This window comes from Symphalangus syndactylus, chromosome 22 (genome assembly GCF_028878055.3).
Source record: "Symphalangus syndactylus isolate Jambi chromosome 22, NHGRI_mSymSyn1-v2.1_pri, whole genome shotgun sequence".
Taxonomy (NCBI): Eukaryota; Metazoa; Chordata; class Mammalia; order Primates; family Hylobatidae; genus Symphalangus; species Symphalangus syndactylus.
Window position 1 is genome coordinate 27,617,266 of NC_072444.2, and position 70,757 is coordinate 27,688,022.

A 70,757-nucleotide genomic window follows, 5' to 3' on the forward strand; every position below is an offset into this window, starting at 1 on the left:
ATGTATGTGTTTTTTTCTTTTAAAAAAGCAAATATAAAAAGACCTCATACGGTGAATGCTGAAGGGGGCAATCTCCATGGATTAATATTCTCATCTGAGCGCTTACTGTATTTTATTTTTTCAGTAAAAAAATAAAGACATACGGAGTAGGAAGAGGGCCTGACTGATAGCATGAGCTTAGTTTGATAATCTTTCCTCCCAACAATGCTTCTTTAGACAAACAGAACTCATGAGGCTGGGTTTCCACAGCCAGTGAGTGGGGACGGGGGAAAGGAAAGGGTTGTAGTGAGGCCTTTCCAGGGGGGCAGAGCAGCCCTAAACTGTCGGGGGCCCCCCCGGCTGCCATCCCTGCTGCAGCGTCCAGCAGTGGGCGCTGACCCTGGCTTTGCTCTCCATCAGCAGCCAGTGGGAGCTGTCAGGAGTGGGGGTCAGATCTTGCCCTGCTTCTGCGTGGCCCTCCTATCCCACGGTGCCAACAAGGGTGGTGGCCTGCCATGGCTGGACCACATCCATTGCACCCCTAGGCCCTGGCCCACTCTGGGCACAGGAGACCCATGTGCTCAGAACCTCCCTCCCCTAGAGAGGATGACACATGCCAGGCTCACCGCTGGCCCCACACCCGCTCAGGCCTCCATCCCTCCAGCCACCCTGCTGACCACTCTCTTTCATTATTGCCATTCGCTCATTCATTCACTCACACATTCACTGCAGGGCAGCGTGTAAAGTACCAGAAACATGAAAATGAGCAGAACATGTGGAGTCTCTGCCTTCGTGGTCCTCAGCCCGACAGGTGAGTGGGAAGATGGGGGCAACAGAGGGCATGGGTGGAGCTGCATCCCCTCCCCTTCTGCTGGGAGCTGGGTGGGGAGGGGCGGCTGGCTGACCCCACCCGGGCTCTGGCTGTCTGTAAAGAGCTTGTAAGAGACCCTGGAGAAGGTGGACTCAGGCCAGCAGCTCTTGAGCTTGTCTTCACCAGGGCTTCTTTTATGATTTGCGCAACTCTTCCCCTCCTGCCCTTCCATCTGTCCCTGCATCTCCAAAACTATGGTCTATCAGGAAAACGGTTCCAATTAAGCAAGAAGAAACCGAAGCTGCACAGCAGGGGCCACCCACACTGGACTGCTGAAACCCTGACCCCAAACAGAAGGTTCGGTCCTCTTGGTTCATGCGAATCACCTTCTTACTTAGGTCAGTGTGGGGTTTCTGCTGGGCTTCCGGAAATACGTAACACAGCTCCTATCTCCAGTACCTATCAGGTTCTGCTGCTACAAGGTAGTTGAGGCACCCAGGAATGAGGCCCGCAGGCTGACTTCAGGAGACTGGAACCAGGTCCCAGAGACAGCCCCCGAAGTGGGATCCCGGGGCTCTCCTCTCCTCCATGCCGGCCTTGTCCTTAGGCCCCCGCGGTGCTGAGATGGCTGCTGCAGCTCACCAAGGCCTGAGTCCAGAGAAATGGTGCCGCTTCAGCCTGAGTCCTCGGGGTCACTCTGATTTGACCAGTTTGGGCCCTGAGCTCTCCCAGATCCCATTGCTGCGGCTGTGGGCATTGGATGTCCTGATTGGCCAGCACTGGGTCACACGCCCCATGCCTGCCATCGGAACTCCCCAGAACACATGTATGGGAGGGTCCCCAAACGGGGGCTGGACACCAGGTGACCCTCCAGTGCGGCCCTCACAGACACTGGCTGGGACCCGCAGTCCTGCCCTGCCATGTTTCTGTGAGGACTGTGGAACCAGCAGCCATCACCACAGAGAAGCAGGGAGGGGACGCCCTGGGCTACCCCCCGGGAAGCAGCAGATCCCCCGCGCACCTCCTGAGGGACAGGCAGGGACGATCACTGCAGTTCTGGTTTCTGGCCTTCATGACATCTTCCCTTGCAGGCTTCTGGGCATGTCTCACCGTCTCTGTCCCCTCTGCCGTGGGGTCCCTGCCCAAAGCTCACCTATTTCGAATGGGCGCGCTGCTCCTTTTGCCACCTTGTGATGTCACCAAGCCTGCGTGGGTCCTGCATGCTGTTGGTGACAACCTGCAGATCTCTAACTCCTGTACCGCAAGTGGTCCTGAAATCCTATTTGACTTCCCCCAAAACACTTACATTCCTGGGAGTGTGACACAGCTGGGAGGTAGGACTCAGGCAGGGGACAGGAGAGAAGACAAATGAAGGCATCAGGCTCTGGTGTCCTCAAACATCCTTCCCTCCTGATATCTCCCACTCAGGGGTGAGCTCCCTCCCCTCTAGTGGGCTGCCGGGAAGGTTGGGGGACTCTTCCCAGACTGCTTAGGAGTCTATGAAATGTGATCATCCTGCCCACCGCTGTCTCTCCCATGAGGCCCACAGACCCTCTTGCAAATGGAATGCACTGGCTTGCTCAGACACACTTACACTTGCAACGGGCATGCGGCTGTCCTCGGTTCAGGGCCCTCACTCACCGCAGCCCTCCCCTCCTCCAAGAATACACATAGCATGATGCTGGGGCCTACAAACCCCTACACCTCATGCCCCAAATAAAGAATTAAAGCCCAGATTTTGGCAAATCAATTTTATTGTTTAAAAAAATAAATGTTACATTTGACATAGAAAAAGACATCTTAAAAATGTTTTTAAAAGGTTTAAAAAGGCATTTGTTCTGGCCAGGCATGGTGGCTCCTGCCTGTAATCCCAGCACTTTGGGAGGCTGAGGCGGACGGATCACCTGAGGTCAGGAGTTCGAGACCAGCCTGGCCAACATGGTGAAACTCCGTCTCTATTAAAAATACAAAAATTTGCTGGGCATGGTGGTGTAATCCCAGCTACTCAGGAGGCTGAGGTAGGAGAATCACTTGAACCCGGGAGGCAAAGGTTGCAGTGAGCCGAGATCACGCCACTGCACTCCAGCACTCCAGCCTGGGCGTCAGAGCGAGACTCTGTCTCAAAAAAAAAAAAAAAAAAAGCATTTGTTCTGAATGTGCCTCATCATCCCAGGCAGGCATCTGTAAGTTTCCATTGTTTCCATAAAAACCAGTGGGGTTCCCCTCTCTGAAAAAAAGCACGAACATTCTTGCTGCTTGGCAGTGGGTGGCTCTCATGCCCACGCGTCTCCACCCAAGGGAACAGTCTCTCTGCTCCTCACCTGGCAGAAGCCCAGACCCTGAGTCCCTAGCGCAGGGCAGAGTGCAGAAACATGATCCAGATGCAGCAGGCGCCGCCCGTCTAGTTCTCCTGCAACAGCCTCTTAGCACTGCTCCAATCTGACCTGCCCGGCTGGAATCACAGTTCCCACTCCAGCACAGGTAAAGATGAGCTCCCAGGAGCCAGCAGGGGCTCTGCCCCTGGGATCTGCTGCCAGCCGGCTCTTCCCGGTGGACAGAACTAGGAGGGTCAGGCTGTACCCAGCACATCTCAGAAAGATGGAGGCAAGCTGGGTTCCTGATGATTTCCAGCTAATACAGGTCCTTCCTCCTGCACGCAGGCACCCCGTAACGCTTTATAACAGATGCCTCTAGACTTCTGTGGGGGTAAAGTGAAGGACCCAAAGTGACACAGGTAGTGTCTGTTCACACTTCCACTTTCAAAGCTAACTACTAGCTGTTCAAATATACTCCATACAGCTTTCAGCAAATCAAAGTGTTTACCTCTCCCACACCAAGGGAAGAAAAGATGCAGACTGCCTTTAAAGCACCTGACAGCAAGGCGAGGGTTTTAAAGATCAGCCTTGAGAATCAAAACAGCAGCAGAAGTGTCGTTACTCCAGTGCTCTCCCTTCCCATGCGTGGGTCACACATAGAGAGGCACGTCCCCAGTGCTTTGCAAACAGAAGCGCTCCCAAAAGTTGGCTAGAGGGAATGCTTCGGCAAAGACATCATCTTCCCCCTGGCTTGCTGGACTCTCGGAAATGCATCTGAAAGCCCTTGCCATCCTGTCTTGTGCTGATGACAGCATGAGCCCGGTTGCCCCTTGCTCGGCAACAAGCTGCGAGATCCTCAGCTTCTCACTCATACCCCACCTCGAGCTGCTGACGGCAGCCGGGAGAACCGTGTGTGGCTGTTCCTGGATGACATCTGCTGTCACTAGTCTTCCCAGAACATCCGCTGCCCAGGGTTCCTGCTGCCTTCCCCAGTGGACAGATTTTCCAGGGAAGACTGAGGAAATTGGAGGGGGAGCTCTGCTCTACAGCGGAAGTCACAGAAGGTGGGCTTTTCGTTTTATAGGGAGACTTCCCAGTGGGCTGCAAAAGGAAAATCAAGAACAGGGAGTTCCCAACTCACCCCCTCTGCATGAGCAAATGAAGATGGACACTGGACTGCGCCGACTGACACCGGGACTCACGCTTGCTGGTCAGTGGACAAGAGATAAAGGCAAGCAGGATTATCACAGGAATAAATCTGCACTTCCAACGGGGCAGCTCCCATGACTGAGTTACAATGCTTGGAGCCCCCGAGGGCAGAGTGGCACCAGGTGGGAGGTTGATACTGCATCACCGCTTCAGATGCCCTCGCAGGCTCTGATTCGCTGCCAGGTGCTGGTGAGGCTGGAAGAACTTCCTTCCTTCCTATGTACAATGCAAACAGCGCTGCTTCAAGTGCTACCCACACGGGTGCAGCCTCATGGGAGAGTTGCGGAGAGGGAATGCATTCAGTTCAGCCAGTGGACGGCCAGGAGTAAGCAGCCCCTGGTGGGTCACATGGCCTATGACGTCTGGAGGCCGCAGATCTTCACCCTCTGGAGTCTCATTTGCAGGGTGGATGGGTGCTAGGGTGTCGTCCGGTCACTGTGGCCACCTCACCCTCGTCACCACAGGCCTTTCCTGCGCCGTGCTCACTCTGACTCTGAGATGCTGCCAGGCAGTTTTTTTTTTTTTTTTTTTTAAACCAGTGGAGTAAGTTCTAAGGGAGCCCCATGTGCTTAAGATAAAAACGTAGCTGGTAAAGTGGATGCAGAGGCTGCTTCTGTGAGGCTGCATATATCTTACAGGACAAAAAGTTTTGTACTTGAAAACCAAATTCTGGGAAACAGCCCTGCAGGTTTTTGGCAAGCTTCTCCCTCCCTGTCATGAGTTCCACCTGGGCCCTCTGGGAGAACAGGGACAGGAGAAATGCAAGCAAAGCAGACAGGCCCGGAGTTGGAGCCTGAGCCCTGCATATTTTGGAATGGAACCCCTCAGGGGAATAGTCTGGAATAGTAGGCCAAACGGTAGGAAGCTTTGATTACCCTGCTAATTTGGGGGCCCAAGAGTAGGGCTAAAGCATTGTTTGCAGAGAAACAAACAGGGAAATTCAGTAAGAAGGGCCTATTTTAACTTGCAGTTAGCAGAAGAATTTGTCCCCAGATTTTGATCTAGCTTAAAGTCCCTTGATTCCTTCCCCTCTACAAATGGCAATCATGCTTGCCCTAGAGATGCTGACTGACAAGGTCTCCCAAAGGAGGGGACCTTCTGCCATTTATGGGCCCCTAAGTGCACACGTGGGCTTCCACGCGGACGCAATCATTGGTCCCCACCAGGGAACCTGGACTGTGGGAACTGCCGCCACCATAGGACCCGAGGGCTTCCAGGCCAGGAAGAGGCAAGCAGCCTGCCTGGGAACACAGTGCTGGAACCTGGAACCCTACAGACTTGGGTTCTGAGCGGGGCTGCTCCCTGGGCTGTTGTCATCACTCTTTCTTTCCTTTTTTTTTTTTGGTCTTTTCTGAGACAGGGTCTCACTCTGTTTTCCAGGCTAGAGTGCAATAGTGCAATCACACCTTACTGCAGCCTCAGCCTCCTGGGCTCAGGTGATCCTCCCACCTCAGCCTCCCGAGTAGCTGGGACCACAGGTGGGCACCACCATGCCTGGTTTTAAAACTTTTTGTAGAGATGGGGTCTCACTATGTTGCCCAGGCTGGTTTCAACCTTCTGGGCTCAAGTGATCCTCTCACCTCAGCCTCCCATAGTGCTGGGATTACAGGCATAATCCACCGCACCTAGCCCAATTTAGTGAATTTTAAGAAGCATTTTTAAAAAATGAAAACTAAAAAATAGAGGATATCCGAGGTCCTAAGGGTAAGAATTTATGAAACTTGCTTGGAACACAGGATGGACTGACTTATGATGGAAGGCACGTTTCTTGCTACAGATCATGGTCTGAAGTCTGAAAGCTACCAGCCTAGAGGGTTCTGAGAACTTCTCCTTCCTAACACAGGTGAAGGGAAAGGGGTGGGCAGGCATGGAGGCACACGGACATGTCCAGGTTTGGACTTTTCCAACGTGATTTGCAGAAGGCACTTGAATCTGGAAAGCAGACCTTTGGCATTTCGACCCTCACCCACACTCCCACACCCACTCTGCACAGATCCGTGGTGCATCCGAGGCAGGGCTGAGTTAGAACAGGACATCCTAGGCTCGGCGGCAGTGACTATTATTCAGAAATGGCGATATCAAGGGCCGGCCTGCCCTTCATCCTGCAGGGGTACTTGGGCACGCGGAGGCCCCTCTCTCTGGTGTTGCAACTGGAAAGGAGTCGGTTCCTGAAGAACAGATAGGAGAGTGCTGGGCCCAGGTACCCTGGGAGAGAGGAGGGAAATGAAAAGAAATCCGGCACAGGAGCTGCGGGGATCGGGGCATCAGGAGGCGGCAGTGCGGTGCAAGGGCTCCCCCACGCGGCCAGCTGTGGAACTTCCACCACGACTCCCTGCCCTCTCCTGAGCCCGCCCATTACGCTCAGATGCTGGGTGCCAGGAGGGTGGCTTCCCGGCTCTGGGCACTGTGGTTCTGTCCTAACGAGGGGCGCTCTCTGGGTATAAAAACAGATGTTCTGGCTGGGTGTGGTGGCTCACGCCTGTAATCCCAGCACTTTGGGAGGCTGAGGTGGGTAGACTGCCTGAGCTCAGGAGTTCGAGACCAGCCTGGGCAACATGGTGAAACCCTGTTTCTACTAAAATACAAAAATTAGACAGGCATGGTGGCCGGCGCCTGTAGTCGCAGCTACTTGGGCTGAGGCACGAGAATTGCCTGAACCCAGGAGCCGGAGGTTGTAGTGAGCCAAGATCTCGTCACTGCGCTCCAGCATGGGCGACAGAGAGAGACTCTGCCCCCCCAAAAAAAAAAAAAAAAAAAAAAAGACATGCTCTGTCTGGCCTGGGTTGTTGGTGGCCAGAGTAAGTAGTCTGAACAAGAGCCCCAGCTTGGGAACCATATCTCAGACTGGCATTGAAAATGAAAGCCAGGCCGGGCGCGGTGGCTCACGCTTGTAATCCCAGCACTTTAGGAGGCCGAGGCGGGTGGATCACAAGGTCAGGAGATCGAGACCACGGTGAAACCCCGTCTCTACTAAAAATACAAAAAATTAGCCGGGCGTGGTGGTGGGCGCCTGTAGTCCCAGCTACTCGGAGAGGCTGAGGCAGGAGAATGGCGTGAACCCAGGAGGCGGAGCTTGCAGTGAGCCGAGATTGAGCCACTGCACTCCAGCCCGGGTGACAGAGCGAGACTCCGTCTCAAAAAAAAAAAAAAAAAAAAAAAAAGAAAGAAAATGAAAGCCAGGATTCCTTTAAATCCATAGCCTTGAAGTATAAACAGTCCAGAGAGAAACTGACTTCACCATGCTCCCTCACCCAAGAAAGCCCTCTCTGAAAATGCGCTAGAAAGTTTGTATCTGCCTGATCCAGAGAGCAGGTGTAAGGTGTGGGAGAAGCCAGACAGAAGAATCGACCTTAACCAAGAGTTCCATCTCCCAGCCTTAAGTTGTGGGATGTTGAACAAACAAAACTACACGTGTCCTGGGAATTTTCTTTGTGGTGTTTTTAAAAAGAATGTCAGAGCCTTCCTTGGGGGTTTCAGAAAAGCAGGTATTGCTGGCCCATGGCTTCTCAAGATCACAGTCCCCAATCTATGCTCACCAGGAAGATACCCACTTACTTCCCCAGTCTCAGGCAGAGAGTTAGTGGTGAAGTGAGAGGTGGCAGGAGAGACCGGCAGACAGGAAGCCACGGGGTCACCAAGGGGCAGGAAGAGAAGGCCTGGCTGCGGCCCTGTCACCCACCAAGTGAGTCCCTGAAAAGGCTGTGGGCAGCCCCCCCGCCAGTGAGGCCTGGCTCCTGTCTGGTGGGAGCAGAACCGCCTGGATGGCCCAGTGTCACCTGATGCTCTATCTCTCTCCCCGCTAATGAGCTGTCACCTCAGTGGGTGATTTAACTGGATCTTTCCTGGTAAAACAAGAGGGGCTACTGAGAGCGGAAACACCCACCCGGGAGTCCCCTGAGATGGAAATGACCCTCTTAAATTGGGGCTCTCTGGAATGGCCTGATTATCTGCACCCAGTGTGCTTCATGGAGGAAGGCTAGCAGGACAGAGGAGCAGCAGCGGGCAGGGGTCCTCCCTGAGGAAGCTGGGGGAATGAGACCCCACCTCCCCACACAGAGCCAGTCATCAAATGAGAAATGGAGCTCCAAACAGCACTGAGATTTCTAGGGCTGGGTGCAGCAGCTCACACCTGTAATCCCAGCACTCTGGGAGGCTGAGATGGGAGGATCGCTTGAGCCCAGGAGTTTGAGACCAGCCTGGGCAACATAGCAAGAGCTCATCTCTGCAAATATTTTTTTTTTTAATTAAAAAAGAAGAAAAGATTTCTGGAACCCTTTCCACAGTCTAGTCTTTGCTGCTGTATTCCTGTTATCAGCCCTCATTCTCTATAAATGGAGTCTGAGGAACAGCAAAGACACAGGGAGGAGCCAGGAATTCCTACTGCACAGCCAGGATGGAGGAGAGATGGATGGCAAGCGGGAGCAGGTGGAGGCAGTGAAGAGGAGGGCCACAGGCTAGATGTGCAGAGGTTCTAGAAGATGGGGCAGCTGGGGAAGGAGGGGCTTGACCTCCTCAGGGTCTCAAGACAGTCCCCAGTGCCCCTGCTTTGCACGGGGCAATGTACTCCCCTGGGCGCCTCTGCACCCTTCTGTCCACCAATCATGCTCTGAATGTTCCCCGGGAGGCAGTTCAAGGATCACCTCCCCCAGGAAACCTTCCCTGATTAACCTCAGCCCACCACGTCTCCTCTTGTGAACGCTGGAGTTTGGGCGCCATCCTGTGTTGTGCTGGTTGATGTGAATGTGTAACTGCTGGAGGGCTTTTCTTAAGGCTTCTCTCCTGGCCTGGATTTGAAGCTTCTCAGGAGCAGACTCTGTTTCTTCCTTGTTTCTGCATCTATCCACCACTACACAGAGCTGCCTGTCAAAGGCATCGGGACAAGGCCTTGTCCTGCCCTCTCTGGGGCCTGACTGTGGGACAGAAGGTTCTAGAGAGCCAGGGCACGCTGGGCAGGTGGTGGGGCCGAGAAGGGAGGGAAGACACGGGTGAAGGAAAGCATAGGAGCGGAGCGGGCAAGGGGCACAGGCGCCCTCATCCCAGGAAGGCGTCGTAGTCCATGTACCACACCAGCTGGCCGGAGTGTGGCAGGACACCTGAGATGGGCCACTTCTTGGGCTCATGGCCCACCCGGCTCACCAGCGTGGTGATCTCACGCTTCATCCTGCCCATGACCAGGACTGCCACCTTCTTGGCGCGGTTGATGAGAGGCAGGCTAAGGCTCATGCGGCGGTGTGGCTGGGAGGGGCTCGTGGTCAGCACGACCAGCTGCTCGCCGTCCAGGCCGGTGGGTGACTGTGGGAAGAGGGAGGCTGTGTGCCCGTCGGCACCCATGCCCAGCAGCACCAGGTCGAAGCTACTGTTAGCCACCAGGGCTGAGATCTCCCTGGCATAGATCTGGGCGCCCTGGTCCTCCTCGGCGCAGAGCCGCTGCTGCAGGTGCACAGGCATGGGGTGGATGTTGTAGTAGGGGATCCGGACGTGCTGCAGCAGGTGGGCCTGCAGGCCCTGGAAGTTGGACTCTGGGTCCGAGAGTGGGACACAGCGCTCGTCAACCAGCCACAGGTGCGTGTGGGCCCAAGGGAAGCCATAGTGTGCCGTGGCCAGCTGCTGGAACAGGGCCACGGGGCTTGAGCCCCCCGACAGCGCCAGGTGGAACTGGCCAAAGCGCCGCACGGCTCGCACAGCGGTGGCCTCGATGTCGTTAGCCAGCTTTGAGATCAGCTCCTCGGACCAGGCAGAGACCAACGGGCTCTCTCGGTACTTGGCCCTGAGGACCTGGAAGTCACTGGGCATTGGGGCCGGCCCTGGCCCTGGCACCAGCTGCTCCGGCTGCTGCTGGGAAAAGAACAACCGGCCGCTACTGAACTCAAAGTCCAACAGGCGGCCGTTCTCAGCTCCTCCAGGGTAGAGGCGTGGGGCCTTATGGGCCAGGCTCTCCAGCAGAGGGGTCCAGAAGTCCCAGGAGGCCAGCAAGTTCTCTGTGGTGATGAAGGAATCCTTCCGGCCGTGGAAGATATGGGATAAGAGGATGGAGTGGGCGTCCCGCTCCTGCACAGGGCTGTAGGCGTAGTAATCGGACAGAGGGCTGCCGAAAAGGCGGAGCCCAGGTGGGCCCTCCATTTCCTTCCAGCTGGAGGGCAGGGAGGGCCTGAACAGGTTCCTGCTGACCAGCACGGCGGGGCTGCCCAGGTCGCCGTGGCCGATGTGGAAGATGAGCTGCCGGGGCAGGCACTGGCTCTGCGCCGCGGCCCAGTGCTTTTCGCTCTGCACACAGCAGGCCTGGTTCTTGAACAAGATCCGAGCATAGCCCACTCTCTCATCCAAGGCTTTGCCAGACATCAGGATGAAGGGCACGCCCTCCCAGCGAAGGTTGTCGATGTGCACTAGGACGGCTGGGGCGAGGGAACAGCAGAGGGTGACTCTCTGGCACAGACCAGGACTCTCCAGCCAGCCCTCTCCTCTCCTTGCTGGCCCCTGTGGGCATCCCCCTGCCTCAGGGAAGCCCCTCACCTTGCCATGCTCACCCCTCGCCTTGCCATGCTCACCCCTCACCTTGCCATGCTCACCCCTCGCCTGGCATCTCTTCCATGACCTTCTCTTCCCAGTCCATGTTTGAAAACCGGCCTCTGGGGCTATCTCTACGGCTTTGACACCTGCCTTCCTTGAGGCCTGTCTTAGAGTTATGGTCCCCAGCAAAGGAGAACTGGGCTGAGAGCATCCAACCTGGAGACTCTAAAGGATGCCCCACAGTGGGGGCAAGTGGGGTGGGGGACCCTGACTCTTAGGTGTGTGAGGGGTCAGGGGGTCCTACAGAGAAACGTGCCCCCCTCCTGTTTGTGAAGCATTCAGGATACACCCGACGCAGGGTCGGAGGTGTGGGGTGGGGAGACAGTCACCAAGCAGAGGTCCGTGGGTGGGGTGTTGGCGAGGAGGGGCAAGGCCTGGTGGCAAGAGCCAGGGGCTGACAGTATTCCATGCCCAAGTTCCAAGCCTGGTTCATTTTGACAACTTCACCGAGCCTTACGTTTCCTCACCTATAAAACGGGGCTAATGGCCTCTGCCTTGTGGTTGGTGCATGAGGCTTGTATGAGAGGCATCTATAAAGCACCTGGCATACGGCGCATGCTCAGCAGGCAGCTGTGGCTCTTACTGCCTGGCTGCTACCTGGTGAGGAGCCAGCCTCTCCCAGAAAGCCCTGGGCCTCTGGAACGGCCCAGAGGACAGCCCTGGCATGGCACTTGGCCGCGGAAGTGTCTCCAGCTGTGGCCAGGCAAAAGGCTTGTGGCCTCACTGGGGAGGCCCTATGAGGCAGGAACCAGGTCTGTCTGAGCCTCGCACAACAAACCCTTGGGAAGCATCTGGGACTGAACTGGGGCTGACACGAGGCCATGGCCATCGGGATGTCCTTCACCCTGAGGGCACCACCAGCTGGCCTGCCGCTTTAGGCTAGTAGGAGGCCAGGGAGACAGGGGAATGCCATCCTTGCCTCCGAGCACCCTGGGGGAAATCCCACCTCAAGTCCCCTCCACCCTACCCAAGGGCGTCTGCATTTGGAAAGCTGCTCCTGGCGAAGTGGGCAGCCCAGTGCCCCATGCCCGGCCCCAGGGCCCACCTGCGAAGGTCGGTGTCAGGCTGTGGAAGCTGTCTGGCTTCTGCAGCTCTCTGCGCACCTGCTCGCTGTAAGACTGGTACTGGCCCACGATGGCACTGCCCCTCTGCAGGCCCCGCAGCGCCTGGAAGACCTGAAGCTTGTGCCGCAGCACAGCCTCCGCATTGCTGACATTGTGGGGCAGCTCCATGGCTACGAGGGTGAGGACCTCCGTCAGATGGTTCTGGAGGACGTCGCGAATGACACCGTACTCCTCGTAGAAGCTGGTGCGGCCTGGTGGAGGGAGGTGGAGAAGTGGGGAGGATGTAAAGAGAGGCCAGAGCATCAGATCCCCCCCGGGTGCACCAAAACCCCAGCCCGCACATTCATCCTGCATCCTCTTCCCCCAGTCCACAGGGCCTATAAAAATGGTGCACACCAAAGCCAACCTCACCACGAGAAGGGAGGGAGGAAGTCTTGAAGCCACCTCTGTCAATGAGAACTACTGTAAGAGAAGGTGTCAAATCCGTGAGCCTCTATGGAAATCCACACCAAGAAAGCTCTATTCCCAGCAAAGGCCAGATTGCCTCTGCAGATACTGGCCAGCCCCCTGCCCCGCCCTGCCTGGCCACTGCCAGCAGGAGGCTCGGCACTGTGGGGGCTATGGCACCATGGCGGGGGCTGGGGCCCCAGAGTATGACTGCTGCTTACTAGCATGTGATCTTGGGTAAGTTACTTGACTTTTGTTCCTGCATCTTGCCCTTGGATGAGACTAACAAGTGCCGCCTCAGTACCGGGCGCACACCTGTGCCAGGCAATGTGCAGGGGAGTGGGAGGGAGGGAAAGTGGGAAGAAGAGAAAAGGAAGCAAACAAAATTACAGAGCAGTTGTGACAGAGAGTAATGAAAAGGCCCCTCTGAGACCTGAAGAGCCAGCCTCGCAAAAAGCCAAGGAGAAAGTATCTCAACTGCAGGGACCCTCAGGTGCCAAAGCCCCGAGGCAGGAAGGAACTTGGTGTGCTGGGGGCCAGATGGAGGTAAGCAAAGAGCGGGGAAAATGGTGAGGCTGGAGAGGAGATCGGGGTCTTGCAGGACAAGGCGAAGAGGCTGGACTTTTTTCTAAGATCAGTTGTAGGGGGGACACTGGAGGGTTTGAGGCAGGAGAAGACGAGACCTGACCTATATTGGGGATCGACCCCTGGTCTTGGGGGGAGAATGGGTGCAGACGCAAGGCAGACAAGGAAGAGGCTGCAGAGCTGCCCAGCAAAGATTACTGGGCCTGGACTAATGGGCAGTACAGGAGCTGGAGGGGAGGGAGAGGCACCCCAGGGTCAGGATTGACTGGACCTGCTGACAGATGGGGTGGGTGTGAGCAAAATGGAGGCCCCAAAGATGAGCCCTGGAAGTGGGGCCTGAGCAGAGGGACAGGCAGTGGAGGCGCTCACAGACATGGGGAGGCGGAAGCAGAGGGGTTTGGTGGAGGGTTTAGGTGTGTTTAGGCTGAAGACCCCCAGGTGCAGATGTCCAGTTGTCAGGTGTACGGGGTAACTGTGACGATAAAAGGGAAGAACACCTGGAGAACATGGAGCAGCACGCCCAGCATAACAACAGCAACATAACAACACCAGCCTAACAACATAACACCAGCATAAGAGCAGTGCAGCAACACCAGCGTAACAACAACATAACAACACCAATGTAACAACAGCAACATAACAACACCAGCCTAACAACATAACACCAGCATAACAGCAGTGCAACAACACCAGCGTAACAACATAACAACACTGACGTAACAACAGCAACGTAACACCACCAGTGTAACAACATAACAACACCAGCATAATAGCTGTGTAACAACACCAGCATAACAACGGTAACATAACACCAGCATAACAACAACATAACAACAGCAGAGTAACAACAGCAACGTAACAACAGCATTGTAACAACAACATAACACTGGTGTAACAACAGCAACATAACAACACTGGTGTAACAACAACATAACACTGGTGTAACAACGTAACACCAGCATAACAACAACAAAACAACACCGACATAACAACATAACACCAGCATAACAACAGCAACATAACAACACTGGTGTAACAACAATGTAACACCAGTATAACAGCAGCAACATTACACTGGTATAACAACAACATAACACTGGTGTAAAACAGCAACATAACAACACTGGTGTAACAATAACATAACAAAGCTGGTATAACAACAACAACATAACACTGGTGTTAACAGCAGTGTAACAACACCAGCATAACAACAACATAACACCAGCTTAACAACAGCAATATAACACCAGCTAACAGCAATGTAACAACACTGGCGTTAACAACGTAACAACACCGGCAACAACAAAACAACACTGGCGTAACAACAGCAACGTAACAACACAAGCATAACAACGTAACAGTAACATAACACCAGTGTAACAACATAACAGCAGAGTAACAACAGCAACATAACAACACTAGCATAACAACAACATAACAACACTGGTGTAACAACAGCAACATAACAACACTGGTGTAACAACATAACACCAGTGTAACAATGTTAACATCAGTGTAACAACAACAACAAAACAACGCCAGCAAAACACCACCACCATAGCAACAGCAACATAACAACACTGGTGTAACAACATAACACTGGTGTAACAACATAACACCAGCGTAACAACAACAAAACAACACCGACATAACACCATCACCATAACAACAGCAACATAACACTGGTGTAACAACAATGTAACACCGGTATAACAACAGCAACATAACACCAGTGTAACAACGTAACACCAGCGTAACAACAACAACAAAACAACGCCAGCATAACAACATAACACCACCGTAGCAACAGCAACATAACACCACCAGTATAACAACAATGTAACACCGGTGTAACAACAGCAACATAACACCAGTGTAACAACAACATAACCACACTGGCGTAACAACAGCAACATAACACCGGTGTTAACAGCAATGTTACAACACCAGCATAACAACAACATAACACCAGCTTAACAACAGCAATATAACACCAGCGTAACAGCAACGTAACAATACTGGCGTAACAACGTAACACTGGTGTGACAACGTTAACAACACTGGCATAACAGCAACATAACACTGGTGTAACAACGTAACACCAGCATAACAGCAATGTAACAACACTGGCGTAACAACAACGTAATACCATCAGCGTAACAACGTAACAACACTGGCATAACAGCAACATAACACTGGTGTAACACCACCACCAGTGTAACAACAACATAACACCAGTGTAACAACAACACAACACTGGCGTAACAATGGTGTAACCGTACACCACTAGTGTAACAACATAACGACACTGGTGTAACAACAGCAACATAACAACACCGGTGTGGCCAGGCGTAGTGGCTCACGCCTGTAATCCCAGCACTTTGGGAGGCTGAGGCGGGCAGATTATGAGATCAGGAGATCAAGACCATCCTGACTAACACGGTGAAACCCCGTCTCTACTAAAAAATACAAAAAATTAGCCGGGCGTGGTGGCGGGCGCCTGTAGTCCCAGCTGCTTGGGAGGCTGAGGCAGGAGAATGGCATGAACCTGGGAGGTGGAGCTTGCAGTGAGCCGAGATCGTGCCACTGCATTCCAGCCTGGACGACAGAGCGAGACTCCACCTCAAAAAAACAAACAAACAAAAAAAAACCACCAGTGTAACAACAGCAACATAACACCACCAGTGTAACAACAGCAACATAACACCACCGGCATAACAGCAATGTAACACTGGCATAACAACAGCAACATTAACACTGGCATAACAACATGACAACACTGGCATGACGACATAACACCAGTGTAACAACAACATAACACTGACGTAACAATAGCAACATAACACTGGTGTAACAACAATGTAACAACCCTGGCATAACAATACCGGTATAACAACATAACAACACGGGCATAAAGTAACAACAGCAACGTAACAACGCTGATGTAACAACACCAACATAACACCACCGGCATAACAACAGCAACATAACAACACTGGCATAACAACACCGGTGTAACAACAGCAACATAAAAACAGTGGCATAACACCAACGTAACTGACACCAGCATAACAACACCAACGCTGACAGCAGCCCCGGCCCGCGCTGGGCCCGCACCACTCCTCCCCATACTCACAAAGACCCTGCACGCAGGCACCGTGATCACTCCTGCTCCGCGAGTGAGGAAGGAGGCAGGTGACCAGGCTGGGGCAGGGGGGCAGAAGCAGACACTGCTTAACCACGAGCTCCACTCCACTCCCTCCTCCGAGGCTCAACCCCAGTGAGCACTGATTATCGGTGACTCCAATATACAGGACAGTCCCAGAGCTCAGGGTTCCAACGCATACCACCTTGCAGGAGAGTTCCAATGCCCAAGTCTCCTCACAAGCTCACCTACAGAGAGAGCCTGGCCTCATGACACGAGGAGCCATCGTTTCTCAAAGGCTTCTGCATGCAGGACCCCTAACCTGGGATTCGTTTGTTCACCCAGCAAACTCCCACTCATTGTTAAGGGCTCAGCTCCTAGGAGCTTTGGCCTACCCCTTCTGAGGGGCCCTGGCTTCTCCTAGCCCAGCTGACTGTAATTCAGGCCTGTTTCTCTTTCTTCTCCGCTACAAGGGAGGGGAAGAAAGGCCTGTTTCTCTTCCCCACTACCAGGGAGGCTCCATCTGAGCAGTATCTGCCCTCTGCTGCATCCCTAGCCCCTAACACGGCACTACGTTCAGACAGTGGACAGCAGAGAAAATGAAGATCCACACATTGTCACAGATAAACCTCCAAAACGTAATGTGGTGAGAAAGCAACATGATTACATTGATAAAATAAAAATTAATTTGAAAATAGGATATAGGCCAGGCGGACTGGCTCATGCTGGTAATCCCAGCACTTTGGGAGGCCAAGGCAGGAGGATCACTTGAGCCCAGAGTCCAGGAGTTCAAGACCATCTTGGGCAACAAAGTGAGACTCTGTTTCTACAAGAAATTAAAAAAAAAAAAAATTAGCCAAGTGTGGTCTCAACTATTTGGGAGGCTGGGGTGTGAGGATTGCTTGAGCCCAGGAGGTCAAGGCTGCAGTGAGCTGTGATCGTGCCACTGCACCCCATCTGGACAACACAGCATGAGACCCTGTCTCAAAAAAAAAAAAGAAAAGAAAAAGAAAACAGGATATAAAGTGACCAAAATAAACAGAACTTCAATAAATGAAAAATATAATTGGAAACTAGAAATTCAGTAGCTGGGCCTTACAGATGAAAAACAGCTGTAAAGAGTCAGCCAGCAGAAGACAGAGCTGAAGCGATTCTCCCAAATGCTGGACACAGAGACAAAAAGATCCATGCTCGGACACATACAGGATGACTCTTGTTCAAAATTAAACAACAGGTTGTTTAGGGAACCAGGCGTGCATGGAAACAGAAGGAGAAGCGAGGGAATAATCTATCCATAACTCGTTAGTGTAAGATGAGGAAATAGGTCAGAATGTGGGGAGGGACACGCATGAGAATAAAATTCTTTTTTAAAAACGGGTGGTAGGTGTATTGCCGTTTGTTATACCATAGTTCTGTATCTCTTCCATGCATTCTGTAAACTTTAAATTTACCTAGTATCTAGTTAACATTTAACTCCAACAGACAAAAAGCAGCGGATTCTAAGTTCAGGCCTGCTGAGCCCAGCATGCTCCCTCCCAGCAGCCACTCTCGGTCCACGGCGCCAGTCCTGAGCACCTGCCCTGACCAGGTTGGTCGTGTGCACTCTCGGGCCAACTAGACAGCAAGCATGTCCAGGTCACTGCTGGGGGAACAACCTGCCCTGAATCCAGCCCAATGTGCCATTCCCGACAGCAGCACCAGTGTTGGGGGGCAAGAAATGAAGCCAGCAGCCACTCGTAGGAAGGCACCCTGTCCCCGGCCATAGCGACCAGGAGCTGGAGGGTGCAGCTCTGTCCAGGGATACTAAACCTTGAAATGAGCAGGAAGTCCAGCCCAACTGTGCCAACCAAAATGCCAAGAGTGGTCCCCACTGGGAAAACAATGGCTGAGTTCCCCCAGCTCTGCAGTGTTGTGGCCTTCAAAGTTCTTGTGCTATTGTTGAGAAGACATCCAGAAAAAGAGAAACTGATGACAGCAATGTTTGTGGATCAGTCCATTTACCCTCAGAGTAACAACATATAAGGAGGCCCTTGTATTTCCCCTATTTTAAAATATAAGGAACCTGAAGTTCAGAGAGGTTGGATAACTTACCCAAGGTCACACACAGCTGGTAAAGAGGTAACAAACAGCTTCAAACCCAGGCAGTTGGCCCCAGAGCCTGCAATTCTTAACACCAAAACATTTCCCTTTTAATTACCTACTACTCAACCCTACAACAGAACGGTGTGAAGTTGAGTGGCATGGGCACCACTGGCCTTTAGAAACAGAGCACAATGAAGAAGCCGGCTGAGCTTCTGGAAGGAGGGGTCTAGGGCAAAGCTCAGAGATTCCAATGCCTACTGGGGCCAGCAAAAGCGAAAAGGATGGAGTAAGGCCGGTGTCCCTCAGAGGTACAGTTAAGTACCTCAGCTGCATTCAGGTGGTGCCTCACAGGAGTGTGGGCCCAGGGTGACCAAATCTTCCAATTCTCCTTTTCGGGAGAATGTAAAAAGACAATTCTTCCCTTCCCCTCCAATAATAGAACAGGAAAATTAGGAATATCTTGTATTTGAAAGGGACCTAAGGCCTGGCACAGTGGCTTATGCTTGTTATCCCAGCACTTTGGGAGGCTGAGGTGGGCAGATCTCCTGAGTCCAGGAGTTCAAGACCAGCCTAGGCAACATGGCAAAACCCCATCTCTACAAAAAATACAAAAATTAGCCGGGCATGGTGGCATACACCTGTGGTCCCAGCTACTTGGGAGGCTGAGGTTGGAGGATCACTTAAGCCTAGAAGGTCAAGGCTGCAGTGAGCTATGATTGCACCACTGCACTCCAGCCAGGGCAACAGATCAAGACCCTGTCTCCAAAAATAAAAACTAAATAATAAGACTTCTTGGCCTCAAACAGTTAAACAGAGTCATGATCCTCCAGCAACCCCACTCCTGGGTTTATACTCAAGAGAAATAAAAATGCAGGTCCACACAAAAGCTTGTACATGAATGCTCATTGCAGCATTATTCATAATAGCCAAAAAGTAAAGACAACCCAAATGTCCACTGACTGGTGACTGGATAAATTATAGTTTATCTATACAATAAGATATTATGCAGCAGTAAAAAGAAATGAAGTGCTGGCACATGCTAGAACATGGGTGAACTCTGAACATAGGATGCTAAGTGATAGAAACCACACACTGTATGATCCTATATGTACGAAATGTCCAGAATAGGCAACCCCACAGAAAGAATGCATTTCCGTGGTTGCTAGGAGTTAGAGGATGACAACTAAGGGGTACAGTGCTTCCTTTGCCGTGATGAACATGTCCTAAAATTGATTGTGGTACTGACACACAACTCTGTGAAGACACTAAAGCTCACTGGCCTGTCCACCTTGACTGGGTAAAGTGTAGTAGGATTTGTGAGTTACAGCTCAATAAAACTTTTTTAAAAAGGAAGCAGAACCACGAAAGAGGTACTTCAGGAAGACGAAGCTGTCTGCAACCTCCAAGATGAACAGGATGGGACTGGTGGTAGTGAAATCAACGAGGCAGCCTTTGCTGCAATCGAAGGAAGTAACAAAGGTAGGAGGGAACGAAGTCACAGTGAACTGCAAAGAAGTTATTACAGTAGATGAATACAAACTACCTGGTGACTGGCTGGATCCTTGAATGGTGGTACAGAGCTGTGATCTGGAGTGTGGTCTCTGGAGCCAGGCTGCTCCAGTTTATCTTATTTTATCTTATCTTATTTTGTTTTATTTTATCGGAGATGGAGTCTCCTTCTGTTACCCAGGCTGGAGTGCAGTGGCGCGATCTTGGCTCACTGCAACCTTCGCCTCCCGGGTTCAAGCAATTCTCCTGCCTCAGCCTCCCGAGTAGCTGGGATTACAGGCACACACTACCATGCCTGGATAATTTTTGTATTTTTAGTGGAGATGGGGTTTCACCATTTGGCCAGGCTGGTCTTGAACTCCTGACCTCAAGTGATCCACCCATCTCGGCCTCCCAAAGTGCTGAGATTACAGGTATGAGCCACCGTGCCCAGCCTGCCCCGGTTTAAATACCGGCTCTGCCATCTTTCAGCCCTGTGATCTCCAGCAACTGACGTCACCTCACATGCGAACAAGCAACAATCCCCGCACCTCCCTTGCAGGGCTTCTGTGGGCCTGAAGGAGTTAATATCCACACAGGGCTTGGAACAGTGGCTAGCACACAGGAAACACTGATAAAGACTGGTTGGAATTTTTCTTATGACAGATGCTGTAAAAGAAGGGCTACCAGCCTGGTCACTCAGAGAGCACTGTTCCCATTAGAAATAAAGAGGTTAGAAAACGCAGTTGGTATTTCATGAGAAAAATGCAGTGATGGCTTTCATTCTAAATCTGCTGAATCTGAAGGGATGGTGCAACACCCCGTGAAACAATCTAAAAGGCGGCTGGAGGTATAAACTAGGGTCTGGGGAGACAATGCACACTGGAGATAAACTGGATTTCATCAAACCTGAAATGCCATCAGTGGCGGAAGCATCGCTGTTTTATAACCCCTAAGAAAGAAAAGGGTTTCCTGTTCCACTATGTCACCCCATTAAGGATAAACCCAACTTCAGAGACGTCCAAATATGAAAAATATGTGTCTTCCAATCAATGAATTACAGTGGATTTATATGTCAACAGCATAGTTAAAGCTTTAAAAACAGATGAATTTTTGATGAAGGGAACACAACAGAGTCCCTAAAAGCCCTGTTATCTGCTTACTATTCATTAATGTAGCAAATCCCTAAGCGGCCCCTTTCCTATTTTTATCCTCTCTCAATTCTCAAAAAGAATGCATTCCACGGGTTTACTACCTGCTGGGTAAAAGAGAGCTTCCTTTATTCCTTAATTTCAAGCTTCAGGGGGTGCGCCTGTGTTTAACACGGCCTGTAGATTTATGGACTTTGCCTGGTTGGCTCCGTCTTTTCAGAGTTTAATGCAGTGACCGGGACCGTGGCCTGGCACCTCCCGGGGAAGAGGCCATGCAGCTGAGTGCAAGGACAGGAGGTGAGGGGCTGGCCCTCCTGCTGATGTTGATCTTTTCTAGTTACTGCCAGTTATTGTGGACTGATTTCTCCTAAAAATGATCTATATTGGCTCCTAGTATCTTTTCCTGGGTTGAAAGTTGAGGGTTGAAACCCATCAGTATATGAAAAGGATAGAGAAAAGCATAACCAGGGTGGACACTGGGAGGAAAGACCCCCTGTAAACTTGGCTCCCGCCTGTGCACATCCAGAGCTCGTCCAAGGTCAGAGGATGACAAAGCAGGGGGGCCATGGCTGCGCCTGCCGGCTGTGCTGCTCAGTCTCATAACAGAGAGGAACAGCTAGAAAGCACTTCTCCCCTTTGGCCGTTCCACTGCCGAAGTATATACTTAAAGGGAATATGTTTTTTAAAATGCTCATAAATGTTCTCGAATTAGATAGTAGTTGCATAACTTTGTAAATATACTAAAAACCACTTAATTTTATATTTTAAAAGTGTAAATTTTGTGGTATGTGCATTGTATCTCGATTTTTAAAAAAGCTCACAAAGTACTATCTAAGATAGAAGCCAGGGGAGGTGGGGCGCTCCTGTAGTCTCAGCTATTTGGGAGGTTAAAGCAAGAGAGGATCACTTGAGACCAGGCGTTCAAGACCAGCCTGGGCAACATAACAAGACTCCATCTCTAAGATAATAATAAAATAACAAAAAACTAGAAACAACCAAAAAGCTTAATAAAAGAGTTTATAACACATATTCTGTGGTATGAACAGAACTGAACAGAAATATAAATATTAAAAGGTATATATTGTGCAGACTGCTAATACATAGAGATTTAAATACGTATACAACTGTGTGTGTATATGTGAGAGAGAAATATGACATAAAGAATGGACATGAAAGTATGACAGATTATAGGATTTATATAATAATCCAATATAAGTCATGTGGAACTCAGACACACTGCAAGAACACTGCCGCTGCCTCTCCTGGCAAACTTGGAAGAAGAACAACACTTCCATTTGTAACGTATTTCCGTGTGCATTATCTGATTTAATCCTCAAAACTACCCGAGAGAGAGAGGTACCAGGGCTATCGGCATTGTATAGAGGTGTGCTGAAGGTCACAGCCTTCAGAACCGGGACCAGAAACCCCCTCCTCGTTGCTTCCACATTGTGGGAAATCCAGGTTTTCTCAACAAAAATAGATTAAAACAAAAAAAATAGACAACTAAGAGCCAGCTGCAATCCCGATCAACGCCTTCTGGGATTACTAAAAATAAAAAGAGGTGAGGGCCAAGGAGAGCACAGTGTGCTGGCTGGTGCTCTCTCTGGACAGGAGATCCGGCAGCTGCCCTGGGCTCACCTTGCAGACAGCTCTGCAGATGGGGCAGGAAGGGGAACCGGCCCTGCTGAGCGAGCTCCTGGCCCCTTCTGGCACACCAGGCTGGAAGGTGGGACAGCTGGTGTGTGCCTGGAAGGACCCTGGATGCCCTGGTCCCTCGGTGAGAGGCACTGAACGGTCACTCCAGCCCTCAGAGGTGGGCAAGCATCAGGCTCCTTTCCCCATGTCAGGACAGGGACCCTCCCAGCAGTGACATCCTCAGGAAGTCTCCCTCCTTCTTTCTAACAACAACAACAACAACAATAACAGGCCTTCTACACAGAGGGGAAACTAGGGCAGCAGGGAGACTGGCCCGGAGTGCATTCCAGCAGGGAGACCAACTGCTGATGGCCTGACCAGCTTGGGAGGCTGTGGAGCTCAGTGGTTAGAGGCTCGGGCTCTGAGGTGCCAGAGACCTCAGCTCCAATTCCAGCACTCCCGACAGAAAAGGCAGCCAGACCCAGACAGCTGAACACAGCCCATTAATCACATGGGCCCGCCTGTCTGCAGAGCCCTCCCGGTGCCATGATGAGGGCCAGCCAGGGTCATCTCTGGGATGAAGGAGGCTCAGTGACTCTCCTTTTATGGCCCATGCTGCTTCGAGACCCCAGCCAGGGTACCCAGGGTGGCTGTGACTCTCAGGGGCTCACAGACTGGGATGCACAGGAGGAGCACCCCAGGTCAGGCTGAGAGGGAGCTGGGTACCAAATCGCGTCTTCCTTTCCTCCTCCCCACCCCCTCCGGCCTGTGCAGCAGCCTTGACTCTGCAGCAAACTCCTCTGGGCCAGAGGCTGCAGCAGGAAAAGAAAAACAAAACAAAACACTCACCCAGCATGGAGGATGGAGGGAGCCGGGGAAGCCGGCTTCCACCCACTTAGATGTGTGCGACGCGGGTGGGGGAAGACATCCAAACGACCTTGCAGCTCAGAAGTCCCTTTCCCGGGGCCTGCAGCAGCTCTGGACCAGGAACACTCCATTTCTCAGGCCTGGCTTGCAGCCCCCTCCCTTCCCAGCACTCCGGGTGCTGGCTTGGGTTACGCAGGTGCCACTCCTGCCTAGGAGTCAGCTAGGGTTGCACCACTGCGGGGGTGGAGGTCAGCTGGGATCCACCGGAACCCTTGGCAGGGCAGAGCACAGGGTAGGGAGTCAGGGAGAATGGCCTGTGGTGTGTGTGGGGTGGGGAGTGGGGGAGAATGGCCTGTGGTGTGTGTGGGGTGGGGAGTGGGGGAGAATGGCCTGCCGTGCACTTTGCCCCTCTGCTTAGCAGTCAGACCTCGGGGCTCTGAATCCTGCCTTGAAGACTTTCTGCCCACGCTGAGCCCCACTGCGGCAGCACTCGCCTGCCAAGTCCACCAAACTCCAATAGGAGGCAGCATTTACTCCTGCCTGTTTCCCGCCCTTACCCAGGGCAGCACTGGCAGCCTAGGCCTTGCTGTGCTGGGCACAGGGCTCCTGGCCGTGCTGGGGTGCGCTGCAGGTCTGCGGTGCCTGTCCCCTCTCTCCAGTCTGAACCACAGGTGGGAGGCCCCTGAAGGACTGGCTCCAAAGCAGGACCCAGAGAGGACAGCACAGAGCAGTGCTTGGGCCAGCAGGGCTGTACCAGGCCACCTTCTTGGGATGCAGAAAGAATGTGTCCTCTGGCATGCAGGCACACAAAATTGAGAGAGACAGCAAGCAAGCTCATTCTGTTGCCAAAGCACCCTGTGTCCAAGGCCCACTTGCTGGGGGGCTGGGCTCAGCAGCAGGCAGTCCCTCCCTGCTACGAGCTATCAAGGATCTGTTTGTAAATGGCAGGTAAACAAGCCAACCAGTGAGGCCCAAACCCCAGGACAGTTGCAGTCCTGCTGGCCACCTCTGACAAGGAGCGTGGACTGAACTAGCCCCACTCTGGCCTCACCGCGACAGGCTGCAAGCCTCCAGGACTAGTGGATCTCCCACTGCCTGTCCTGCGCTGAGGCTCCCTTTGCCCCTGGGCTGAAGGTGCAGGGCCCAGCTGTACTAAAGGCCGTGGACTCTGGAGCTTAGGAGCGGTGGACCCTCCCCCTGAGCCCCACGTAGCAGGCAAGACTGGGCCTCCTTTAGTCCCCGCAGCTGTGACAACAGGGCTCCAGGTGCCTCTCCCTCCTGGACCTTGAGGACAGCCAGCCCAGGCTGTTGTGTTGCTGTTCAAACGCAACATCCTCAGACTGTCCCAGCAAACAGACCTGCCCAGAGCTCCACCTGTCTTTCTTTCATATCTTCCATGTTTCTTTCTTTAAAATCCAAAAGTACCTTTGCTAGGATAATCAGGCCTGCAATCTGCCTGGTCCCTGGCTCCACGGGACCTACAAACAACCCACAAATGACACGACATACCAAGAAGGAAACAGGGTGGCAGGGCTGGAAGAACTAAGAGGCAACAGCACCAACAGGTAACTCCAGGCATCATGGCTCTTCCCCAGCCCAGGGCGGGGATAGGAAGGAGTTGCCAGAAAGGGGAGAGGAGTCCTGGTCTCCCAGCCTCGCTGGGGATGGGGCCAAGTCCAGGTAGAGAAGTGCAGACGCCAGCCCGCTGGCTTCAGCAGGGGCAGGACCCCCTCCCATTCTGCTCCAGGCTCTCTGCACCAGGTGCAGCTCACTTCTCTGAAGATGAGGCAGGCATAGGCCCAGCACACATGCCTGCTGGGATATCAGGCACAGACAGGCACGGGGGGAAGCCCATGGCCGGCGCCCTGGCTGAGGACTGGGAGGGAAACTTGGAAGGGCTGGAGGGCGATTCCCTGAGACCCACGAAGGCTCACTGCAGGGTGCAGGGCCTCTTTTCTGCTGTGGGTTCTGGAGTAGAGAAACCCAGTGCCTTCTCGAGCCCAGCAATGTCCTTCAAGGCCTGGCTCGGGAAGTCCTGCCTGGCCTCCTGCCCACCCCCCACATCGTCCCCCCACCACGCTGCCTGCCTGCAACACCCATCACCCATTTTGTTTTCTTTTTCAGAGACGGAGGCTCACTATGCCACCCAGGCTGGTGTCCAACTACTGAGCTCAAATGATCCTCCCATCTCTGCCCCCGAGTAGCTGGGACTACAGGTGTGCCACTGCGCCCAGCTCCATTTTGGAGTTTGTCCCACCAGCCAGTGTGATGAGATCATCACCCCCCACAGCACCCGTGAATCTGGGCAGTATTAGGGAGCCATATCTGAGAGGCTGAGTTTTGTACCTCATTGTGGCACCTCGGCCCCGCAGAGAGCTTCTGGCACTAAATACACAGTCAGAGAGGAATAGAGAAACAGCTGAAGAGAGAAACCAAGGGGCGGGGGAAAGAGAAAGAGAAAATGGCCCAGAGAAAGAGCAAGGTAGAGAGAAAAAGAGGAGAAACCTCCTGGCCCATCCCTGGGTCCAGGGCTCTGGGCCCTGCCCTGTGGCGGGCACGCACTGCGGGGGCTGGGGGGGGCGGGCAGTGGCCTCGGGTGCTCCCGCTGCAGCTGCAGAAAGCGGCCACGGGGATGAGCTGGCCACCGACGCAGCGCTGGCAGCACAGGGCGGCGGCGCCAGGCCTGAGTGCTGGGGCCAGACTGTTGCCCCCAGCATCAGGCTCCACCACCTTCTACTGTGGGGCTGTGGGCTCGCCACCATCTTCATCTGTAAGGAGGCCAATAACAGCACCCACCTCACCTGGCGGCTGGGGACTGGGGACACAGTCAACTTCAGCTCTTATAATTACTGGGCAAGAGCCAGTGCTTTATATCTTCACGGTCAATGCTCCAAAACTTTGCTACCATCACAGAATGCCAGGTCCCAAAGGGAACTTAGCTGTCCTCATCGACAGGACATGCTCATCTCACAGCTGCAGGGAGTGACATGCTGAGGCCACCCAGCTGAAGGCAGTGGTGGGCATGACGCACGGCCTCCCGCCTCCCGGGAGTATACTCAGTGTGTCTGAGGTGTGTGGCGGTGCGGGAGAGGCGGTGTCCTCCTGCAGCCTACAGGCTGGCAGGAGAGACACGGTGGACAAGGACAAGGCAAGGGGAACACTGTGCAGGACAGGGGAGGGAGGTGTGTGGCGCCATGAGGGTGAGGGGAGTGGGCCTGCAGGGCTCAGAAAGGCTTCCTGGAGGGCCATGGAGCTGAGAACTAACAGGCGAGAGAGGGGTCAGGAGGTGAGGGGGACGCGAGGGGGAGTGCCCCATGGAGGGGGTGCCACGGCTGCAAGCACCACAGTCGGGGAAGCCCTCACGCAGCTCCCATGGTCTCTACGCATTCAAAAACTTGGGGGACCTCAGGGGGACTCCAGCCTCTACCGCGTGCCAGTGGTTTCCCGCCTCTGTGCCAGGCCTACTTCTCTGGACCATACGCTCCCCACGGGCAGCAATGGCTACTTGGGCTTTGCCAGCCGGCACCCTGGGATTTAGCCCGGTTCAGAGCTGGGCACACGGCAGGCTGGAAGGGAGACTACACGCCCACAGAAAACCTCCCTCTGAGAAGCGCCCATGCCTCACAGCAGCCAGCGGGCAGGCAGAGGCTGGGGGACCGAGCGCGCAGGGCCACTCACACACCTTCGGCATCCACGGTCTCTTTCATGATGATCTCCACCCGCTCCACATGGTGCCGGTTCCAGAGGCTGTCCAAAGCCTTGCGGTTCTGGTCTCGGAAAGGCAGGATCTGTGCCACAGCCTGTCGGGGGGAAGACTGGGCGTGCTGCAGGATCCTCTCACGATGAAGGAAGAACCCTGACTCCCGGGAAGGGCTCTGACCTCTCTATTCCCTGCTCAGAGCAGAAGATGCCCTCTGAGCAGTAGTTCTGGACTTCACGATCTCACAGGCCAGTAAAGGTTCCAAAAACTTGCAAGTGACCTCCAAAGGGTTACCAGATTTGTATTTTGCCAAGAAAAAAATAGTTAGAATTACCTATCTTCTATTACGATCAATTTTTAATAAAATAAAGATAGGTTTAACACCAAAAATGTAGCAAGAAAAGCTTCGAATTGAGCACATTCTGTATTTCTTCTCATCTTGCCATAAACAAGCGAAAATCTCCCCAGGACTGGCCCAGTTCTGAGGACCACTATTTAGGAATCCTACGATGGGCAACTCCAGGCAGGGTGGGATGGAAAGCCATGTCTCTGACCTCAACAACTGCCTATGCCCCCCTGCACCACATACCAGAACACAGGGCTGCTGCGCTCTCTGCCGGGGTTCCTGGGACAGGATGCCCCCAGGGGCCTCCAAGACATTTTGAGTGAACTGGTCAACGGACATGTGTCACCCAGGAGGTTACCCCATGCTCCTGCCCAGGGCTTAAGGTCCTACTGCTCCCTGGTTTAAGCTCTTGTTGCCAACCTTCTGGCTCAAAACAGAACTCAGGAAGAAAAACATTTTGAAAAAAGGTAGATGGGGCAGGGTGCGGTGGCTCACGCCTGTAATTCCCAGCACTTTGGGAGGCCGAAGTGAGCAGATCACTTGAGGTCAGGATTTTGAGACCAGCCTGGCCAACATGGTGAAACCCCATTTCTACTAAAAATGCAAAAAATTGGCCGGGCCTGGTGATGCGCGCCTGTACTCCGAGCTACTTGGGAGGCTGAGGCGGGAGAACTGCTGGAACCCAGGAGGCGGAGGTTGCAGTGAGCCGAGATCATGCCACTACACTCCAGCCTGGTGACAGAGCAGACTCTGTCTAAAAAAAAAAAAAAAAAGGTGGTGGGTGCAGGAGAAGAAAGCTTGTTCTAATTCCCACAGCACACCCAACAGGAAGCCAGATCCAGACACCAGAGTTGCTGAGCCACCTCTACAGAGGATGCAGGGCAACCGTGAGAAGCCAGAGCCCAGACTGGGGAACAAAGAGAACGGGGGCTTTGCAAAGGACAAAAGAGGCCAGACACATGGACAAGGACCCAACAGTCCTGCCCTGCTGCTGTCTTTCCTTTACCCCCTCACCTCCTGCCCACCTTCAAGGAGACCATGGGAGCTCTGAGTTCACAATGCCCTGGGGCCTAGCTCCACAATGAGCAAGTGGCCTTGTTGCTGGGGTCCACCAGCGCCCAGCTCACCCTAGCCCTGGCAGGCTCCACGCTGATGCTCACCTGCTTGCCTAAGTAATGGTCCACCCGGTACATCTCCTCCTCCTGGAAAAAGGTCCCGAGTTCTGTGGCCAGCTGCTGGGCTGAGAAGTGGTCATGGCCAAAGGGTTTCTCAAGGATAACCCGCAGCCAGGCGCCCGGGCCTGGCCGGCAGCTGCTGTTGATGTTGCGGGCAATGTCTTCATAGGCGAAGGGTGGCACCGAGAAGTAGAAGATCCTGCCAGCCTCACGGAGGCCTGCGTGCTGGAGCTGTGCCTCGATGTCCTTGTTCAGGGCCTGATAGTCCTCGGCCGTCTTCAGTTGGCGGTACCGGCTCAGCTGCAGGAACTGATCCTTGTGCTCTGCACAGTGACTGGGTGCCATGTCCTTGGGGCAGGAGAGGGATTCCAGGGCCTTGGCCATGAGCTCTTGACCCTGTTTGGGGGCTGTCAGAGCAGCTCCATGGAAGCTAAAACTGTGACCCCTGCCCGCTTCATCCAGGTACAGCTGGAACAGTCCCTGCCATAAGTACTTCTTAGCCAGGTCCCCAGTTGCTCCCAGCAGGATTATGGAGACATGTCCCTGGAGCTCCTGGGCTTGCAGGCAGCCCAGAAGGGCCAAGCACATCGCCACTATGAGCATATTCCACATGCCTGGGTGCCTGGGGTGCACAGAGAGACAGACGAGGAACAAGGAAGGATCAGACATGGTTCAGGTGGCTGTGATGTGGAAACAAACACTTCCTGCCTGGCAAGAAACCACCACGTGTTTCTTAAGAAAATGTTATAGGCCCACAGCTCGTCCTTCCCTCCTGACAGCTTGGCTTCTGTTCCAGGAAGTCAGTGGGTAGGAAGCCTGCCCTGTAGACAGGGACTCTGCCTGGGAAAGTTAGAGGCCACTTGCTAGAGATGAACCACTTTGCTGCCAGGAGCATAGGAAAGTGGCAAAGGCCACCAGGGAGGGCCGCAGGCCTGGGAGTGGAGCTGTCCATTTTATGACCAAGGCCAGTCTCCTCCAGCATAGGTCACCTGGACAAGCAGGGCAGCCCCAGCCTAGGTATACTGGCAGGTCCTCAGGAGACAGTTGGAACAGTGAGAGGGTAGGACCACCTCCTCTCACCTCTCACTTGCCTCTTCCCCATGTCTGCTGGGCTCCAACTACCAAATGATGACTAATAACTGCTACGGCATAGTGACAGAAAACATGGACTGCAGACTACCTGCCTGAGTTTGAATCCCAGCTCAACCCCTTAGTAACTGCACAATTATTTAACCTGGCTGTACCTCAGTTTTCTCACCTGAAATGGGAGTAATAGTGGTACCTACACCACAGAGTTGTTATAAGGATAAAAGGAGTTCATGCCTGTAATGAGCTGAGGCCTGTACCTATCACCTATTAAGCACCGAATGGTAGGTGTCATCCTGGAAGAGTGATACCAGCAAACGCTTAGTGCTGGCACTAAGTACTTATGTGTATTAGAGCTCAATGAACCCAGACAAGAATCCTGAAAGAACCACATGGGGTGGGTTCTGTGACAGTCCTCCCATTCTGCAAATGGAAAAGCTGAGGCTCGGGTCAATGAAGGTCCCAGGGTAAGAAAGCAGGGGAGCTGGGACTGACTGTGCAGCCACTGCGTGACACGCCCAATGACCTCTCCAGCACCGCTATAGAGGGGACCAAATCTGCCTCTTGACCCTGACGTCAGACCCCCTCCTCCCACCACCCCCTCCGCCTCTTCCTCATCTCTCCAAAAATCCACGTCCAAGAGGTTCCTAGTGAGTGACCAACCCAAGGTGAAGACCAACAACAGTGTCTGAGCCAGTGGCTACAACCTCCCCCAGGTAAGCAAACCGCCTGGGCTACTGTTCAGCCTAAACTGAGGCGCTCACATGCATGAGAAGTAGAGGCCTAGGGTGGGTCACAAACACACCAAGTATTAGTTTGTTCTGGCCTTCTGTTCTAACCAAGGTTGTAGGGCTTCCTGCGCTGAATTCTTCCTCCACAGCTCTCTGGCTCTCTAGTTTCCAACCAAGGCCAGTGTTGGAGGGAAGGGAAGAAGGAAGTGAGGGGGCAAGTCATCACAGCCGCTATGCCCATGGGAACTAATCAGAAATCCACGGTGGAAATGGGGTTCAGCCTGCAGGTGGGAGCAGTGACAAAGGAACTGAATGGCTGATTTAGCGCCTATTATATGACAGGCATTTTACCAGGTAAAGGATTAACAAAATCTTTAACAACTTCAGGAAGCTATAATCTGTTAATACAAATGGGGAAGTTGAGGTTTAAAGAGATAACTTACAAAAGGCCCCACAGAACTGGCCCAATGACCTCTTCACCATCCCTATACAGAGAGGACCAAATCTGCCTCTTGACCCTGACGTCAGACCCCCTCCTCCCACCCCCTCTGCCTCTTCCTCATCTCTCTCAAGATCCATCTCCAAGAGGGTCCTAGTGAGTGACCAACCCAAGGTGAGGACACAACCACAGTGTCTGAGCCAGTGTCTACAGGACACACGATGCGTCCATCACTGGAGCTTTAACTAGAGGATCGGGACCACACGGGTGGCTCCCCAGCCTTCCTCTCCCACTCTCCCTGTATCTGCCCTCACCCCTAAATACACACATGGACCACAGGACCATTCTGCTTTTTCCTCCTGCTTTCCAGTCCCTGTCCTTGGCCCTTCAAGCGTTTTTTCCTCAACCAGCAATCGCTCGTCTGGAGGGAAGGAGAAGCTGCAAGGTCAGTGCAGGAGAGAGGCAGCGAGAAATCTGAAGCCCAGAGAACAGCCTGGAGAAGGAGGAGCCGCCAGCTGGCAGGCTGCGCTTCAGAGCTGCTGATCAGATCCTGGTAGCCAGGGCTCTGGACGTGCCTGGTATAAAGGGAGGAGCTAAGCCTCCAGAGTGCTGGCATGGGCAGGTGGGGGAGCCCCAAGGGCCAGCACCTCTGCCCCCACCCCAGAAGACTGCAGACAGCTGTGACGGATGGCCACCTGGCCTGAACTGACTCCTGGCCCTCTCTTTAATCCTGTTCTGACTCTGAGGTTTGCCACAGTCCTCCCTGACCAGTCCTGTTCTGGGTCCCCGGTTCTCAGGTTGGCCTCCCGTATCTGTTGTTGCCAGCACTCCTTTAAACAAATCCAAGATATTGGGTATTACAACATGATTGCTTACTCTGTGGTTGCAAAACAACTAGAAAACAACTCTTTCCTAAATGGGTGTGGGTAGTATATGTGGGTATTCGTTTTTTTATTATATTTTTTTTAACCTTTACAGTGTTTCTCAAACTTTAATGAGCATTTGAATTTCCTGGGGATCTTTTTAAAAGGAGATTCTGATGCAGAAGGAAGGGGACCTGAAGTGCTGACAGCTGGTCCAAGAGCACACTTTGAGTAGCAAGACTCTGGAATACTGAGCAATGAGTACCAGAGCAACGATTCTCATCAAAGGAGGGCATCAGAACAAACATGCGGGCCTCACCTCCTGCTCCCTTTCTCAAGACACAGACATTCTGATCCAGTAGGTGTAAGGTAGGTCCTAACACAGGTATTTTGAAACAGTCTCAAATGGTTTCATGTGCCCATCCCCTTGTAAAAACTGGTTGTTCCTGAATCCAGTAATAATACCTATGTTAACCAAGTAGTCAGCGTGTGCCAGATGACTTAAACGCACCTTTCCAATCATTCCTCACAACAGTCTTGTGGAGGGGGTTCTGTGAGGAGTCTCATTCTACAGACGAGGAAACTGGGAGGTGAAGGAAACTGTCAAGCCACAAAGCCTGGACCCTTGGTCACGATGCTAAACAGCTTCCTTAGTCAAGCAGAAGAAGGAGGCATTTGGGTCCAAGGACCTGGGCTCAAGACCACTGCCTAGCTTCATGATCTAATTAAGTCAGCTAATTAGGCCAGGCACAGTGGTTCACGCCTATAATCCCAGCCCTTTGGGAGGCCGAGGCAGGAGGATCACTTGAGCCCAAGACTTCCAGACCAGTCTGGGCAACACAGCGAGACCCCCATCTCTACAAAAAATATTTAAAAATTAGCTGGGCGTGGTGGCACATGTCTGTAGTCTCAGCTACTCAGGAGGCTGAGGACTGCTTGAGCCCGAGAGGTCCAGGCTGCAGTGAGCCATGATCGCACCACTGCACTCCAGCCTGGTGACAGAGCGAGATCCTGTCTCAAAAAAAGTAAATAAATAAAATAAATAAATAAATCAGCTAATTAAATCAGGGAGATGCCCTCCACCTTTCCATAAGGGCGGGTAGGTGATTAGAGCCTTATCGTCCACACTTCTTCATCTACAAAACAGGGCAAATACCATCAACCCAAGGCGGGGGTGGGGGGAGAGGCAGTGAAGATTGAGATGATACATGTGACAAAAATGCTATACAAATGTTAATTAATTAATTAAATGCAAAGTTCCTCCTGGCCCCCAAGGGTGCTATAATACCATTGCTCTCAGGAAAAACACTGTGAACCTCCCTCCTCTCCTGGGGCTACAGAGCCAGGCCCTGCAGACAGCACTGGAGAACCAACCCCGGTTCCTAACTCAACACTCCCGACTAGTCTGGAAGCAGCAGGAGGGAAGGCTGGCTTGGTCATCCTCCCTGCTGCCCTGACAGGGAAAGAAGCAGGCCCAGAGAAGCCCAGTTAAGTCAAAGTCAGGGACAGGGGGACCCCAGCCTCTGGAGCAGAGGCACCCACGACTCCAACACATCTCCTGGGCTCCAGGCCTCCTCCTCATGCTGCACGGCTCTGCTTCAGAAGGTTTTCTTCGGAAGCACTTCTCCCCTCTGCCTCCTTGCCTGCTCTGAGAGGAATCGGCTGTGAAATAAACCTTCCGAAATTACATACTTGAAGTTAGCCAGAGAGCATGGAAGTAGCCTTCCAAAGGCTTATCCAACTACGAATCACTTCTTTTCAAAAAATTAACAAATCAATGAGAAAATCTTTAGTGAAAAGTTTGAGCAGCTGTAAGGGGAGGCGGCATTAGACTGGGAACTCGAATGTGTGGTGGCTCTTGTCTGGGCCCTGCCTCTAAACAACCACATAACCTTGAACAAGTCATTTAGCCTGGCTGGGCCTCAGTTTCCTCATCGAGGAAATGGGAGGGTGAGATAAAGAATCTGTGTAATCTTTTAGTGTCCCTGTTTTCCGAGGAAAGGTGACCCGCATCCTATTATCCGGGAACTGCCCTCCACTTTTCTATAAGGCAAATGAGTGCTTCGAGCCTTGACCTCTGCAGCCAGGCAGGGAAACAGAGAACTAAAATATGAAGCCAAGAGCTGAGAACTGTGCGTCATTCAGCAGTTAAGACAAAAACTCTTGAAGCTATGACTTACGTGTGTGGAGGATGCAATTTCATTTACAATTCTTATTTAAGATACTTGCCAGAAATACACTCACTACGAAACAAAGTGCTGTGGGGGCATCCTGTAGGGAGGTGGAAAAGACCTGATGGCTCATCTTAGAGCCAGGGCCGACTGCGGGCACATGAACCCAGTCCTGGGCACCCTTCACTGTCTCCAACTCTAATCCTGAGGGCTTCTACGAGTAATCCTGGGAGAGACTTACCAGTTAAAAGGCTCTGCTAACATCCCAGAAGGTGGGAGCCAGGGGGTTTGGATCAGAATCCAGGTTCTGGCCTTTGTTCTCACGCAAGTGGAAGAGGCATGCAGCTGTCCCCGAACAGACCCGGCACAGCAGACCCAGCCTGTGCTGAAGCTCCAGCCGCAGAGCGTTTTCTGGTAAACCACAGGAGGAAGCAGTTCTAATCCTCTATGCCCAGCAGACAAGGGGTGGGAGAGAGGAGCTGGGAGGTAAAGGTCAATGTCTGCTGCTGCCCTGTTCCCTTTCCCGGCTTTTGACGTTATCCTCTGTGTGCCAGGCAGGAGGAAGGGAAATTTTCTTCAAATCATGACCCATGAGTTTGGAATTTTTTAAAAAGAACATGTGGGAGTAAAACAAAAGTTCAAACTAAAGATCATTTGAAACTAAAGCACAAGGTGATGTGCCTAGTCTTTTTACAATAGCCAACCCAAGGTTTTTGTTTTTGTTGTTTTTTGTCTGTTTTTTGCACTCTTCCTGTTCTGGTCCATTTATGCTGAACCCATCAATGCAGATAAAAATCAAGCCTGCTAGGCCGGGCGCGGTGGCTCACGCTTGTAATCCCAGCACTTTGGGAGGCCGAGGCGGGCGGATCACAAGGTCAGGAGATCGAGACCACGGTGAAACCCCGTCTCTACTAAAAAATACAAAAAAAAAAATTAGCCGGGCGTGGTGGCGGGCGCCTGTAGTCCCAGCTACTCGGAGAGGCTGAGGCAGGAGAATGGCGTGAACCCGGGAGGCGGAGCTTGCAGTGAGCCGAGATTGCGCCACTGCACTCCAGCCTGGGCGACAGAGCGAGACTCCGTCTCAAAAAAAAAAAAAAAAAAAAATCAAGCCTGCTATCTATGACCTCTGATCTGCATTCACTGCCCTCAGGGCCAGAATGGGGACAAAAGCTTCCAGATCAGGATCTGGGGCTCCTTGTTCCTCTCTCATCTCAGAGAATCCTCATTCCCATCTTTAGGTACCTGTCCTGTAATCCCAGCACTTTGGGAGACTGAGACGGGAGGACTACTTGAGCCCAGGAGATCAAGACCAGCCTGGGCAACGTGGCGAAAACCCGTTTCTACTAAAAATACAAAAGTTAGCTGGGTGTGGTGGCAGGTGCCTGTAATCCCAGCTACTTGGGAGGCTGAGGCAGGAGAATTGCTTGAACCCAGGAGGTGGAGGTTGCAGTGAGCAGAGATCGCACCATTGCACTCCAGCCTGGGTGACAGAGTGAGACTCCATCTCAAACAAACAAACAAAAAATCATTAAATAAATTAAAAAGGTAATAAATACTCAAAACTCATTTCTTCCTAATCATCTGACTACATTTCACTAATATCTATGCTCTTGATATTATTTATATCCACTGCATCTATGAGGTGAAGATATTCTATTATAGTGTATTTGAAGTTGGCCAACGTCAGAATATTTACACCACAGATATAGGCAAAGGCTATAAATCAGGTTCCCCACTATCAACCCCACCCCTCACAGTCAGTTGGTAAACATTACCAGCACACAACTGCCTATCTGTCCAAGTCTTTATTTACAGCCCGAACTTCCCCCAAACTCCAGACTCATGCAGTCAATTGCTATTCTGAGAGCATGAGTGGGATGTTTGCCAGACTTAATATGTACAAAACTGAACTGATTTCTCTCCCAATCTGCTTCCACTGTAGCTTTCCCCATTCTCAGTAAATGGCAACTCTATCTTTCCAGGTGTTCAGACCCAGAAACCTTGAGGTCATCTGATCTGTCAGCAAATCCTGTAGTTTCTATCTTCAAAATTTATCTAGAATACAACTGCTTCTCACCACCTTCCACCACTCCACTCCAGTGCCAGCCACCGTCATCTCCGTCTGGATTACTACAGGAACTTCCTAATTGGCCTCCTCTATCTGGACCCTCTATGGCTGAGCCTCAACACGGCAGTCAGAGTGACCTTTTCATAGCTCCAGCTGGATCATGCCATTCCTCTGTGCAGACGTCTGCAGAGTCTACACATTCTGGCCTCCCACCCATTACCTCTTTGATCTTTTCTCTTACCATCCTGCCCGTCTAGGCTCTGGCCGCCCAGCCTCCTGCCTCAGGGCCTTTGCACTTGTTCTCTCCGCCTGGCCAACTCCCCCATGTCCCCCACCAGGTCCACGTGGTTTACTCCCTCACTAACTTCAGTTCTTTGCTAAAATGTCATCTTCTCAGTGAGGCTTACTCAGACCACTCTAAAATTGTAAACCGCCCACCCCCATCCTCCTCTCCTGCTTTATTTCTCCCCACAGTACATCGCTTTCTAATATACTGTATGCTAATTACATTCATTTTGCCTATTGTCTGCCATTCCTTTTCCCAAGAGTGTGCGTGCCAATGAGGACAGGGACTTTTGTTTGTTTTGTTCTCCGCAGTACCTCCAGTATCCAAAACAAGGCCTGGCATACAGAAGGTGCTCTATAAATATCTGCTAAATGAACAAATAAATCCCATTTGCACAGGACCACTGTCATTTCTGCATTTGAAATATGGCACAAATGAATATATCTCTAATGGTGACTTCAAGCACTGTGACACAGCACACATTAGCAGCAGCTTACTACTTGGAACAACACTTTTAATAATAAAAGAGCTATTTATGGAGTATTTAACTATATGCCAAATGCTAGGCTATCAGTGTGACATGCAACATACCATTTAAGTCTTGCCACAACCACATGAGGTAGGTAACATGATTATCCCCATTTTAGCAGGGAGTAGAGAGGAAACTAAGGCAAAGAGAAGTCAAATAACATGGCCAGGCACAGTGGCTCACGCCTATAATCCCAGCACTTCGGGAGGCTGAGGCAGGAAGATCACTGGAGGTCGGGAGCTTAGAACCAGCCTGGCCAACATGGTGAAACCCCATCTCTACCAACAATACAAAAATTAGCCAGGCGTGGTGGCAGGTGCCTGTAATCCCAGCTACTTGGGAGGCCGAGGGAGAAGAATCACTTGAACCCAGGAGGCGAACGTTGCAGTGAGCTGAGATCGCACCACTGCACTCCAGCCTGGGCAACAAAGCGAGACTCCATCTCAAAAAAAAAAAAAAAAAAAAAAAAAAAGAGAAGTCAAATAACTTACTAAAGGTCGAGCAGCTAGAGGTGATAGGATTTGAATACAGTCTGGTACCAGAGCTAACCATCCTGTAAAATGTGACTACATCCCTGAATGGCAAAATGTAAAACACTGTATTAGTGTAGATACTGAACAGTGGTTTAAACCAGACAGGCTGTTTCTCTGCTCCATGAAGTCAAGCTGTTCCGAACACTAACTGCGGTAACCAGCCTCGGCCTCCCGGATCCGCTTTGCCTTTCACAGTTCTTCCTTCTGACATCATGAAGACATCATGCATAAGCCTCAGTTGCTTTGTTGAAACCTGGAAGACCTTCAAGGGCTAGTTTTTGGAGAACTGGTTACATGAGAATATTCTGGATTCAAATCCCTGCCACTCAGTAACTATGTACCCTCAGACAAGTTATTTAACCTCTCTGTACCTCAACCACAGAATGGGAAAACAAATTGGTGGGAAGCATGTAAGGCACTTAGCACAATGCCTGGCATACAGTAAGCACCCGAGAAATCCTAGCTGCTTTTTTTTTTTTTTTTTGAGACGAAGTCTAGCTTTGTTACCCAGGTTGGAATGCAGTGGCACGATCTTGGTTCACTGCAACCTCCGTCACCGGAGGCGGGGCGGTTCAAGCGATTCTCCTGCCTTAGCCTCCCCAGTAGCTGGGATTACAGGCATCCGCTGCCCCCATGCCCAGCAAATTTTTTGTATTTTTAGTAGAGACGGGGTTTCACCATGTTGGCCAGGCTGGTCTTGAACTCTTCAAGTGACCTGCCCGCCTTGGCCTCCCAAAGTGTTGGGATTACAGGCGTGAGCCACTGGGCCCGGCCAGAAATGTTAGTTTCTATCATTAAACCATTAGCATCACGAATGAAGTCCTTCTTGCTAGCTTCTTGAACTGCTGTTAAAACCAACTAGCCAGCTGGGCGCGGTGGCTCATGCCTGTAATCCCAGCACCTTGGGAGGCCGAGGTGGTGGATCACCTGAGGTTAGGAGGTCAAGACAAGCCTGGATAACATAGTGAAACCCCGTTTCTACTAAAAAATACATAAAATTAGCTGGGTGTGGTGGCACGCGCCTGTAATCCCAGCCACTCAGGAGGCTGAGGTGGGAGAATCACTTGAACCCAGGAGGAGAAGGTTGTAGTGGACCGAGATCACGCCATTGCACTCCAGCTTGGGCAACAAGAGTGAAACTCTGTCCCAAAAAAAAAAAAAAAAAACAAAAAAAAAACAAACAACTAACCATCCACCACAGAAAACATGCCAAGGAAAAACTCAGAGAGATTTTCATGACCTTCTAATCATAATGATGAAAAATTAAAGGGATATGATGCACAATTTAAAATACGCTGTCTGGGCGTGGTGCTTCACACCTGTAATCCCAACACTTTGGAAGGCTTAAGCAGGAGGTTCGTTTGAGCCCAGGAGTTCGAGACCGGCCTGGGCAACATAGTGAGACCACTATCTCTACAAAAGGTTTAAAAATTAGCCAGGTGTGGTGGTGCGCGCCTGTGGTCCCAGCTACCCAGAAGGCTGAGGCAGGAGCATGGCCTGAGCCCAAGAGGTGGAGGCTGCAGGGAACCGTGTTTGTGCCACTGCACTCCAGTCTGGGCAACCAAGCAAGACCCTATCTTTTATAAAAAAGTAAAAAAACAAAAATAAAAAATATGCCCATTTGACACCAGTTTTCCCTCATCTGCTGCCTTTCATGAGCCATGGGCCTGTTGGGGGTGCAGGGGGAGTGGGCAAGGACACTTCTTTCCAGAAGTTCTCACTTCTGGCTAAGCATTCAAGGTTGGGTGAGCTGATTTTCAGAGATCCAGAGAGGTTTGCCTCTGGAAAACCGTTCACTGGATCCGGGTACGGGAAACGCTATGTGAAACCCGAGGGCTAATCAATGCCAAAGATTAAGCAGGTCCCGGGGGAAAGCACGGAGTTCCCCCTCTCCTGGAACTCAGTTCCGGGAGGCCCAGGGAAAGGACAGCTCGGCCGCTCAGGGCGACCCTGGAGGGAGCCAGGCCGCCTCCTGAGCAGTCCCAAAGCCGGCAGCCCCAGGCTCCGCGGGGCTGGCAGCGCAGGCTCCGGGGCTCGGTGCGGCCTCGGGCCCGGCGGCGGCGCGGGTTGGAGGCGCCGGGGCTGGGGAGGTGGCGGGGGCGGCGGCGGGGCCGGCGGGGGGCGCTTACTTCCTCTCGCGCGGCGGCGCAGGCCGCTCCTCCGGGATACGGCCAGGACGGCGCTGAGGGCCGGGCCCGCTCCCGAGGGCTCCCCTGCGCCCCGGGCCGCACCTCCTCTTCCGCAGGGCCCGTCACCTCGACAAGTGCGCGTGTCACGCGGTCACGCGCCTCACGACACTCCGATACCGCCTGCGGAGCCCGCGGCGGCCGCAGGAGAAGGCGCGATGCCAAGGCCAGCCCAGCCGCCACCCCGCCCCAGACCTCAGGCCTCCACGGCCTTGCGCGCCGCGAGACTGGGGCCCCGGCCGGGGGCGCGCGCGGCGGGGGCGGGGCGGGGGCGCCGGCGAGGCCACGCCCCCACTGGCGGCCGCCGGGGCGGGGCCTCGGAGCTTCCGGGGCGAGGCGGTGGGTCTGCCCCGAGCCTCCGCCCCCGCCCTTCCCTTCGGCCCCCTGACGGCCGTGCGTCCTAGAACTGTTCTGCCGCGTCCGAGACGAGCGCGGGACCCAGAAGTGGCCGAGGGACGTAGTTGTGTCGTTGAGGGGACCCGGGGTGCTGGCTGCTCCCTACTATCTGGCACCCGCTCTGGGACTCCCCAGGCCTTGCTTTTCCCATCTGTAGAATGAGCGGCTCGGTCCTTCCTGTCTTCAATATCCAGAGTAGGGATTTAGAAGTCGGAGCGCACGCGCTGGCCACGCCTCCGCGCACAGCTTCAGATCTCTGCCACCCCTTATCACTTGTGTGACCTTGAGTTCAGTTTCTTCATCTGTACAGTGGGGACAATGGGAGTACCTGCCTCCGGGGTTGTCTGGCACTTGGGTGCTTAGTAAGCAGAAGCTGGGACCCGTGTGGCAAATGGAAGACGTTTGCTAAGACATTGCTAAGAAAGACAGCAAATGGAATCAGGGCTTCTCTGTAGGGTGAGAGGTATTTAAGTGAGAAAACGGGATCAGCTGCCTCTCAGAGCACTCAGTCCCCTTCCTGTCTCCCACCATTATCAGGCAGTAGGTGGCCCTCACCCTGCTCCCCAACCTGCTCCCCACTTTTTCTTTCTTTTTTTTTTTCCTTTTTTTTTTTTTGAGACCCCAGGCTGGAGTGCAGTGGTGCTATCACAGCTCACTGCAGCCTCCGCCTCCCGGGCTCAAGTGATCCTCCCGCCTCAGCCTCCCAAGTAACCGGGATCACAGATGTTCGCCACCACTGCTGACTAATTTTTCAACGTTTGGTAGAGACAGGGTCTCACTTTGTTGCCCAGGCTGGTGTCGAACTCCTGGGCCCAAGTGGTTCTCTCACGTTGGCCTCCCAAAGTGCTGGGAGGAGATTCTGACCTGAGAGAAAATGTGCTGCAGCTTTTTATTTCCTGATGGTTCCATTAGAGGTGGGAGCGTCTGGAACTAGCAGAGGGAACTTGGCAGTGGCCGGCAGGACTGAGTGGGGCCAACAGGCATGATTACCACACAGGATGTTAGGCAAGGGGTTCCGGGAAGGCTGGGAGCTGAGGGGGGCTGGGCCTCACTGTCACCAAGGCCAGGGGCCATCCGGGCGCCCGCAGAGGTCTGCCAAGCCTCGGCAAGGATTTAGTTCACACTGAGTGGGCCTGGCAGAGGGGGGAGCCAGGGAGCCAGGCACTCTCTGGGCTGCCTCCACAGCTGAAAGTGAGCAGGAAGGCTTAGGGCAGGACTGGGCCAGAGCAGACTCAAATGATGCCCGGGACTCTTGGCCTAGAGCCGTTCCCATCTTCTGTGGCCCTGAGTGTGTCAGGCACCCACATAGCTCTGAAAACCGGGGCCCAGGAAGGCACAGATAGAAGTGGGCAGGTGTCCAGAGGCAGGACTAGGGGGTCATTTCCCACATCTCCATGTGGCCATCAGAGGGTGATCTGCTACCTTGAGGGCTTCTTTAAAAATAGCCCCAGGCCAGGCATAGTGGCTCATGCCTGTAATCACAGCACTTTGGGAGGCCGAGGCAGGTGGATCCCCTGAGGTCAGTAGTTCCAGACCAGCCTGGCCAACATGATGAAACCCCATCTCTACTAATAATACAAAAAAAAAAAAAAAAAAAAACAACCAAGTGTGGTGGCGCGCCTGTAGTCCTAGCTACTCGGGTGGCTGAGGCGCGAGAATCGCTTGAATCCAGGATGCAGAGGTTGCAGTGAGCCGAGATCGCGCCATTTCACTCCAGCCAGGACAACAGGGTGAAACTGTGTCCAAAAAAAAAAAAAAAAAAAAGCCGGGTGCGGTGGCTCACTCCTGTAATTCTAGCACTTTGAGAGGCCAAGGTGGGTGGATCAACTGAGGTCAGGAGTTCCAGACCAGCCTGACCCAATATGGTGAAACCCTGTCTCTACTAAAACTACAAAATTAACTGGGTGTGATGGCGCATGCCTGTAATCCCAGCTACTTGGGAGGCTGAGGCAGGAGAATAGCTGAAACCCGGGAGGTGGAGGTTGCGGTGAGCCGAGATCGCGCCATTACATTCCCACCTACGCAACAAGAGTGAAGCTCGGTCTCAAAAAAAAAAAAAAAAGCCCCAAACTAAGTCAGTTGTAACCTGCTTACTAAGAAAACGTCCACCTGATTAGGTAATATTGGGGTGGGGTCTGAGGAGGGAATTAGCCTAGGGTGTCACAATGCCCTCCCAACCCTATGTCCACTCCCACACCACCCTGAGATGTTTCATTTCTCCTCCTGTCTTTCCTTGCCTTACCTTCACCTCAGTCTCATCCTGCCTCTGTACCTTCCAGTTTTCTCTGGGCAATCAATTGCTTTGCCTTCTTTCCATCATGAAGACGATTAGGTCGTGCTAAGCCCCAGTCATCCTGGTGTGAGAGTACTGCCACCCAAAACACAAAAATCGAAAACCTTGTCCCTATGGGCCCTGGCATTGGTTTCTGCACCTTTGCCTGTCTGAAGCTTTTCTTGTTTCTGTGCTGACTGCAGCTACAAGGGACCAGGTGTGTGCCCAGAACCCGGAAGGAAGGAAGGAAGCCGGGAGAGTGAAGGAAGCTGGGAGAAAGGAATGATGCCCCATGAGTCGGCCTGGGGGTGTCCTGTGACCAGAATTCTGTCTGTGGTTTATCTCGTGCTTTAAAAGGAGCGCCCTGGGGCTCTATTTATGAAGTGGAATTTTGGGGATTTTTCTTCCTAGCCCTTAAACTGTGGGGTAGGCAGAAGTCAGGGTGAATTCAGCCTGCTTTACAGACAAGGAAAGTGAGACCCAGAGAGATGAATGACTCACAGAGATGCCTGTGGAGTTAGAAATAAAATCCCATTGCAGTTTCTATTTTCAGGTGTCACTCCCTAAGGCAGCTCTGCTGGCTTCCTCTTGCTTCTCGCAGGAGGTGGGGAGGGAGGGAAACAGGTAGAGATTTTTCAGCCACGAGTAGATCTTTTCATCCTCAGACATGAGGAGCCTCTTTTTAAAAATTTTTATTTTATTTTTTGAGATGGAATCTTACTCTGTCACCCAGGCTGGAGTGCAGTGGCACGATCATAGCTCACTGCAGCTTCAACCTCCCGGCTCAAGTGATCCCCCCGCCTTAGCCTCCTGAGTACCTGAGACTACAGGTGTACGCCACTATGCCTGGCTAATTTTTTTCTTTCTTTTTTTTTTTTTGTAGAGCTAGGCCCTCACTATGTTGCCCAGACTGGCCTCTAACTCCTAGGCTCAAGGTATCCTCCCACCTCGACCTCCCAAAGTGCAAGTGTTACAGGCATGAGCCATTGTAACAGACCTTTTTTATTTTTTAAGATTAGCTTCCTAAAGTCCACATAAAGTAGTTATGTAATGGTTTCCATTGTTGCCATAACAATATACCACCATTTAGTGGCTTAAACAACCCAAATTTATTATCTTACAGTTCTGGAAGTCAGAACTTGTGTCTTACCAGGCTAAAATAATGGGTCAGCCTAAATTCCTATCTGGAGGAGCCATATCTGGTCAAGGCATAATTCAGTACCTTGTGGTTTTAGGACGGAAATCCCCGTTTCCTTGCTGGCTTCAGCTGAAGGGCATTCTCAGCTTCTAGAGGGTACCACACTCCTTGGCTTGTGGCCCCTTTCTTCCACCTTCAAAGCCAGCAATGGGAGATCCAGTGATTTCTTTCTCCCCTGTGCCCTTTTCAGGGTCTGACCCAGTTGGGGAAGGCTCTCTGCTTTTTTTTTTTTTCTTTTTTTTTTGAGACAGAGTCTCGCTCTGTCACCCAGGCTGGAGTGCAGTGGCGTGATCTCAGCTCACTGCAACCTCCACCTCCCGGGTTCATGTTCATGCCATTCTGCTGCCTCAGCCTCCCGAGTAGCTGGGACTACAGGCGCCCGCCACCACGCCCGGCTAATTTTTTGTATTTTTAGTAGAGACGGGGTTTCACCATGTTAGCCAGGCTGGTCTCGATCTCCTGACATCGTGATCCGCCCACCTTGGCCCCCCAAAGTGCTGGGATTACAGGCGTTAGCCACCATGCCTGGCCGGGTCTCTGGCTGGGTCTCTGCTTTTAAAAACTCATGTGAGCCAGGTTTGGTGGTTCACGCCTGTAATCCCAGCACTTTGGGAGACCGAGGCGGGCAGATCACCTGAGGTTAGGAGTTCAAGACCAGCCTGACCAACATGGTGAAAACCTGTCTGTACTAAAAAACCAAAAATAAGCTGGGCGTGGTGGTGGGCACCTATAATCCCAGCTACTCGGGAGGCTGAGGCAGGAGAATTGCTTGAACCCAGGAGGCAGAGGTTGCAGTGAGCCAAGATTGTGCCACTGCACTCTAGCCTGGGCAACAGAGCGAAACTCAGTCTCAAAAAAAAAAAAAAAAAAAAGTTAGCAGGGTGACATGGTGTGTGCCTGTAATCCCAGCTACTTGGGAGGCTGACACGGGAGAATAGCTTGAACCTGGGAGGCAGAGGTTGCAGTGAGCTGAGATCACACCACTGCACTCCAGCCTGGGTGACAGAGCGAGACTTCATCTCAAAAAAAAAAAAAACACTCATGATTAGATTGGGGGCATTTATATAATCCAGGATAATCTCCTTATATCAGGGTCCACACACTTAATCACATCTTGCAAAGTCTCTTTTGCCACTTAAGGTAACAGACACTAGTTCAGGCATCAGGGCCTGTTTTTTTGTTGTTGTTTTGTTTTGTTTTGTTTTTTGAGACAGAGTCTCACTTGGTCACCCAGGCTGGAGTGCAGTGGCACAATTATGCATACGTGACCTCGTGCTCAAACAGCCCTCCTGCCTTAGCCTCTCCAGTAGCTGAGACTACAGGCACACATCTAATTTGCTTTTTGTAGTGACAAAGCCTTACTCTGTTGCCCAGGCTGGTCTTGAGCTCCTGGGCTCAAGCAATCCTCCTGTCTCAGCCTCCCAAAGTGATTACAGGTGTGAGTCACTGCACCCAGCTGGACTTTTTTTTTTTTTTGAGGCGGAGTGTCTCGCTGTCACCCAGGCTGGAGTGCACTGGTTCAATCTCGGCTCACTGCAACCTCCGCCTCCTGGGTTCAAGCTATTCTCCTGCCTCAGCCTCCCAAATAGCTGAGATTACAGGCACCTGCCACCACGCCCGGCAAATTTTTTTGTATTTTTAGTAGAGACGGGGTTTCACCATGTTGGCCAGGCTGGTTTTAAACTCTTCACCTCAAGTGATCCACCTACCTCGGCTTCCCAAAGTGCTAGGATTACAGACATGAGCCACTGCGCCTGGTTCCAGCAGGACATCTTTAGTCATTGTTCTGCCTACCACAAATTATAAATTTGCAAATTCTCAAACCCTCTTGATGATCCAGGATTTTTATCACAATTTTTATTTTTTTCTTGAGACAGAGTCTCGCTCTGTGGCCCAAGCTGGAGTGCAGTGGCACAATCCTCACTGCAACCTCTGCCTCCTGGGTTCAAGTGATTTTCCTGCCTCAGCCTCCTGAGTATCTGGGATTACAGGCGCCTGCCACCACGCCCAGCTCATTTTTGTATTTTTTAGTAGAGATGGGATTTCACCATGTTGGCCAGGCTGGTCTCGAACTCCTGACCTCAGGTGATCTGCCTGCCTTGGCCTCCCAAAGTGCTGGGATTATAGGCATGAGCCACTGCGCTGGGCCCACAATTTTTCATAATAGCTGTATTGAGAGAAAACTCACCTACTATGCAACCTACTCATTGAAAGTGTGCAATGCAATGGTTTTTAGTATATTCACGGAGTTTTGCAACCATCACCACAATCAAGTTTACAATATTTTTCACCCCGACAGGAAACCCTGTACCCATTAGCAGTCACTCCCCATTTTCCCCCCACCCGCTAGGCCCTAGGCAATCACTAATCTATTTTCTGTCCCTATGGATTTGCCTATTGCAGACATTTCATCTAAATGAATCATACAATATATGGCCATTTGTGGCTAAATATGTTATATATAGACACAGGCATATGTGTGTGTCTGTGTAATGTTTTCAGGGTTCATTCATGTTGTATCGTGTATTCCTTTTTTTTTTTTTTTTTTTTTTGAGACAGAGTCTCGCTCTGTCGCTCAGGCTGGAGTGCAGTGGCCTGATCTTGGCTCACTGCAACCTCCGCCTCCCGGGTTCAAGTGATTCTCAGCCCTCAGCCTCCTGAGTAGCTGGAATTACAGGCATACGCCACCATGCACAGTTAATTTTTGTATTTTTAGTAGAGACAGGGTCTTGTCATGCTTGCCAGGCTGGTCTTGAACTCCTGGAGTCAAGTCATCTGCTTGCCTCAGCCTCCCAGAGTGCTGGGATTATAGGCGTGAGCCACTTCACCCTGCTGCTTCGTTCCTTTTCATTGCTAAATCATATTTAATTTTATGGATATACACCACATTTTGTTGATCCATTCATTGATTGATGAACATTTGGGTTGTTTCTGCTTTTTACTGTTATGAATAATGTAGTTATGAATATGTGTATATATGTTTTTCTATAGATGTATGTTTTCATTTTTCTTGGGTGTATACCCATGAGTGGAAGAACTGGGTCAGCTGGTAATTCTTTTTTTTTTGAGACAGTCTTGCTCTGTCACCCAGGCTGGAGTGCAGTGGCAAGATCTTGGCTCACTGCAACCTCTGCCTCCTGTGTTCAAGCAATTCTCCTGCCTCAGCCTCCCGAGTCGCTGGGATTACAGGCGTCTGCCACTATGCCTAGCTAATTTTTTTTTTTTTTTTTAGTAGAGGCAAGGTTTCACCATGTTGGCCAGAACTGGTCTCAAACTCCTGACCTCAGGTTATCCACCTGCCTCAGCGCCCCCCAAGTACTGGGATTGCAGGTGTGAGCCACCGTGCCTGGCTCTTCGGCTGGTAATTCTATGTTTAGCCTTTTCAGGAACTGCGAGACTGTTTTCCAAAGTTACAGCACCATTCTCTGTTCTCACCAGCAGTGTACAGGGGTTCCAATCTCCCCACATCCTTACCAACACTTACTATTGCCTGACTTTTTTTTTTTTTTTTTGAGACAGAGTCTCGCTCTGTCGCCCAGGCTGGAGTGCAGTGGCACGATCTTGGCTCACGGCAACCTCTGCCTCCCAGGTTCAAACGATTCTCCTGCCACAGCCTCCCAAGTAGCTGGGATTAAAGGCGTGTGCCACCACGCCCAGCTAATTTTTTTGTATTTTTAGTGGAGATGGGGTTTCACCATGTTGGCCAGGCTGGTTTTGAAATCCCGACCTCAAGTGGTCCGCCTGCCTTGGCCTCCCAAAGTACTAGGATTACAGGGTGAGCCACCACGCCTGGCCCCGACTTTTTTATTATAGCTATCTGAGTGGGTGTCAAGTGGAAGTTAATTGTCATTTTGCTTTCATGTCCCTGATGGCCTATGGTGTTGATCATCTTTTTATGTGTTTATTGGCCATTGAGTGTCTTCTTTGGAGAAATATCTAGTCAAATTCTTTGCCCAGTTTTCTTTTTTTCTTAAGAGAAGGAGTCTTTTTTTTTTTTTTTTTGAGACAGGGTCTGGCTCTGTCACCCAGGCTCAAGCGCAGTGGCGTGATCTCCACTTACTGCAACGGCAGCCACCAAGGGGGCTCAAGACATCCTCCCACCTCAGCCTCCATGGTAGCTGGGACCTCAGGTGCGTGCCACCACACCTGGCTGATTTTTGTATTTTTTGTAGAGATGGGATTTAGCCATGTTGCCCAGGGTGATCTGGAACACCTGAGCTCAAGTGATCCACCCACCCTGGCTTCCCAAAGTGCTGGGATTACAGGTGTGAGCCACTGCACCTGCCCACATTTTTCAGGTTTTTTTTTTTTTTTGTCTTTTTAATTGTGTTGTTAGAGTTGTTTATACATTCTAGATACAAATCGCTTACGAAATGTATGATTTGCAAAAATTTTCTCCCATTCTGTGGATTGTCTTTTCACTTTCTTGATGGTGCCCTTTAAAGCTTAAGTGTTTAACCCCCATGATGTTCAGTGTATCTATTGATTTTTGTTTAACCCCATGATGTTCAGTGTATCTATTGATTTTTGTTTAACCCCATGATGTTCAGTGTATCTACTGATTTTTGTTTAATCCTGATGATGTTCAGTGTATCTATCTATTTATTTATTTATTTATTTTTGAGATGGAGTTTCACTCTTGTTGCCCAGGCTGGAGTGTAATGGTGTGATCTTGGCTCACTGCAACCCCCACCTCCTGGGTTCAAGTGATTCTCCTGCCTCAGCTTCCCAAGTAGCTGGGATTACAGGCATGTGCCACCACACCCAGATAATTTTTGTATTTTCAGTAGAGATGGGGTCTCATCACGTTGGTCAGGCTGGTCTGGAACTCCTGACCTCAAGTGATCCACCTGCCTCAGCCTCCCAAAGTGCTGGGATTGCAGGTATGAGCCACTTCACCCAGCCATCTATTGATTTTTGTTGCTTGTGCTTTTGGTGTCATAGCTAATAAAGGCTTTGCCCAGTCCAAAATCATGGAGATTTATGCTTGCATTTTCTTCTTCTAAGAGTTCAGTGGTTTTGGCACTTGCATTTAGGTTTTTGATAATCTTTAGTTAGTTTTTGTAAATGATGTGAGGTAGGGGGTCCGACTCCCTTCGTTTGCACGTGGATATCCCATTGTCCACGGGGACAGCCCAACAATGCAGGCTGTTCCGTGGTATACTCCAAGAGCCTTTGCTTGCATAGACATGCAACATGGTATGCCCAAAGTGCCTCCCTGGTCCAGAAGGTAGACCCTGGAAGACCAATGCTTGGCAAATAACAGGCCCTCAAAAACTGTCAGATGAACGTGCTGTAAGCTAGGGAGGCTGAGCCACCACCGAGTCCAGGTGCTGGAGTCTCCTTCGCTCTACAGAGGCTCCGAGGGACTTCAGCTTGGCTACAATCTGTTGGTGCCCCTGGGGAAAAGGGACAAACTGTCAGTGCTACTACTTCCTGAGCTGGATCTCAGGAGAAAAAAGCCTCAGATTTTGTTTTGAGGCTGCCTGGGGGAAGGAGAGTTGAGGGAAGAGAAGAGAGGAGACTGGGGAGCAGCCGGCCTGGATATGAACCAGGACAGGGGACCTTGAGTAATGAAGAGGGAAGCTCCTGTACTCAAGGTCGATGTTTCTTGCCTTAAGCTTCAAGAGGCAAAGGCAGGGAGAAGCTCTTGGCTGGCAGATAAAATGAGAAGATAAAAGTGCTGGCAGCCACCCCAGACATCTCTGCACCAGCAAAAGCTGCATCATCTCCTTCGGGCCAAGTAGAGACGCAGCCTGGGGACAGCCAGGCAATGGATGAGCCTGGGGTCTGGGGGAAGGACAAGGAACCCTCAGAGGGGAAATGTGCTGGTCAGCAGGACCTCACCAAACAGCCGCTGGCTTCCCATTGGCTTCTCCAGGAAGCAGCTGCTGTCTGTCTTTCCCCAGCCCTGACACTGCAGTGGGCTGGTCTGGGGCCAGAAGTTTGGAAGCCTCTGGTGAGGCGGCAGTTCCCAAGTGGCTGCAGGGTCACAGCAGGAGACAACCCTGCATTGGTCCAGCCCTGGCACCTCTCCGCTGTCCAGTCCTGAACGAGGTAAGGCACCCCTCATTCGTGCAACCAACACCATGCACCAGGCATGTGCCAGGCTCAGGGGGCATAGCAGCGAACCAGGCCCCTGCTCTCAGGGAGCTCAGATTCTACGCCAAGTAGGCAGGCATGGTGGGGAGACAGACAATAAACAAGTGAATTGTGACAGAGAGTGGCAGATGCCACAAAGCACATAAAACCAAGTGATGGAAGAAAATGTCTGACTGGGTCCTTAAGGGTGGCCTCTCTAAAAGGTGACATTTGACTGAGACTAAAGGGAAAGAGGCCAGTCGTGCAAGAGCTGGAGGAAGAGCATTCTGGGTGGACAGAACAGCAGGTACAAAGGCCCTGAGGCAGGAACTGGCTTGGCGTCGTTGAAGAACGGGAAGGAGGCCAGCATGCAGAGCACTGAGCTCAGCGCCCAGGAGCAGATTGCAGGGCTGAGACCTGCAGGGCCTCGGAGACCACAGTAGGAACTATGGGGTTCACTCTAATTTGTAACAGAAGGTTCTAGGGAATTTTAAATGAGAGAGTGATGTGATCAGTTTTCACTTTAGAAAAGTCCTTCGGGCTCCTGGGTCACAGGCCTAGAGGAGAAACATGTTAGTCAGGTGTGGAGGAGTCTCTGGGAGGGTCCGATGGGCTTGCTGCACAGTGCTGCGGTCTTTTAAAGTAATGGCTTTATAGGCCAGATGCGGTGGCTCATGCCTGTAATCCCAGCACTTTGGGAAGCTGAGGTGGGCAGATCACTTGAGGCCAGGAGTTCGAGACCAGCTTGATCAACATGGTGAAACCCCGTCTCTACTAAAAATACAAAAAATAGCTTAACGTGGTGGTGCACACCTGTAATCCCAGCTACTCCGCAGGCTGAGGCAGGAGAATCGCTTGAACCCGGGAGGCGGAGGTTGTAGTGAGCCGAGACTGTGTCACTGCACTCCAGCCTGGGTGACAGAGTAAAACTCTGTCTCAAAATAAATAAGTGAAGGTTTTATTATTATTTAGGTTTGGCAAAGCCCAACAGATCAGGATACAAATGCCATTGAAGGATAATTGTTTAGACTCACAGACTCCAAGAAGAGGGAACACTCTTGGTGGGGCGTGGTGGTTCATGCCTGTAATCCTAGCACTTTGTGAGGCCGAGGCAGGCAGAACCCAGGAGGCAGAGGTTGCAGTGAGCCGAGATTGTGCCACCAGGCCTCCAGCCTCGGTGACAGAGTGAGACCGTGTCTCAAAAAAAAAAAAAAAAAAAGAAAAAATAATTGGCCAGGCATGGTGGTATACACCTGTAATCCCAGCTACTGGGGAGGCTGAGGCAGGAGAATTGCTTAAACCTGAGCTGAGATGGTGCCACTGCACTCCAGCCTGGGCAACAGAGCAAGACTGTTTCCAAAAAAAAAGAAGAAAAAAGAAAAAGAAAAAGATGCTGTCTGGGCTTTTGGCTCAAGCAGTTGAGTCCTCCCATTCTTTATTTTTTATTTTTCATTGTTATTTATTTTGTGTCTTTTTGGCTCCTCCCAATTCTTGAAGCATGTCTCGGGGAGCCAGGAGACATGGCTATGGCCAGGGAGCTTCACCTCTCACAGAGGAGCCCAGCTTCAAGTGGAGCAAGCAGGCCAGGCGAGGCAGCGGCGTTAAGCTCCGTGAAGCATGAGTGTACCTTGCCTTAAATAACAGATATGTTGTTAAAATGTAATGCAGAGTGCAAAAATTCATATTCACCATTTAGAAATACTATTTCCCCTATGTACTGAAATTATCATTTCAGCAACCGTGATTTCTGGTTAGCATTCCCTTATCCAAAGCCCAGGACGCTGCCATGACGAAGGTCTCTGTTACTATAGCCCAGGAATCGAATGCTTCAGGAAACAAATCTTATTTGTGTTAGAGGATCTCTTCATAGGAATTTAAGACAAGCCTTTAAAAAATATAGACTCTTTTGACCCTGTAAATTATTGCCTTCTAACATTTTTTTTTTTTTTTTTGAGACGGAGTCTTGCTCTGTCGCCCAGGCTGGAGTGCAGTGGCGTAGTCTCGGCTCACTGCAAGCTCTGCCTCCCGGGTTCACGCCATTCTCCTGCCTCAGCCTCTCCGAGTAGCTGGGACTACAGGCACCCGCCACCACGCCCAGCTAATTTTTTGTATTTTTAGTAGAGATGGGGTTTCACCATGGTCTCAATCTCCTGACCTCGTGATCCGCCCGCCTCGCCCTCCCAAAGTGCTGGGATTACAAGCGTGAGCCACCGCGCCTGGCCCATTTTTTTGTTTTGCTATTTATTTATTTATTTTTTTTTTTGAGACAGAATCTTGCTCTGTCGCCCACGCTGGAGGGCAGTGGCACAGTCTCAGCTCGCTGTAACCCTGCTTCCCAGGTTCAAGTGATTCTCGTGCCTCAGCCTCACCAGTAGCTGGGATTACAGGCATGTGCCACCATGCCTGGCTAATTTTTGTATTTTTAGTAGAGACGGGGTTTCACCATGTTGGCCAGGCTGGTCTCGAACTCCTGACCTCAGGTGATCCACCCGCCTCAGCCTCCCGAAGTGCTGGGATTACAGCATGCCCAGGCCTGTTTTGTTAGATCTCATTTTATTAAATTCAATTTTATGTAACAGTAAATAACTGTTACCATTTTTTTTTTTTTTTTTTTGAGACAGGGCCTTGCTCTGTTACCCAGGTTGGAGTGCGGTGGCATGATCACAACTCACTGCAGCCTTGACCTCGTGGGCTCAAGTGATCCTCCCACCTCAGCCTCTTTAGTAGCTGGGAGTAAAGGCATGCGCCACCATACCCAGCTAATTAAACAAATTTTTTTGGTTTAGACAGGGTCTTACCATGTTGCCCAGGCTGAATTTGAACTCGTGGCCTCAAGTGATCCTCCCGCCTTGGCTTCCCAAAGTGCTGGGATTACAGGCATGCACCACTGCACCCAGCCTATTGATGTTTTTAAAAATCAAGAATAAGAAAACAGAGCACCAATATAAAACACAAAGTAGGTGCTCAATAAAAAATGTTTTTGTGATTTGTTTTGATGGCACAGCCTCCACAAAAGGCAGAACTGGTGATGTTTTTATTAAGTCTATTGCAAAGCCACAAAAGAGCTCCCTGACTAGAACATAACACTGACCTGGTGAGAGACTAAATGAACTGGGGATATTACAACACCTAAACGTAATGCTCTTGAATTCTTGCTAATTAAGAGGTCGCGCAGCACCTACTGTGTGGATGGAGCTGTTGATTGCTGGTGAGAAATTTGGTTGTGCAGTTTAGGGCAGGTGAGGAAGACCTTGAGGGCTTTCTCTGATCAGCCTCCTTGCACATTGGAGCATTCTAACCCGTCAACTGAAATTCACACACACACAAAATGGTCATATGGCACCTACAAACATCATTGTTACTGTTTTTCAGACTTTCTTTTTTGTGGGGAGTTTCTTGTCAACTAGACTGTAAACACTTTGCAGGCAAGATGTCTGGGAGCTACTATCTTTTTTTTTTTTTTAGAGACGGGGGTCTCGCTATGTTGCTCAGGCTGGTCCCGAACTCCTAGACTCAAGCAGTTCTCCCACCTCAACCTCCCATAGTGCTGGGATTACAGATGTGAGCCACCACGCCAGGCCAGGCTACTGTATCTTATTCATAGAGCCCTCCCCAGCACCCAGCACCAGGCTCTCCTTCTACATGTTTGTGGGTTCAATGGGTGAATGGATTAATACCGCATAGTTGTCACCTAGCCGATCTTTATCAGATCAGTGATTATTTTTTACATATGCAGAAAGTCACATTTGGTTATGTGTCAAAAGACACCATCAAGAAAGTGAAGAGACAACCTGCAGACCAGGAGAAAATATTTGAAAGTCATGCATCTCATAAATAATTAATATTCAGAATATATAAAGAACTCCTACACCTGAACAGCAAAAAAACCAAACAACCCAGTTCAAAAACTGGCAAAAGACTTGAGTAGACTTTTCCGAAGAAGTTATACAAATGGACAATAAGCACATGAAACGATGCTTAATATCATTAGTCACTAGGGAAATGCAAATCAAAACCACTAGGAGACACCACTTCATACCCCTAGGATGGCTGTGATAAACAACAACAAAAAGAAAATAACAAGTGTTGGCAAGGATGTAGACAAAATGGAAACCTCCCGCATTGCAGATGGGATAGTAAAGCAGTACAACTGCTGTGGAAACAGTTTAGCAGTTCCTTTAAAAGTTAAATATAGGCTGGGCTTGGTGGCTCACGCCTGTAATCCCAGCACTTTGGGAGGCCAAGGCAGGTAAATTACCTGAGGTCAGGAGTTTGAGACCAGCCTGGCCAACATGGTGACACCCCATCTCTACTAAAAATACAAAAATTAGCCGAACATGGTGGTGTGTGCCTGTAATCCCAGCTACTCGGGAGGCTGAGGCAGGAGAATTGCTTGAACCCGGGAGGCAGAGATCATGCCACTGCACTCCAGCCTGGGCGATAGAGCAAGACTCCATCTAAAAAAAAAAAAAAAAAAAGTTAAATATAGAATTGCCGTGTGACCCGGCAATTCCAACCCTAGGAAGAATTGAAAACATGGACTCAGATACTTGTATATTAATGTTCATAGCAGTGATATTCACAAAAGAACAGCCCAAATGTCTGTAAATGGGCGAGGATAAACAAAATATGGTCTATCCATACAATGGAATATTACTCAGCCATGAAAAGGAACAAAATTCTGACACATGTTACAACATGGATGAAACTTGAAAACATGATGTTAAGTGAAAGAAGCCAGTCACAAAAAGACAAATATTGTTTGATTCCACTTATGTGAGATACCTAAGATGGGCAAATTCATAGGGACAGACAGAAAGGTGGCTGCCAGGGGGCTAGGGGACAGGAAATGGGAGTTAGTGTTTAATGGGGACAAAATTTCTGTTTGGGAACATGAAAAGTTCTGGAGATAGATGGTGGTGATGGTCATTTACCACTGTAAAAACACCACCACTGGCCGGGAGTGGTGGCTCACATCTGTAATCCCAGCACTTTGGGAGGTTGAGGTGGGTGGATCGCTTGAGCTCAGGAGTTGGAGACCAGCCTGGGCAACATGGTGAAACCACGTCTCTCCCCAAAATATGAAAATTAGCCAGATGTGGTGGCACATGCCTGTAGTCCCAGCTACTCTGGAGGCTGACTGGGAGGGTTGCTGGAGCCCAGGAAGTTGAGGCTACAGTGAGCCGTGATAGCGCCACTGCACTCCAGCCTGGGCAACAGAGCGAGACCCTGTCTGAAAATAAAATAAATACATAAATAAAATAAAACACAAATAAAAATAAAACAGTGCCACTGAATTGTACACTTAAAGTTATCAAAATCGTAAATTTTATATTTGCATATTTTACCATAATAGAAAAATTACTAAAAAGAAAAGACAAGCCAGGCGCGGTGGCTTATGCCTGTAATCCCAGCACTTTGGGAGGCCGAGGCGGGTGGATCATGAGGTCAGGAGTTCGAGACCAGCCTGATCAACATCATGAAACCCCCATCTCTACTAAAAATACAAAAATTAGCTGGGCATGGTGATGTGCGCCTGTAATCCCAGCTACTCAGGAGGCTGAGACAGGAGAATCGCTTGAACCAGGGAGGCAGAGGTTGCAGTGAGCCAAGATCACGCCATTGCACTCCAGCCTGGGTGATGGAGTGAGACTCCGTCTCAAAAAAGAAAAGACGAGTCACAGTTGGAGCCACATCCCATAAATGAGAAGCTACATGCCACTTGGCTGGTGCAGTGTCATTTAACCCACGATCCTGTCTGGCCCTCCCGCCTCCTGGGATTAGGAGGAGCCCAGCCGCCAGCCGGCCATCCTTCTGCATTTGTATGGGAAGGGTTAGACACACGGAGGTTTTAATCACCGTGGCTGACACCTACCAGAGCTGGGACGGCAGCCAAGTCCACACGGTGAAAACAAGAGCCTCTTCAAGGGCTCAGGTCTCGTCTCCATTTCTGTATCCCTCTCAACGGCTCAACAACACCTGTCTCATCTGCAATTTACTGTAAAGGGTAATTATGTGTCAGCTTAAGTCAGACACTTGGCCTTCATCACAAGTCCAGTATAGGAGAAGGTTAAGAACATTTAAGCCGGGCACATCTGTGGCTCACACCTGTAATCCCAGCACTTTGGGAGGCTGAGGCAGGTGGATCGCTTGAGCCCAGGAGTTCAAGACCAGCCTGGGCAACATGGCGAAACCCTACAAAAAATACAAAAGTTAGCCAGGTGTGGTGGTGCATGCCTGTAGTCCTAGCTACTCAAGAGGCTAAGGTGAGAGGATCACTGAGCCCAGGAAGTCGAGGCTACAGTGAGCTGAGATTGTGCCACTGCACAGAGCAAGACCCTGTCTCAAAAACAAACCAAAACAAACCAAAACAAAACAAAAAAACACTTAAAAGGCATATGGCCGGGCACAGTAGCTCGTGCCTGTAATCCCAGCACTTTGGGAGGCCGAGGCAGGTGGATCACCTGAGGTCAGGAGTTTGAGACCAGCCTGGCCAACATGGTGAAATCCTGTCTCTGCCAAAAATACAGAAATTAGTCAGGTGTGGTGGCACACACCTCGGAAGTCTGAGGCAGGAGAATCACTTGAACCTGGGAGGTGGAGGTTGCAGTGAGCCCAGATGGCGCCATTGCACTCCAGCCTGGGCGACAGACAGAGACTGTCTCAAAATAAATAATAATAATAAATAAAAATAAAAATAAAAGGCATATGAAAAATTCAAATGCATTCTGTTCCCAGAACACGTGCAATTGGGTAGCATGCCAGTGATGTTCTCCTAACTCTTCTAGAATTAAGCACCCCACAGATGAGGCCCCAAATGGGCGCATCTGTACTAAGTTCCGGGACACTGGGTAATGTTAGTGTGAGGTTCCCAGGTACCTGAAACCCACATCACAAATAGAACATTAATGAGCGCTACAGTTAGAACTGGCTCCACACACGCAGGTATTTAGAAGTGAGACAGGAAGTGTAAATGGAGCCCTAATGAATGGATGTGCTAATTGTGCTTCCCTGAAATTGGGAGATTAAACCTGGCATATTTTTAAAGCTTTTTTGTGTAACTGGTACATTGAACAAGTGGGACTCATTGGGTGCAGAAAACACTTCATCTTCCCCCCACTGCCTGGTTCAAACCTGTTCAAATGCTCTTATTCATGCCTTGCATGAGATCTAAGGCAGGCCCTTGGCTCTGCTGGCCCCTTTCTCCAATCAGGATCTACAAGGTGCAGTCCCAGGCCAGGCACGGTGGCTCACGCCTGTAATTCCAGCACTTTGGGAGGTCAAAGTGGGCGGATCACCTGAGGTCAGGAATTCAAGACCAGCCTGGCAAACATGGTGAAACCCTGTCTCTACTAAAAATACAAAAATTAGCGAGGCGTGGTAGCATGCACCTGTGATCCCAGCTACCTGGGAGGCTGAGGCACGAGAATCGCTTGAACCCGGAGGTGGAGCTTGCAGTGAGCCGAGATCATGCCGTTGTACTCCAACCTGGGTGACAGAGCAAGACTCCATCTCAAATAAATACATAAATAAAATAAAATAACATGTGCAGTGCCATGTAAGTGCCAACCCCCCCCAAATGACAGCTTCTCCCCACCCCCAGCTCCTGGTGGGGAGGCGGCTGGGCGTGGGATACTGTTTTCCCTGTGGGGCATCCCTTTGCTTGCTAGCTGCACTTTCTGGCAGTTTCCTAGGCTTACAGTGGAGAAGGAAGAAGACACAGGGAGAGAACAGGCGCGGTGTAACTGGACACGTAGGTCACAGGCTGGCTTTGCTATCCCCTGGGTTTGATAGGAATTTAAACTTGTCACATGGGAGCTCTTTCGGGGTTTTTGTTTTTTTGGTTTTTTTTGTTTGAGATGAAGTCTCGCTCTCTCGCCCAGGCTGGAGTGCAGTGGTGCGATCTCCCCTCACTGCAACCTCCACCTCCCGGATTCAAGCAATTCTCCTGCCTTAGCCCCTGCTAGTAGCTGGGATTACCGGTGTGCACCACCACCACCACACCCAGCTAATTTTTCTATTTTTAGTAGAGACGGAGTTTTGCCATGTTGGCCAGGCTGGTCTCAAACTCCTGACCTCAGGTGATCTACCGCCTTGGCCTCCCAAAGTGCTAGGATTACAGGCATGAGCCACCGTGCCCGGCCTCTTTCTATTTTTTTTATTGAGATAGAGTTTCACCCTGTCGCCCAGGCTGGAGTGCAATGGCGTGATCACTGCAACCTCCGCCTCCTAGGTTCAAGCAATTCTCCTGCCTCAGCCTTCAGAGTAGCTGGGATTACAGGCATGCACTACCACGCCTGGCTAATTTTTGTATTTTTAGTAGAGACAGGGTTTCACCACACTGGCCAGGCTGGTCTGGAATTCCTGGGCCTCAAGTGATCTGCCTGCTTCAGCCTCCGGAAGTATTGGGATTACAGGCGTGAGCCACCGCACCCGGCCCTCAGGGTCTTTCAATACTCCTTTGACACAAGGATCTCACAACTGCTGTTCTTTTGATTCCGGTGAAAACACCTCCTGGGGCTGGCCTTTTATTTGTAATTCCACCTCCAGCTCCTGGAGATGAGGTGTTAGAGTACAGAACTCTTCCTCTAAATTCTCCTTTCGCTCCAGGTGGTCCGGTTGGGAGGATCTCAGGCTCTCCCAGCCCCGCACCTGGTCCACAAAATCTCCCACCTTGGACGGGCTGTTGGGGAAGGAATGTGACCACCCGGCTGCTTTAGCCAGGAGCCTCCTCTCCACCTTCAGGTCTTTCGGGTGGGAGGTGCAAGCCGGCCATTTTGTTCTGGGCCCAGGGACATATGCCTTCTCTCCATGGGGACCCTTAGTCCTTCTCTCCATGGGGACCCTTTCTCAGCTAAGCGTAAAGGGGAAGCAACCCTCCCCATCCCACTCTGCTCCTCCAGGGTTGGGGGAGGCATACTTGCAAGACACTAACCACTTTCTGTAAAACCACTTTCCCTAATCACAGACTTTCTGGGATCTTTTTTCTTTATCTTTCTTTTTTTTTTTTTTTTTTTGAAACGGAGTCTTGCTGTCACCCAGGCTGGAGTGCAATGGCACAATCTCGGCTCACCATAACCTCCACCTCCCAGGTTAAAGCGATTCTCTTGCCTCAGTCTCCTGAGTAGCTGGGATTACAGGTGTGCACCACAATGCCTGGCTAGTTTTTGTATTTGTAGTAGAGATGGGATTTCGCCATGTTGGCTGGGCTGGTCTTGAACCCCTGACCTCGTGATCTGCCCATCTTGGCCTCCCAAAGTGCTGGGATCACAGGCGTGAGCCATCATGCCTGGACTTTTTTTTTTTTTTTTTGAGACAGGATCTCACTCTGCTGCCCAGGCTGGAGTGCAGTGGTGCAATCATGGCTCATTGTAGCCTTGACCTCCCAGGCTCAATCAGTCCTCCCACCTCAGCCTCTTAAGTAGCTGGGGACCACAGGCACATGCCACCGGGCTAATTTTTGTATTTTCTTGTAGAGACAGGGTTTTGCCATGTTGCCCAGGCTGGTCTTGAACTCCTGTGCTCAAGCAATTCTCTTGCCTTGGCCTCCCAAAGTGCTAGGCTTATAGGCTTGAGTTATCACGCCCAGCCATCTGGATCTTTTTTCTTTAAAGTGGTTGTTGAGCTAATAGATGCAAAACTGTCCTTTGACCCCTCCTTTGCACATTTGCCTGGTTGACCACACCTCACTCTGGTACTACTGGGAATAGTTGGTGTCTAAAGTCTGGGCCCTCAACTGAAATGAAGCCCAAGACCCCTGTTAACGCCCCATCACACACGCTTTGCATGACCCATGGATTAAGTTGCAAAGCAAGGATTTCTTTTTTTCATATTTTCACAGTTTGTTTGGCCTAATACTAAATCTAAAAGGTGAAATATTCTCAGCAGAACCCAAGGGAACCAGGTGAGTCACTAAGCAACTTCAGGAAGCCCAGAAAATTGCTCAAAAACACGAGTCACTGTTAAGACTCCAGCAGCAAATAAAGGTCTTTACGGCCCCCATGGTGAATCGACAAACCAGAATTCTCCTCCGTTGGATGAGTTTTGTCAGCAATATTCGCCATCTCAGGGGTGCCCTGCTTCTAGGCACTGCAATGCAGGTGCGGTCTCTTTCCTCACCTAAACTAATTACGAAGGACCCGGGCACCTTCTCGGAGAGTCTCAGCATGTATTCATCACCTCGGCAAGCAAGCGTGACAGGTACCCCTTACCCATCACTTCATCCTCACGCCCTAGCATGGTGCCTGGCCCATGGCAGGGTCTAGACAAAGTCCGACGTGAATTACAACCTAAGGATGAAGTGGGGAGATCCTCAGAGACCAGGAATTTATTCTTCAAGGACTTTACTCTTCTCCTTACAAACATTCTTCTTAATTAGATTTTAGATATAAAAAAAATCAATCTGCTGCTTTATTTTATTACTCTTCTGTTATATTAGATTGTGCTCTTGGTGGCTTAGAACTATAATGAGTGAAGTCAATAAAACAAAATAGCAAGCACATTAAAATTGCCTATATTTTTTAAAGAGTGGGTCCCTAACATCCTCCATTAGAAAGGGCCGGGCTTTAGGCCGTTGTGGTAGCTGACACTTGTAACCTCTGGGAGGCTAAGGTAGGCTTGAGTCCAGGAGTTCGAGACCAGCCTCGACAACATGGCGAAACCCCTTCTCTACCAAAAATGCAAACATTTGCCGGGTGTGGTGGTGTGCGCCTGTAGTCCCAACTACTCCTGGGGCTGAGAGGGGAGGATGACTCGAGCGGGGGAGGTAGAGGTTGCAGTGAGCTGTGATCAGGCCACTGCACTTTAGCCTATGCAACAGAGTGAGACCCTGTCTCAAAAAAAAGGGGGGACCAGGTTTTCTAATCTACAAGGTAAGAGGCCATTGCATTTTATTGAGGCTACTTGCCTGGCCAATATCCATTCTCCTGTTCTTTAGTAACAGACCCTTCATTTTATTCAATGTGGCAATGTACATAGTTATAATCCTACATTTCCAAGCTTCTGTTGCAACTGAGAGTGGCCATGTGACTAAGTTCTGGATAGTAAATATAAGCAGAAGTTGTAAGATAGAATTTACCAAAAAGGGGAGAGATGGCTGACACGTGCTTTTTTTTATAGTCTTCTTCCCTCTACCGCTTTTTGCTTGAGATGCTGATGTGACAGTTGGAGCTCCAGCAATTGCATTGGCTCATGAGGCAACTGTTAAGGTTAAGGATGGTAGAAGAGAAAGGTAGGAGGAGTCAGGGTCTCTGATGATGCTGCAGAGCCACCATAGCAGTCAGGGACCTCTAACCTCTGGAATATTTTTATGTGAAAGAGAAATAAACTTCTATTTTGTTTAAGACTTTATTTGTGGCATCTCTAATTTATAGTTTTGATTGGTTACATCTGTTACAAAGGGTCATTTAGGCATGACCCATTTTTTTTTTTTTTTTTGAGACGGAGTCTCGCTCCGTCGCCCAGGCTGGAGTGCAGTGGCGCGATCTCGGCTCACTGCAAGCTCCGCCTCCTGGTTCACGCCATTCTTCTGCCTCAGCCTCCCAAGTAGCTGGGACTACAGGTGCCCACCACCACGCTCAGCTAATTTTTTGTATTTTTAGTAGAGACGGGGTCTCACCATGTTCGCCAGGATGGTCTCGATCTCCTGACCTCGTGATCCACCTGCCTCGGCCTCCCAAAGTGCTGAGATTACCGGCGTGAGCCACCGCGCCCGGCTGACCCATTTTATTTTATCTGTTTTGGAAGGATGTCTCTCTAAAATGCATGGCATGCTCTCTTGGTCCCTTAAACCAGGCGTAAAGTGGGCATTGGGTTTCAGGAAGCAAGAGAGCGTGGCATGCATTTTAGAGAGACATCCTTTCAAAATGGCTAAAATAAAATGTGCCATGCCTAAATGATCCTTTAGCCTACAAGGTACCCAGTTAAATTTTTTTTTTTTTTTTTTTTGAGACAGAGTCTCACTCTGTCACCCAGGCTGGAGTGCAGTGATGCGATCTCCGCTTACTGCAACCACCGCCTCCCAGATTCAAGCGACTCTCTTGCCTCAGCCTCCCGAGTAGCTGGGATTACAGGCACATGCCACCATGCCCAGCTAATTTTTATACTTTCAGTAGAGATGGGGTTTCACCATGTTGGCCAGGCTGGTCTCAAACTCCTGACTTCAAGTGATCCACCTGCCTCGGCCTCCCAAAGTGCTAGGATTACAGGCATGAGCCACTGTGCCCGGCCTAAATTGGAATTTTAGATAAACAACAAATAAATTCTTAGTAAAAGCATGTACCAAATATTTCATACTTGTACTAAAAAAAAATCAGTGCTTATGAAATTTGAATTTAACTGGAAGTCCTATAATAATATTCGCTACATCGGCCAGCCCTAACTGAACAGATTCTTTTTCTGCGGTGTCCTACAGTCCTGTGGCAGTGATATATATGGAGCCTGTAAAGGTATATACAGCGCTTAGTCCTTATATGAAAAGGACCCAGATTGCCATGTTTTTCATTCTTATATTTGTATTCTGCCCTTTATTATGTTCCTGTCTCTTCCTTGGTCGTTAGTTTACCAATTGCCTCATGTGCTGAGGCTCGAAGGGTGCCAGCCTGCCTGTTGCCCCCTCCCCATTTGTGACATGCCCTGCTTGTGACATGCCCACATAGTCTGTGGTTGAGCAGTGCTCAGAGCTCGTGCCTGGAGCTGAAGCCCAGGTGGACTCTGGGTCCCCCGCTTTCCGCTCCATGACCTCGGGTGAGTCATTTGACCTGTCTGAGCTTGGGTTCCCTCCCATGTAACAAGAGGGAGAGTCAGAGCTGCCTCGTGGGTTACGTGAGGGTTAAATATGTTTAATGTGGAGAATATGGCCAGACAGTGCTTGGCCCTTAGTAAGCACTGAACCAATGGGAGCAATTGACCTGCGGTGGGCTTAGCAACCGGATACCAGGCTGCATAAACAGGATCTAAGGAGAGGTCTCGATGAGTACAACATGAGCAACAGGGAGGTTGAGGTCCCTGGGAGGAAGGGGTGGGAGGGAGGCTGAGAGCTGGGCCCTGAAATCCAAGGCCAGCGGAAGAGTGCGGTCCCAGCCAGCCCAAGACGGGGAGGCGGTGGGGGCTTCCTTCCTTCCTTCCTTCCTTCCTTCCTTCCTTCCTTCCTTCCTTCCCTCCTTTCTAAGTGGATTGCATGGGGCTTGTTAGGGGCTGAATTATGTCCCCCCAAATTCATATATTGAAGCCCCAAATTCACATACTGAAGCCCCCAAATTCATTTATTGTGTCACCTCAGTATTCACATATTGAAGCCATAATTCAATATTGAAGCCCTAACCCCCAGTACCTCCAAATGACTCTACTTGGAGATAGGGTCTTTAAAGAGGTCACTGAGCAAAAATAAGGTCGTTAGGGTGAGCCCTAATCCAGTCAGACCGCTGTCCTCATAAGAAGAGGCGATTGGGGTACAGACATACGCAGAGGGAAGGCCCTGTGAGGACACAGGGAGAAGGTGGTGTCTGCAAACCACGGAGAGGCCTCAGGAGAAACCAGCCCTGCTCACACCTTAACTTGGCTTTCCAGCCTCCAGAGCTGCGAGGAAATGAGTTTCTGGTGTTCCAGCCCCCAAGTCTATGGAACTTTGTCACAGTGGTCCTGGGAGACTCATACAGAAGGTGGTGGAAAGACAGCCACAGGCCAAGTGCCTGGAGCGGTCATTCATCCCCCGTATCCAGCAGATATTACTGTTGTTTATTGATGCCAGGTGCTGTCTTGGCCACAGGTTGTTTATTGATGAGGGAAGCCGAGGAGGCCCTACCCTTACGGTGCTGTGTTTCTTTTTTGTTTTCTTTCTTTTCTTTTTTTTTTTGGAGACAGGGTCTTCTCGCTCTATCACCTAGGCTGGAGTGTAGTGGCACAATCTTGACTCACTGCAGTCTTCACCTCCTGGGCTCAAGCAATTCTCCCACCTCAGGCTCCCGAGTAGCTGGGACTATAGGCACACACCTCCATGCCCGGATGATTTTTTTAATTTTTTTTTTTTTTTTTATTGAGACGGAATTTCGCTCTTGTTGCCCAGGCTGGAGTGCAATGGCATGATCTCGGCTCACCGCAACCTCCGCCACCCTGGTTCAAGCGATTCTCCTGCCTCAGCCTCCCGAGTAGCTGGGATTACAGGCATGCACCACCACGCCCGGCTAATTTTTTTGTATTTTAGTAGAGATGGGGTTTCTCCATGTTGGTCAGGCTGGTCTCGAACTTCAGACCTCAGGTTATCCGCCTGCCTCAGCCTCCCAAAGTGCAGGGATTACAGGCGTGAGCCAATGCGCCTGGTCATTTTAATTTTTTTTTTTTTTAATAGAGACAGAGTCTCACTATGTTGCCCAGGCTGGTTTTGAACTCCTGAGCTCAAGCAACTCTCCCAGCTCAGCCTTCCAAAGTGCTGGGATTACTGGTGTGAACCACCATGCCCGGCCTACAGAGCTGTGGCTGACAGAGGCACACGTGCATTGTTAGAGAAGCCAGAGTCACACACACACACAGCAGATGCTGTGGACAGGGACTGGCTGGGAAGTGGGATGGGAAACAGAAATGGCTTCTAGAGAAGACATCAGATGATGCCTGTCTGAGGAGGGAGCACTGGGCTGACACCTGGAGGGGACAGGGGACAGGTGGACCTTGTGAAGGACCCAAAGGAAGCTGGACCTGCTGGAGCTGAGCAAGTGAAGGAGAAGGGGGCCCAGAGGAGGCTGTGGGCAGAGGACAGCGGGCAGCAATTGGATCTCTTAACCCCATGGCCTTGGGGAGGGGTCTGCGCTTCATTCTAAGACAAGGGGCAGCTCTGAAGGGGGCAGAATTGCAGAGGGGTGGGCTGCCCAAGCCAGCCCATCCACCCAGCCTGCATGTCGGAACGGCAGCGGCGACTTCTGTGGGCCGTGGTCTGGGGAGCTGTGGGAGGCCAAACTGTCACTTAGGGGGGAATTAGAAGTCTCCCAGTGGGCCAGGCACAGTGGCTCATGCCTGTAATCCCAGCACTTTGGGAGGCCAAAGAAGGCAGATCACTTGAGGCCAGGAGTTCGAGACCAGCCTGGCCAACATGGCGAAACCCTTTCTCTACAGAAAATACAAAAATTATCCGGGTGTGGTGGTGGGTGCCTGTAATTCCAGCTACTCAGGAGGCCAAGGCACATGTATCACTTGAGCCCAGGAAACAGAGGTTGCAGTGAGCCAAGATCGCGCCCTCATCCTCCAGCCTGGGCCACAGAGCAAGACTGTTTCCAAAAAAAAAAAAAAAGGAAGTCCCCCAGTGGTGCAGACTGTAGGATTGCCTGGAATTGGTGAACAATTCCACCAGGCACAGATGGAGAAGAAAGGGAACGTATGTCTTCCTTCCTTCATTTACAAACCTTTATGGAGCCTGACTGCATTCTGGGCACTGTCCTAGTGCTGGGACAACGCAGGGAAGAGACAGCCAACTTCTCTGCCTGGGGGACCATTGTGTTCTCATGCAGGGAGGTAAATAATAATAAATTCCTTAAATAATCATAACTAAATATTTAAACAATAATAACTAAATAATAAAAATAATTACTGGTTTTGTTTGTTTGTTTGTTTTTGAGACGGAGTTTTGCTCTTATTGCCCAGGCTGGAGTGCAATGGCACAATCTCAGCTCACTGCAACCTCTGCCTTCCGGGTTCAAGCGATTCTCCTGCCTCAGTCTCCCGAGTAGCTGGGATTACAGGTATGCCCCGCCACGCCCAGCTAATTTTGTATTTTTAGTAGAGATGAGGTTTCTCCACGTTGGTCAGGCTGGTCTCAAAATCCCAACTTCAGGTGATCTGCCCCCCTCGGCCTCCCAAAGTGCTGGGATTACAGGCATGAGCCACAGCGCCGGGCAATAATTACTGTTATTTTAACAGTGATAAGCAATAAAGAATAAACAGGCCGGGCATGGTTGCTCATGTCTGTAATCCCAGCACTTTCAGAGGCCGATGGGGGGTGAATCACTTGAGGTCAGGAGTTTAAGACCAGCCTAGCCAACATGGTGAAACTAAAAATACAAAAAATTAGCCAAGCATGGTGGCACACGCCTGTAATCCCAGCTACTTGGGAGGCTGAGGCAGGAGAATCGCTTGAACCCGGAAGGTGGAGATTGCAGTGAGCCAAGATCGTGTCGCCTCACTCCAGCCTGCACGACAGAGTGAGACTCTGTCTCAAAAAATAATAATAATAATAATAATAATAAAAAGGAATAAACAAATAAGTATAATGTCAGGTGCTGACACACATACTTAGAAGAGAAAAAAGGCTGAGCAAGGGATAGGAATGAGAAGGAGCTGGGGTGCTGTCTTGAAGGAAGGACTCTGATAAGGGGATGTTTGGGGCTAGACCAAGGGATGTGGGCTCCATGTGCAGAGATGCTCATGGCTCATGTCATGACATGACATCCTATGCATGTCAGGGACCCCAGGAAGGCTTCCATGCAATGGAAATATTTTTCATTTGGCTGCCAGGATCTGAAAATGCACCCTTCATTCCTTTGTAGTTAGTGTCTTCATTCTTCTGTTAAACAAGACTCCTTTGAGAAGAATCTCCACAGAAGTCAGTTACCCCCAGCATCTTAGCAAAGACACAGGAACAATCTATGCGGTGCAAGCAAAACTTTAGTTTGGTTCAGGGAAAAGGAGAAGCCAGCAAAGACTTCAATCAGCGTGGACTGAATTTGAATCTCTCCCCTGCTCTGCACATAGTAGGCACTCAACAAATACGTATGAAATGAACAAGTGAGAAAACCCACAGTGTGCAGATATAAGCTGGCCCATCTGATATTTGAACATTTATGGGTTTGCTAAATATCCCAAGAGCCAGATTGGGTGGATGGGAGGTTGCCAACCTGTGGCTGAGGATGCAGAAGCAAGAGGAAGAAAGAACGTGACTGCTTTGGGTGGAAGGGATTTTACAAATCATGAACTACGTTTGACTTTGTGATCTTCGTAGCCTCACATGGCATTGCTTGGAGCAGAACGAACTCCACGCAGTGCAGTTATCAACATGAGCTATATAAGAGATTCAAGGCAGGGAAAGCCTTCATCTTCTATTGATAATGAAAGCCGCCATCTTGTTCCCCTCCCTGTGAACTGTGGTTTTGTGTTGGTGGAGAAGAGGCCAAGCACATTGAGGTCATCAGAGAAGGCGTTACTCATCCGGAAAGAAGAGTCACCATGATGCATGCAACTTTCTCCAGTCCAGATGTTTCACCATCCAGAGGTCAGGGGACTTTTTATGATTTAAGACATGGGGACTCTCCTGAATAGAATGGCAATCTTGAGTTTATCTTGGCCAGCCCTCTTCTCCAGGCAGCACCATTTCCGGCCATTTAGGGGTTCTGCCTCATCCTTAAAAGGGAAAGACGGCCGTGCAGTGGCTCACGCCTAGAATCCCAGCGCTTTGGGAGGCTGAGGCGGGCGGATCACCTGAAGTTGGGAGATTGAGGCCAGCCTGACCAACATGGAGAAACCCCATCTCTACTAAAAATACAAAATTAGCCGGGCATGGTGATGCATGCCTGTAATCCCAGCTACTCAGGAGGCTGAGGCAGGAGAATCGCTTGAACCCGGGAGGCGGAGGTTGCAGTGAGCCGAGATCGCACCATTGCACCCTAGCCTGGGCAACAAGAGCAAAACTCCATCTCAAAAAAAAAAAAAAAAAAAAAAAAAATAGGGAAAGACTGTGCGATTAACTCTAGAGGTAATATTTTAGAACAACTTCCAGACAGAACACTTTCCCTAGGTTTAACCTAGCTTTCTCCTGTTGTTACTGAAAATAAAAGAGACAGTGGGATTGTTGCATATTAACCCCACAAAAGGGACCCAAGGAAAAGAATGTAGCCTTATCTGCCTTCCACCCCTGTGTGTGCAAACTTCTCATCGCCACGATTGGAGGTGCAAACAGGAATTAGACTGCATGCATTTTTAAAAATCAAGACCTAAGTTGACAGGGGTATTTGCATGCCAAAGCTGTGAGGATTTAGGGGCTAAGAAGAAATCAAACATATGTTAGAATTTGCTCTTGAAGAAAGGGAAAGGATCATCAAGTTTGACAAAACATGGCTGGGAAAGGGGAGGTCGAAAGCAAAGACCTGCAACCTTGACAGTGTCCAAAAGGCTGCCAGTGTCCAAAAGGCTGCCAGTGTCCTTCAGTTTCTTTTTTCTTTTTTATTTAAAAATGAATGCTCATTTCCATTAATTATTGCTCCAAGAGACATTTTTTTAGTCACTCTCGCTAAGTTAGATGTGCAACAGCAAGTTTCCTCCATTCTTTTTCTTTCTTTCTTTCTTTCTTTTTCTGGAGACGGGAGTCTCGCAATATTGGCCAGGGTGGTCTCTAACTCCTGGCCTCAAGGGATCCTCCCACCTCAGCCTCCCAAAGTGCTGGAATTGCAGGCATGAGCCACCATGCCCGCCATTCCCCATTCTTAGGATGACTTCCTGTGCTGATGCACAGGAGTAAGTTTGCTGAGTTCCCCCTGTGTATGCAAAGGCAGTAGAGACCATCTCTGGTAAGGACAGCAAAGGAGGATGCCCAAAGTTAGATCAGCACAGAGCATTCATCCAAAAACGCCCAATAAATATCAGCAAGAGACAAATCAGAGACCTGGGTTGGATAGAAAATCAATGGCGTAAAGTGGAGACAGAGAAGAATCTGCAGGCTTAGCATGATTAAGCAGAAGCATGGATAAGGGCACACATTCTGGAGCCAGATGGCCTAAATCCTGCCACCTACTAGTTATGTGACCCAAACCTCCTTATGCCTCAGTTTCCTCAACTGTAAAATGGGGGTGATCCTGATAGCACCTGCCTTGAGAGGGTTGTATGGGAATCAAATGTCAACACAAATGAAAAAAAAAACTATAAAAGACCAAGCGTGAGGCTGGGTACGGTGGCTCACACCTGTAATCCCAACACTTTGGGAGGCCAAGGCAGGCGGATCACCTGAGGTCGAGAGTTCGAGACCAGCCTGACCAACATGGAGAAACCCCGTCTCTACTAAAAGTACAAAATTAGCCAGGCATGGTGGTGCATGCCCATAATCCCAGCTACTCGGGAGGCTGAGGCAGGAGAATCATTTGAACCCGGGAGGCAGAGGTTGCAGTGAGCCGAGATTGTGTCATTGCACTCCAGCCTGGGCAACAAGAACGAAACTCTGTCTCCAAAAAAAAAAAAAAAAAGACCAAGTGTTCTATAGATGTAGCTATTAACTTCTTATAACCAAAGAGGTCCATATTATAACCCTTCAAAAAATTGAGATGGGTGGGGGCCAGGTGCAGTGGCTCATGCCTGTAATCCCAGCACTTTGGGAGGCCGAGGCGGGTGGATCATGAGGTCAGGAGATTGAGACCATCCTGGCTAACATGGTGAAATCTCATCTCTACTAAAAGTACAAAAAAATTAGCCAGGCATGGTGGTGGGTGCCTGTAGTCCCAGCTACTCGGGAGGCTGAGGCAGAAGAATGGCGTGAACCCGCGAGGCGGAGCTTGCTGTGAGCCGAGATCGCGCCACTGCACTCTAGCCTGGGCAACAGAGCAAGACTCTGTCTCAAAAATAAAGAAAAAAAAAATTGAGATGGGGTCAGTGGCCATCACATTTCACTGCTGTTTTCACATGAGACAGTTCTCATATGAAAATTTTTACTGGTTGATGTCGTGGATTGAAAGATGGCCCCAAAAAGAAACGTCCAGCTAGAACCTGTGAATGTGACTTTATTTGGAAAAAGGGTCTTTGTAGATGTAATTAAGGATCTGGAGATGAGATCATCCTGCAGTAAGGTGGGCCCTAAATCCAATGACCAGTGTCTTTATGGGAAGAAGACACACAGAGGAGAAGACACCACAGGAAGACAAACACAGGGACTGCAGTGATGTGTCTACAAGCCAAGGAGCAACAAGGATTGCTGGCCACTCCCAGAAGCTGGAGAGAGGCCTGGGACAGATTCTCCCTCTGATCCTCCGGAAGGAACCAACCCTGCCCATACCTTGAGTTTGGACTTTTGGCCCCCAGAACTGTGAGAGAATACATTTCTGTTGTTTTAAGCCACCAAGATTGTGGTCAGTTGTTAGGGCAGCCAAGGAAACGAATGCAGATGACATTCTGGGTTTCAAAATTGGAGGAGACTAAAGAAACACTTGCTTTGGACTTCAACCCTGTGCCCGTTCTCTGCCTCTGGCTACAAGAAAACGACTTGATATTTTTCCCGGTTTCAGAGTTGAAATTCTTTGGCTTCGGTCTGCATGTCATCTATCACATCATCTATGGAGAGGAAACTGAGTCACAGAGCAGAGAAGTGATTGTCAAGGTCATATGAGGAAGCAGTAGAGGCAGACCACTTGCCCAAGAGGGTGTGATGACAGGTACAGTGAGAAAATCACAGGACAAAGAATCTGAAGGCCCACATTCTAATCCGGGCACTGCATCTCACAGGCTAGGTGACCTTGGGTGACTAAGGCCCAGCCGTTTCTCACCTTTCCGTTCTTCCATTTGTGAAATGGAAGGACTGGGTTACATGCTTTCTGGGGTGCCTTCCCCACTATGACACCCCATGAGTCTGTGGTCTTCCCCCACCTCAGCCTGGGTGCAGCCAGGAGGAGGAGAAGGAAGACAGGCTGATCGCGGCTGGCCCTCGTCTCTGTCCGCCAGCAGAGCGCAGGCTGCACAGCCTCACCTGTGTGCCAAAGCCCTCGAGGGAGGGCGGGTGAGGGCAGCCGCAAGACACTGTGCCCACGTTGGTTGTGGTGCACTGCAGCAGTGTGGCTGTGTCCCAAGCAGGATGCGGGCAGCAGAGCCTCCCCTCTCACTGCGTTTAGAAACAAGTCACACACTCCTGGTCTTACTTCAGTAATGAAATGTACACGGAATTGATGCAATTGGTCTTTCTGAACAGTTTATTTAGAAAGGGAGTTTTAGTCTCCCCGCTCAAACACACACACACACACACACACACACACACACACACACACTTCCTCCTTTATTTTCCTTTCTTGGGCTCTGAGTTTGTGATAAACTCAAAACCTGGAAATACCTACATCCCTGACCACCTTCTACCTCTCAGTATATCTATTCTGCCTAACCCCTTGTGGATTATATTAGAATGCACTGTCTTAACCATATCTGCATTTAAAGTGCTTCTCTCTCCTGGAATTTTCTCAATTAAATCCCTACCTCAATCTTAAAGAATATTAACTTTCACAGAAGCAGGAACGGGAATTTTAAGAATCACAGACGTGTCAGGACAAAATTGACACTTAGTGGCAATCTTGTACATTTCATGTGCATGAAAATTTTTTAAATGGAGTTTTCTTGAAGGAAAACAAAA

At 50.7% G+C, this 70,757-nt stretch overlaps 1 protein-coding gene and 1 long non-coding RNA gene across 3 annotated transcripts in view; both read right to left on the reverse strand.

Moving 5' to 3' along the window:
* Window positions 1-2,526: 2,526 nt before the first annotated feature.
* H6PD (hexose-6-phosphate dehydrogenase/glucose 1-dehydrogenase) lies at window positions 2,527-39,719 on the reverse strand. Of its 2 annotated transcripts, none has more exons than XM_055262472.2 (6): window positions 39,402-39,719; window positions 34,098-34,267; window positions 28,552-29,188; window positions 27,028-27,145; window positions 11,927-12,196; window positions 2,527-10,706 (listed from the first exon to the last, which is right to left on the reverse strand). In XM_055262472.2, the coding sequence occupies exons 2-6, from the start codon at window positions 34,118-34,120 to the stop codon at window positions 9,346-9,348; spliced, it is 2,409 nt and encodes an 802-aa protein (XP_055118447.1). In that variant the 5' UTR covers window positions 34,121-34,267; window positions 39,402-39,719; the 3' UTR covers window positions 2,527-9,345. The 2 variants fall into 2 exon arrangements, with proteins under 2 accessions (XP_055118447.1, XP_063488037.1); XM_063631967.1 differs by having other exon boundaries at window positions 34,098-34,335; window positions 39,402-39,689.
* Window positions 39,720-70,303: 30,584 nt separating this feature from the next.
* Window positions 70,304-70,757, reverse strand: part of LOC134735648 (uncharacterized) — a 4,675-nt gene continuing 4,221 nt past the window's right edge. The window contains exon 2 of the long non-coding RNA XR_010118973.1: window positions 70,304-70,757. This exon is cut by the window's right edge and continues 813 nt beyond it. This is a non-coding gene — a long non-coding RNA (uncharacterized lncRNA).

Excerpts from the sequence above, each read along its gene's own strand:
- H6PD (XM_055262472.2), bottom strand. The coding sequence starts at position 34,120 with ATGTTAGCAGAGCCTTTTAACTG. Across the intron at positions 27,146-28,551 it reads ACCATTACTTAGGCAAGCAG|GCTGTGGCACAGATCCTGCC; the intron begins GTGAGCATCAGC and ends TCCCCCCGACAG. Across the intron at positions 12,197-27,027 it reads AGAGACCGTGGATGCCGAAG|GCCGCACCAGCTTCTACGAG; the intron begins GTGTGTGAGTGG and ends TCCCTCCACCAG.